Consider the following 59,292-nt stretch of genomic DNA (forward strand, 5'->3'; position numbering starts at 1 on the left):
CGGACGGGGTAATGAGGTCTATGGTTAGGCTCCCATACCGGACGGGGTATGGGGACGGCCCTGGAATGGATTTCAAGTGTTAAGGATTAACGGATAGCAGGACCCCTATGGATCCCCATGGATACTAGTGGGCTGGTGAATTAGGAAAATATGTTGTGTAACGATTGAATTACGAAAGGTTTGATAGGTATTATGTTATACAGTTCATATATATGTTTTCATGATGATGATGATGTTATTGCTTTTGTATATTGTTTTATGAATTTCACCGAGGTAAGTGAATGGTAAATGTTTTATTATTAATAAAAGGATTTGTTGTAAATTATGCTCCATTGGTCTTTTTGTGTTTTCTACCCACCTTTACCTCCGTGACGGTGAGATATCGTGATGTCTTTACTGGGCTAGTGTAGCTCATTCCTTATTTAATCATTTCAGATCAAGAGGACATCGTTCCCGAGCCGGTTCCGCAGGAGGACGACGAAGGGGACGCCTAAAGACTCCCTAGTCACATTCGTCGTTTTTTTTTTTTTTTTTACTTTCAAGTTTCTCCTTTAGGTAGTTTAATTTTTTATATTTTGTGAGCACGTTTTTGGTTTTAGTGTAAGAGATGTTATTCAAATTTTTACTTCGCTTCCGCATTTAATTTTTATAATATAATTTCCATTTTAAATTTCCGGTGTTGTTACATATTTAATTATAAAAATATTTAATAATAAAAATAAATTTTTATAATTAATAATATTTTAATTATATATATTCAATCTAGTATGTTTAATTTATAAGATACTGTAATTAATAATAGTTTAATTTATATGACAATAATATAGCTGTATGATAATTTTATTCATTAAACAATGTAATTAGTACTATTCTTATTTATATTGGATAAACACCGATACCAATTCAGTGTAAGTGTTTAATCTATACCGGTTATATTCAACACATTATTTTTTAACTTTTACCAAATTTATAATATATTAAAAAATTAGGAACAAAATTAGAATAATTATAATTTAATATAATTATATTAATTATATATTTTAATAATTAAAAAAAAAAACTGAAAACTTATTTATAAAAAAATTTAAATAAAAATTTAAATATTTAAAGTTTTGTTTGAATATTAGTTTAATAATAATAATTTAGTTTTTTCATAATTTTTTTTTGTTTACATTTCCAAACATATGTTATAGTTTTTTGATGGTTGAGTTATGATTTTTAAAATCATATTTTTTTTTTTCATTTTTTAAAAGCACTGATTCTATAATTTTAAGATGATTTGATAATTTTTTTCTTTTATATTCTTAATATTTTTGTTGTTTACAGCATTACCCATCTCTTTAATTTCTTCTACCTGAGGACACTTCTTCTCAAAATATACTTATATATTTAATTATCTATATATTTTTATTACATATATATATAAATTTATATATGGATATATGTATTTATATATTTAATTATATATAAATACAGATATTTTATTATATATATGTATTTATGTTTTTATTTTTACATATTATTCATGTATATAATATATTTAATTATATATATATTAATTATATATATTTATATATCTTTATATTTAATATTATATATTTTTAAATTTTTATATATAATAAAATAAAAATTTATTTAAATATACAATTATATTAATTTAAATAAAAACAGTTTATATTATTAAATATTAATAAACTATTATTTAAATATTAATAAATCTTATACGTACCGCACCGTCCGACATTAATGAATTCTCACGTTAAATCATCGGATCAGGGCGCAAGGAGCATAACCTAAAAGACTAAAACCCAGGGTTTAAGCTAAGACCAGAAGAATGTGCTTTCACGAGCTGATTTGATCTTTCTTGTCGCGGTGGAGTGGTAAAGGCCATGGCGATCAGATTTTTAATTTCAAGAGCTTCACGTGAAAATCTCTCTTGGTTTCTCCCTTCCAGATGTTCCCCGGCCCTTTTTCATTTCCTCAGAAGTTTCCTCTCAATTTCTCCAGAATCGCATTCCCGGTGTTCACTTCTCCCCAGAAATTTCCGATGCTTTTCCTCTGAACTAAATCTCAATCTTGATCAAGCTGGCGCAAGTTCTCTTGCCGTCGATAATCGCGTCCCTGCCACCGTCATCACTGGCTTTCTCGGGTCAGGAAAGGTTCGTCTTTCTTTGTTTTATGTTGTTTTTTTTATTGCTCTTCATCAGATGGTAGTTGTATGTTGGAACGTATATGGTTTGTTTTGCTAGAGGAAAATACATTATGCTTACTATATAAATTCCTGCTTTTGAAAGTTCATCGGTTTCGAGCTGGGTTCAGTGCTTCGTAAAATGCAAATTTAATGAGAAATGGGTCATTGAATGAGGTTTAGCGCGACTCAGCAGAAAAGTTAAATGTGTGTTGATGTTCATTTTGGTGTTATTTTTGTAATTTCCTCATTTTTTTGGTGACTTTCTGCAGACCACACTTCTTAATCACATTTTAACATCGCAGCATGGCAAGCGGATTGCAGTTATAGAAAATGAGGTATTGATTGTGATCTCTGTGTGGACGTTCAGTATTATGTGCTAATATTTATGTTCTTGAAATGAAAAATTTGCTTATTTTTATGTTTTTGAAGAATATACCATCAATATATATCTAGCGATTCAGAATTGTATCCTATCATTTTATTTATCCTCAACGGTGTCTGTGTAATTTTCTTTTCCTTTGAATTTCCCTTTTTTCTTTTTGGTATATACATTGTCTGTTACTCCTGGGAAATGCTTTTTCAAACTTTTGAAATTAAAGCAGTAATTTTGAAATGCCTTTATGACGTTATTAATTGTTGTACAATGTTGACCAAGTTATTACTAGGCAACAAAACAAACTGATCTGACAAGTTTTCCTTGTCAAGTGGAATGGTATATCAATTATCTTGAGCTTAGAGTAACATCATGCATTAATATTACCCTCAGTCTTCCTTCTAACTTCAGTCTCTTTTATTTCATGTTATTCCCCATGCCATGAAGCAATGTTTCATGTAGTGCATCTGAGAAAACTCTTGACAGAATGAACCAATGTTCAATGCATCTACATGCTTTAAGAAAAGATTCTTTAGATTCCAATAACATGTTCCTCCAGCAGATGTCTTAACTTAACATGTTCCATGCCAAATGGAAATGAGGAACCTTAATACTATATTTTTGGTCTCCAGCATCTCAGATCATTTTCCTTGCTATAAAGAGAGTCTAAGGAAGTGCATACAAAATACTCCGACAACCAACTTGCAATGTTCCAAACAATCTGTTGATTTCCAAGTGATGCTGTCCTGTTAAACCCCATTAATATGAATTCACAGATTTGACATGGAACTAGGTTTTTATTTAAAATTTGTTTACTTGCTTTATCATCTATTTAATTTCTTTATAAATACCTAGCTTAGAAGAATAGAGGTGTGAACTGTTAGTTAGTTGAGTACATGAATAGGGTACTTGTTTTTGCTTCTTTTGTTAATAGTAGTGCATGCTGTTAATGCAGTTTGGTGAGGTAGATATTGATGGATCATTGGTTGCTAGTCATTCCTCTGTTTCTGAGGACATTGTCATGGTTAACAATGGCTGCCTATGTTGTACCGTGCGTGGAGATCTAGTTAAAATGCTATTGGAGTTAGTTAAGAAAAGAAAAGATAAATTTGATCACATTGTCATAGAAACCACAGGTATGTCCTTGACTCCCAAGTCATATATGAGGGTTGTGTTTACTCTTGTTTTATGGATTGGATTACCATGCTCGCTCATTTTCTTCAATCCTTTCAAGTTCTTGATTAAATTTAATCATAGTTCTAAAACCTGTAAATAGGATACATGCATATATATATATGTATAAATCTTAGTTTTCTAGATTACTCATAAAATCCTGTGGCTGGAGTGGAACGACCAAACTATCCTCTTACATTGAGGAAACCAATTAATGTAATTGATAATATTCTTTCACGTGGTTTGATCGCTGTTCATCTCCTTTTGCCCATTCTTGTATTTAATATTTCTTTTCTTAGCTTGTGAAAGATGTCTGGCAACTTGGTCATTTATATTACATTTTTTCAAGCTTTTCTTTTTCCTTTTCTTTTTTTTTTCCTGAAAAGAGAAATTATATTAGAAGAAGAGAAAGAGCACAAAGAGAAAGGAAAAGAAATCCTCCTAAACAAGAAACAATAGAAAGAAACACATCAAAATAACAAAAATCCAGTTCCTTTGTAAAACAACTAAAGGGAAATCTAGAAAGTAATCGTGAGCCTTAGCTCACAAGGCAGCAAAGAGTGTTATTCTGTCCCAAAGGAAAGAAGAATGGGTAGTGCAATACTTGAAAATCTTGGAACTATTGTCCAACTATAGCACCCATAGATCAGCGAAAATAGCTTTGCACCATAATGCACCAATCTCCTTCCATCCTCACTTAAAGAAAATAGTGAGAAAAAAAGTAGTGGTCAAACAGAATAGAGAGGGACACTGTGACATCTCAAATGCTAATTAAGGCAAATGAGTGTCAGATAAAGAAATAGGATTACGAGTGCATGATAAAATTTTATGCAGCAGAACAAATTAATACAAATCTCTTACAAATATATATGAGCTCCAATTATATATATATAATTGAGATCAGAAGTGGTAGCAAAATATAAACTTAAAATACAAAAGAGAGTCACTTTTTTCACTATGCTATTTGACTCATCAAAGTGCAGAAACGATCATGAACTCAAGTTTTGTGGATCCACGGGATCCTCATAAACTTCAATAGGTAGGTTGGCTGGCGGTTCCTCATTTTCTTCTTCATCTAGGGGGGGGAGGGGAGACATAAAAAGAATGAGTTCCATATGCTCAGTAAGGAAAACAGTATTTAAATAATATCATAAGATTTTAAAGATGAATTATTCTAATATAAATACTTACCATTTGGTTATTTTGTAAACCTATATTTCATTATGAAAACAGTTCATTTATTAGAGAAAACAACACATTAATATAATCAAAACAAACACACATCACACCAAATAATAGAGAAAATCAAATAAATTATGAAATGCTCAGATTTTCATGTCATGATTCGCGAAGTCGTTACAAATTCCATCTTTGACGGCAGATATAGATTTCCAACTACCCATGTGGAATGATCAGATCAGATACAAATAGTGATAATTTGCTCAGACATATTTCTGGCTTGTCAAACAATGGTACGATCTATGACTACAGCCGTACCGACCATAGTGGTCCTATCAAATATTTTATAGTCATGACAGTACTTAGTCAAATGTGACCCTTAACAGATATTTGCGTCAGCACTCTCGTCAGAGGGTACGCTATCGTCCACAGGGAGCAGTTTTTTTACGTTTTTGCATGACCAGATGGGGGAGGGGGAAACAGATACTTCGGATGGAGTTAGAGGAATAGATACCCTTTAGAGATAAAAAGTTTAACGAGACATTTGATGCATTATGCATGTCAATACCAATACATACTTCGGACCGTTACTGTTTCATTCCACATTTATTTATTTATTTATTTTTTATTTCTTTTATTTTGCAGGTAATAATACCGATTTAATATTATTTTCATTAAATGCAAATCATCAAGTGTCAATAAATCGCATAGCATGCTTGAAATCAAGAACAATTCAGTTTATTAGATTTACAAACACAAAAATGTGCAAAACAAACAAAATCATAATTATTATATTTAATAATTCAGTTTGTTATATTTAATAATCACATAGCATGCTTGAAATCAAGAACAATTCAGTTTATTAGACCTACAAACACAAAAATGTGCAAAAGAAGCAAAATCATAATTATCATATTTAATAATTTTTTTTAATCTAAAAATACCGTTTAAAACGTTTAAAGAAATACTAAATTTCTTACCGAAACTTTGATAATTTTTTCTGCACCGTTCTTTTCTTTCTATCCTCTCTCTAGATCATTCTCTCTCTCTTTCTCTCTCTAATTCTTGAGAAATGGAAGAATGGAAGTGTGGGGAAGAATGGAGAGGGAATACCCTATTTATAGAGATTAAGAACCGTTAGATTCACGTCAAGTGGCGAAATCCTGTGAAGAGAGAGAAAAAAGATGTTCGGCACAAAAAACGAGGGAGGAAAGTCTTCTCCATCGGCGGCGGTGGCATGTCGCCCGAGGTGACGGCGGCGCACTGCCCGAGGCAGCAGTGGCCCACCTGGTGCGCTGCTGGCTAGTCTGCAGGCGCATAGCCCTCCCTACCGTGTGTGCAAGACTACTGTGCACATGCCCAGGCGCACAGGGGTCTATCCATGCAGGCCTGCTGCGCGGAAAGCGCGTGCACAGTGCACACGTCCCGCGCCTGCTATGCACACATGCGCGCGCACGGTGTGCAGGTGCCCGCGCGGGCAGTTGCCCTTCCCCGCAGGATTTTTTCCGTTTTTCCAAAATTTCATGTTTTTTATATTGAAATAAAATAAAATAAAATAAAATAAATGTAATTAAATTAAAATTAAATAGTTTTAAATAAAATCAAAATAATTAAAAATTGATAAAATTCATAAATTACGATAATAGTTTGAGGTATAAATTAAATGAGTTCAATGTGGCTTAAAGACCCGAGTAAATAGGGTTTTCCAAATTAATTAAGAACAATAATGGGTGAAGTGTTACGGACACAACTCAACAGTCACCAAGTGTCACGTCTAAGGCCATCAATTAGTGCTTGTGTCATTTTTCTTTATTCTTTGTTTCCTTAATAATTATCTGAGCAGGGACACAAAGATACAGGGACCAAGAAGAGGTCTTCATGGAGAAGAATGAGTTTTACCCTTATAATTTTTATCTCCATTGTCCTTTTAGTTTTTTCATTTGGATGTATTCATTTTCTCCTCCTTATTTAAACTCTATGTGATATGTGTATGTGGCATCAATATAATTAAAAAAACAATAATAATATTTATAAACCATGAATGTTAGGAGGGGATTCAAATACATCCAAAATGAAAACAAAACATGAGAAAATAGAAAATAAAATTAAACGTTTATTCCTAAAATAATTCTCCTTCTTGCTCTATATCTCATCTTGTACTTGTTCAAAATAAATTCCAGAGCAACAAACTAAAGAAAATGGAAAAACTAATAGGAGGCGTTACAATTAACATTTTGGGTCTTAGGATCCCGTATGCCGAAAACTCAAATTTACTATTGGCCCAAGATGCAAAAAGGCATTAGTAACAACTAAAAAGAAACTTCAACAAAATGATAGAAGGTAAATTTTAATGATGTAAAAATGCATTTTTTTTTAATATTTTGTTACACCCAAATCCTATACAATTTATAAACTAAAAATTGCATAGATTCCGTAAGCCAAGTAGATATATCAACTCTTTTAGTCATCTTACCAATCATCATAAAGGAGATGGTTTCTTAGAACGTACTGTAGCAGGATCCATGAATATTAGTGTAAGCTATGTAAGACAAACATCTATAGCATAAAGTCAAACACATAACAGGGTAAAGAGAATCGATTCTCAATTTAAGTTCAAGTTTGATGAGGGAAAGTGGACTTAATCTTATTTTTAGTAAATGAAATGGTAAACCTTCAACACAATCTCGTATTTCAAACCAAACAGAGGAAATTATGTGAGACCCAAAAAAGCTGGATCGGATTCAAAAAGTTTTCTCACCAGTAATCAATATGAAAATGAAAACAATCGTTCAAAGCTCATTTGGTAATCTTATCAAAAAATTGAGGCATATTTTTATCAAGCATATGATAGGCAAGTATCAAGATTAGAAACTTTTTATTCCAAAAAACTAACAAGTGCTCTGTGTTAGGATCCCTACTGATAGATCGAATTATGGGTCTATTTACATGTCATCAGTAGGAATTACAGGCTGTTCTTGTGTTCTTCCTTTTCCTATTTTGATGTAAGCTCGTTAAGAGAGAACATAATGGTTTCCTGAAATTTAAAGTACTCAACTTTTTGATAGAAATTTCTCATGCATAATCTGTCTAAGGATGGCAGTTCTACATTTATTACATGAAAAGATAAGGTAGTTATTTTTTGGAAGGTTTCTTCTTATTGAGAATTTACTAACTACCTTTGTCTCAATCTAGAGTTGTTCCTACACAAGACTTACATAATACTACTAATACAAAACACATACTTTATGAAAAACAGTATACATATGAATAATTAATTATTTTCAGAATTACTAAATTTAAATTAAATATTGCCAGAATTATAGGTCTCCAGAATTGCAAGTCCTTTGCTCTTTCTTCTTCCATTGTTATTGCTTTATAATATCGCAACCCTAAAATTGTGCTTGTCCTCAAGCACGAAAGGTGAAGAACAAAGGCGAACTGATCAGCAACAATGTAGGGAAATTTCTGTTTGCTGGTGACGCATCTGTGGTTGCATTCTAGGGTCTCTTCGTAACTTCCAACTTGATTCAAAGAAGGAACCTTGACTTCAAGCCAAAAAAAGCTTTTTGCATTGATGACCTGGTTCAAACTTGTCATTGCAATTAAAATTGTCCCTATGCACACCTCTGTTCCATTTCTGCCGCCGACAGGTGCCATACAACTGGGTGCGAGACAGAGGAACAAAAGGGACTGTTGGGGGTCCTGGGACTCGAAACTTTCACGATTGACGGTGTTTTCATGGATGAGCGGTGGGGAATGCTGTTGTGAGGTCATGTGGATTTTGAAGTTACACTTCAATGGCTATATGTTCCTTTAGGCCATTGACAGAAATTTGCACTTCCTGTTCAGAAGTAAGTGCACTCACCTAGGCAGAAAGAAATTCGAACTGCTGTTAATATCTAGCGATTGTTCTGCGCTGATGAAGTTTGCTGAGTTTGCCAACGTGTTGCTCTGAATTGGGAGACCAAATTGCAGATGATAGAATTGTTTAAATCCCTCCCAAGTTAGTGTTAGTCAGTTCCTTTCTAACTTTAAAGACTAAAATTGTGCTTCTTCTTCCAAGTGAAATAAGCCAAGGCGGCTTTTTCTTCTTCCAACTGTTTATTGGTGACAGGAAAAATGCTCACATCGTTCGATCCATGGAAGAGGATCTAAAGAGCCATCATAACAAGGAAAATCCGTTTTGGTATAGTGCGGAATGGAAGGATGATTGCAGTCAAACTGTGGTGGCTGCATTCCGTGCTGTTGATCTTCTGGATGAATGCAGTCAATCTGCCTGAAGAGAGTTCTTCAATGCTGCCAGCCAGAATTTCAAATTTCAGATGATCTTGTTCACGATCATCGTGGTATGCTTTCATGAATGATTCAAATGTTGAATGTAGATTACTCATAACTTTGGGCGTTGATACCAAATTTTTAAGTTCCATACTGATAGATCGAGTGGGGGGTCTATTCATGTAGATATCAGTAGGAATTAAAGGTTAATTTTGTGTTCTCATTCCTTTCTTATTTTGAACTAAAAGTATGAGCTCATCAAGAGAGAATCCAAAGATCTCTAGAGTTTAAAGTACTCAACTATTTGATGGAAATTTCTCATAAATAATCTGTCCAGTGACATTGGTTCTACATGTATTAACATGAAATGATAAGCTTGTTATTTTTTTGGAAGTTTTCTTCTTATTCAGAATTTATTAATTACCTTTGTCTTAATCAAGACTTATGCTTGCATAACACTACTAATACATTACACGTAGTTTATAAAAAGATAAGTTCACATATAAATGATTAATTATTTTCAGAATTACTAAATTGAAATTAATTATTTCCAAAATTGTAAATCTTCAGAACTAATAGTAAATCCTTTGCTCTTTCCTCTTCCACTGTTATGGCTAATAAAACTCCAATAATATCAAACTTTAAGCAAATTACGTAAAAGCCCAACCTAACACAAACATCAATAGCGTACTACATTTTTCAGGGTTTTGAATCTAACTTTTTTACACTTAGATATTTTTGGTTCTAGATTTGTTACATATTTTAAGGTCAGTCTCTCCAAAATGGAGAAGATCTTGGGAACTTTATTGACATTTTGGCTTAATCCCTTTTGTAATATCTCACTTTTTCCTGTATGATGGCACCTATTTGGTGCCCTTGATTATACTATCATCTCTTTCTTTCAAAAAAGAGATTTTTTTTTCTTTAAAAATCTTTGTTTACCTTCTAGTTACTTTCTTTCCATTTCTTTACTAATATTTACCTAAAATACCATTAGGAGCAATGCCTTGCAAGTTTATTGAAGTTGCATACATTATATTCAAGCCTTGACTTATTTATTAATTCTTTTCAGGTCTTGCTAAGCCCACTCCGGTAATCGAAACTTTCTGTAATGATGAAGTGGTTTCACAATATGTCAAGCTGGATGGCGTTGTTACTCTAGTTGATTCTAAATATGCTATGAAACATTTAAATGAAGTGAAACCACGATTCGTAGTGAATGAGACGGTTGAACAAGTTGCTTATGCTGATCGTATAATTTTGAATAAGGTAATCTAGGATCTCTTTCCTTCAATTGCAAAGTTGTTTTTTTCTTATTTGATCTCTATTCTACTGAACCTTATTTATGTTCCAATTACATTGCCAACTACTTTCTTTATGACATGAGAGGAAATCCTTTCTACGTTGGGTTCAGTCCCATCATCTTGGCTAGTATGTTGTCTCTTCATAATGCGATTTCTATCACCAAAAAAAATCTTGGTGATAGAAAGAAAGACTTTAGCTATGGTTTTAGAGAATTGGAGTATAGGATATTCCCCAGATCACATAAAATGGGGCCAAGAAATGAGTCTTCTATCTTTCGGCTTGGAAATAATAGACCCCCCATTAGAGCTTTTTGCATATTTTTCTAGGTAGGGGGGTATAACTCTTGGAGTAGATCTCTAATTCAGGAAAACAACATCGAAGGTGTTAGGAGATCTCTAATTCCAAAGGGCACTGAGGGTGAATAGCTGGTGGACGTGGTTGTGATCTAACCCAGGAAGGGAAAAAGGTAGCTTTTGCTGAACTGTGCTGATCAGAGGATGGATTTCCAATGGCTTCGACTCTTGTGATTGTTAAATTGTGAGACTAGAAAGAAAAAGAAACAATTGCTGTTTGTTATTCTGCTTGTTGAACCCAATTGAAAATCAGCACAAGTAAAAAGTTCTTATGTATCCATTTTGCATAAAAAGTTGATTGCAAGCTGCTGGCTCTATGAAGTTCAAAAATCATCTTGGGTAGGAATTCTGAGAGAAACTGGGTCTAAAAAATGAGCTTAATTCTTTTAAGCACATATCTAAACTGGACAATCCAATAGAAAGGTAAATGCGTTGCTAATAAAGGGGAAAAAGTTTTCTCATAGCCTCCTAGAAGGAAATTAATTTCAAGGTGAAAAGTGCAAATAGTTCTATCATTTGTGAATTGAAGATATAAGAGACTTCATATCATCTTCTTCTTTGAATGGCCTTCAGGAGTGTTGTTTTAGTGAAGGCAGACCAAACTGCTGTCCATAGTCAATGAATGTATGGTTGGTATAGACACTGATTCTGCACTTGCAATCAATGATCATCCCCTTCCCAATCTAAATTCTTTGTCTTCCTCTAATCTTTTACGCAATATTGGAAGTTGATGGGGATGGCCCAATTAATTTGGTAGAAGTGTAGCGAGCAGGTAATGAGGCAATGCGGAGAGACAAAGAGGAAGAAAACATTTATAGAAAGTGGATGTTAGCCTTAGTGAAACAGCATAATGAAGTTGCTGAGGCTTTGCACTGTGGCTGTGGAAGGTCTTGAGCAACAAGCTTTCACACTCTTCATTGCTGTATAACTTAGGAGGCAGAGGGGATCCTCTGCTAGTCTCCACGGTAACAAGGGCCAAAACGGGAAGAGATAAAAGCACAGGGAGAAAACGGAGAAGAGGATAAGAGGAGCATTTGAAGAGGCAGCGAGATAGGTTGGAGTGATCGCCCACTTGATGGGGCGTTAGGAGATATTTTAATCTTGTGGAATTAGAGCAAATTGGATTTTATGTGTAGTTTGGGAGGTTTACTGTCACTGACTGACCAATGAGCTTAAAAAATAAAAGTGATGGAGCTTCTTTTAATCATAGAGATTTATGGGAAGGGAGAAGGAGGCATCTGATTTAGGACGATCTTAGCGCATATAAAAAAAAGTGAGATCGTGTGCCCTAGGTCATATGTGGTGATTTTAACATGTTGCTTTCTTTTTTTTTCCCTCTCTTTCTCTCTCTCTCATTATGAAAGATCTTTAAGCAACTATCAAGAGTTTGCTATAGGGAAATTTAGAGGTTTTGGATAAGCTTAAGTTCATCAACCTGCCGTTGGTTGGGGGCTGCAGGCCTTGGTCTAACACCTTCTCACACATTGGTAGGTTCTTGGTATTGCCTAACTTAGAGGAGAGATAGCTGCATATGAGTTAAAAGCTGCTTCCAAGATTCACTTTCAATCCTTACTCTTTATGCTTAGGCTTGAAGGGCTTTATTGAACATAAATGGTTGATAATGCAAGGTTTCTGGAGTTGGTAGAAAGCGAGTGGAGTGAGGATCAAGTGAAGGGCTTCACAAGCTTTAGAGAGGTTAAAAAGTTCAATGATGTCGATCCGAGGTTGAGTCAAGTTCTATCTATTTTTGTAATAAGCCAGTAGTTATGAAGAATTTAACAAAAAAACTTGGTGTTTGGAAATGAAGTAAAATAAGGTGAGTGTTTCAGCTAATGAGCATGATAGAAGATAATCGACTCTAAGGTAGAGTTCACTAATCAGATGTTGATAGAGGACATTGCTTGGAGGTATATATAGAGGACGTCTTTGATTAAAGAAGAAAACTATAACACGAAGTTCTACAGAATGTCCAACTTTAGCGTAGGAAGAATTTCATTTCTCATGTAGCCATTGATATTAAGTGGATCAAGGTTTTAAAGAAGTGGTGAAGGGATTTACAGTTGACGAACAAAGATCAAACCTTGGAGGTTGGGCTTGGATGGTACTCACTTTGATACCCTTGATCCTTAAGTTGCAGATTTAGTTGGAAAGAGCATTCTCATAAGATGAGATCATTCTTCTTTGTTGCATTATAGTGGGGATAAAGCACCCGGTCCTAATGGCTTCTCCATGGCCTTCCCATAAATAATTTCTCACGTGATTAGAGGTAACATCCTTGGCTTGTTTGATGAGTTTAATGATATTAGTAAATTGTTCTCTTTGAACTCTATCTTCTTGATTTTGATTTCTAATTGGAAAATGTTGCGAACATTAGAGAATAAAGGCTTATTAGCTCCTAGCAACCTTAAGGCTGATCATGATGGTTGGTGAGCTTGTGGTGGAAATCCCACCATTGTGGCTTGACATCACATTTTGGATGCTACCTTTCATCAACAAAGAAGTTAGTGTAGCCTTTGAGTCTAGAGAGAAATTTTTAATGTATAACACAGATTTGAAAAAGCTTATGACCAGTCTCGTGGTCTTTCCTTGGGTACCTCTTAAGGCAGATGGGTTTTGGGTAGAGGTTCCTCGTGCGATGTTAATTAATGGTGGGCGAACGAAGTTCTTCACTTCATCTAGTGGTCTTCTGCGAAGGGATTCTCTCGCTCCACTTCCCTTTGTTTAGGTTATAGAAAGGTTTTGACGGTCAAGGAGCATGTTTCATCTATAGCCTTGAGATCGGGGGTGGAAAGAGGAACAAGGAGATATTTCATTTGTTTTCACTGTTGACTCATTCTTAATTTGCAGGTTGGACAGAGGTGGAGGCTCTACAATGGCGCTTTCTTTGGGGATATTAAGATGATAAGAGGTGTTATCATCTTGTGTCTTGTTACCTAGTGAAAAGGTTGGTCATGGGTGAGGTTAAGGGTCTTGCCATTAGATCCCTAGCTGAGATGAACCTGTCCTTTGTAGTCAAGTGCTTGTGGAAACCTATAATGTTCCAGTTGGTGAGGAGTTGATGAAATACCAATTATGGAAACAATGAAAAGGGCTCGAGGACGAGTGTTTCTAGACATCTGTACCATTCCAGATTTTTAAGTGTTCAAAGCTGTTCTTTTCTCCAAAGTAGTGTCATCCTAACAAAATCAAGCCACTTAGTGGAAGAATAATTTAGGAAGTAAATTTTTTAACCAAACAGCAATAACTAAATTTCCAATCCTTGCTATGTGGTTTATCAACTGTAGCACCTATTTTCGTAATGAAGATAATAGAAAGATATCCTCTGAGTAACCACAATTAAAATTTTTAATTTTTAACTTTTAATTTGTTTTGGCAGATTGATCTGGTAACTGAGGCTGATTTGGAGGTCTTGACCGAGAGAATTAAGGTATGAACTTTTGGTGTGTATGAACTCTATTTTTGGTTTCAGACTAATGATAAAAGAAAGAAGGTGATATTTACATGGATTGGGGGTTTAGGAATAGAGAGAAGATGGTAGGATGTGCACCCTTTTTTCCTTTGAAATAATAATTTATTTGAGGCCAGAGGAGGAAGAAATCTTCATATGTTTTGTGAAGTCATTGATTTTTGTATGTTAATTAAGGTATTTTCTAAATTAATTGTAAACGTATCCAATAATTAGTTCAGACTGATTCAACAAGACCAATTATTCTTGGTACTTAATGATGGGGGAACAAATACGTTTGAGACCATTATTGGGATATGCAAGTTGTTGGTATTACTATATTCTATAGTATCTTCTTTTTCTTTTTATTTCCATATAGTTGGTTTTTAAGATTGAAATTTGTATTTTTGATGCAATGTTGGCAGCATATTAATTGCATGGCGCCAATCAAACTAGCTAAACATGGGATTGTTGACATGGACTTTGTTTTGGGAGTGGGAGGATATGATCTAGACAGGTTCCTGTCTGTTAATTTTTGAGCTACTATTTTAATGCTTGGATATTTCTTCTTTCTCATTTAGAAATTGTATTTGTAAATGTATTTAAGCTTCTCAATTGTCAACATCTGAAGCTGTATTTAGAAATCTGATCTTTGCTTACACGGAAATCACTTGGATTTTACAGAATTGAATCCACAGTTCATGGAGAAACCCCTTCTACAGACCATCATCATCACCATCATAGAGATGGTCATGGTAGTACGTTTTCTTATTCTTTTTACTTCTATATATTTTTATTTCCTTAACAGTGGTATGTTTTCCTTATTGGGTCAGTGTGTTGGTCATTTAGAAGAAGAAACAAGCTTTCAAGTAATTGTTATGACAGTTAGGCTATGTTTGTGATTTGGAGGAGAGAGAAAAGAAAGTAAAGGGTGTGGAAAGAAAGGGATATCCTATTTCCTTTCCTTTGTTTAGATGCTAAAAAAAATATAAGAGAAAGTAATGAAGAAAAAATTATTTAACATGTTTGGTAGTTAGAAATGAATATAAAAGGTGTACTTGGATAATGATTAATTCTTTATAAGATTATCTAACCATCCTTTTCCTTTTTTATTACCAATACAGAACTCAAAAGTGGACTCAATTAGTCAAATGACTAGAAACACACTCATTTGAAATATTTAAAACCGTATGAGTACCCTAAGTGACGTGTTCAGGTACCCAAAATACGTAGAAACATGCATATGTGTTCGAAATGCCTAGAGATGCATTTGGGGACTCGAGATGTCTAAAATGTGCTCGAATAGCAGAAATTCATAAAAGTGTGCCAGTGTACCCAAAAGGCTTAAAAACATATCAAAAATGTCAAAAAAAGGTGCTCAAGTGCCTGAAGAATCTAGAAGCAATCAGGTACAACAAATGCTTGGCGACATGCTTCAGTACTTGAAATGGCAGAAACTTGCCGGAATAGTAGAAAATTCCCTCGAAAACAATGGTTTTGAAATTAATAATAATAAATTAGTAAGTAATAAAGTTAAGTATTTTAACTATTAAATTATAATATTAACAAAGCATCTCGATTTTTACATCAAAATGGAAATGTTTTATTTAATCAAATTTATACATACTGAAAATGAGGTATCTTGATTTCTTTAGTTAATACATTATTTAGACCAAAATGTAGATCTGTGACTTACTAACCATACACATAATACTACTCATAGTTAAAACTAGATTCCTGTGTTTTGTACGTAAATGGTCTCTTCAAGATCAAATTCTCTTCAGACACCATCTCCGGTACTATCTCTCTGCATTTATTTTGTGAACATCCAAGCATTGCCCTTAACTCTTAAGGATTCTTGATAAAGTGAAGGCATGCCTTGTTTAGCAACCTGGGAAAAGCAAGTCAGAAACAAGAAATCTAATATTACTAACCTACTAACCTACAGATAATCTAATATTCCTAACCTACTAACCTACTCATATACATGTGTTATAGAAAGGATAAATTAGGTTAAAGGATATAAAGGTAGATTACACTATTTGTAATTAATTGTCTGTTTCTTTTTTCATTATAGAAAATCTGTATATATTGGAATATAATATTTACTAGAAGATACATCAAACTATTCTTAACATTGTATTAGAACCCTAGGTTGAAGAAGTAGCCTCAGTTACAAACTCTATTCAGCCTTCATTCTCGAAATAGAAAAGAAAACTTTCATAGATGACCGCTGTAGATCAGTAGCAACAAAGCTAGCCTTCGTAGCTGGCACTAGAACCCTAAATTGCCGCAACCTCGTCGTTGTCACCAAAACTCTACATCCTTGTTGCAGCCTCGTCTTGCCAAAACCTTACGTCTTAGTTGCTAGAACCCTTTATCCCGTCCTTCTCTATCGCGTCTAGATGTACGTGTGACACACACAAACATTAGACTTAGACGCGACGCCGTCAATTGTGACCCCTTATGACCAGAAGTGACTATCTCTATTGCGACGTGGTTCTGCTCATCTTGCTCAGATGTGAAGCACTATCTAGACATTTGGGTTGCCCTCGGCCGCGCCTCCTGTAGTCGCAAAGTTGTAGCCATGCCTCTGCCTTTGCCGCACCTCTATCCTGACACGCTTTTGGACCTTTGTGCATAGTCTAGATGATTCGTGAAAACCCTAAACCATAAAAATTTCTGTGACTTCTGGTTCGTACGTGTTATGTCCCTGTGTTAGCCGCCTTTGTTCCACGGCTTTGCTCCAGCCAGCCACTGCCCTTTTTGCCATTGCTCTAGCTAGCTGCTGCCTTGCTTCAACCTGCCACTGCATGACGTTAGCACTTGTGTTTCGGGTAACATTCCTCCTGTAATTTTTCTTTTTGACATAATTAGCATACAATTTTTAAAGGATATCGGAGGTAACATTCTAAAATACTAGAATATATTCCTATACAAGATATCCTATCAGTGAATTTTAGCCAATCCAGGCGATCTATCGTTTTACGGGCAAAAATTATTTAAGCTGGTCTCAATTAGTTGGAACTACCCTGAAAGGTAAAGGCAAACTAACTATCTTTTGGATACCGGACTAAAACCAGGAGACCCCAGATTTAATACCTGGGATGAAGGGGACTCTATGATCATGTTATGACTATGGAACTCTATGGCTCCAAAAATAAATAAGACTGTAATGTTTCTGTCCACAACAAAAGCAATATGGGATGCAATTGGTAAAACCTACTCAAACTTTAAGGATGCCACACAAATTTATGACCTCATGGTTAAGACAGCTCACCAAAAAAGAGAACATGTCAGTAAATGAATATTCTAACTTGTTAAGAAATTGATGGCAGGAACTGGATTAGTACTACAGTTTTACCATAGATTGTAGTAAAAATGCAGCTTGGCTTAAGAAATTTATAAAAAAAATCCTGCATGTCAATTTTTGGTAGGACTAAATCTCAAATACGATCAAGTATGAATGTTGATCTTGAAAAAAGAGGAAATACCAAGACTCAATGAGGTAAAATCTATTATAAAAATGGAGAAAAGTAGAAGAGAGCTTATGCTAAAATCATGTTCCATTGATAGTTCATACATGATCTCACGAAGTTTCAAACCTCGCCAACAAACAAAGGAGGTGAGTCGCTCTGAGAACTTAACTTTAGGAACAGATAGAAGGGAAAACTTTTGGTGTACATTTTGCCAAAAACCCATACACACCAATGAAAAGTGTTGAAAATTGTATGGAAAGCCCAGTGCTTCCAGCGAAGTATGAGCAATAAACATTTTGCCAAAAAAATTTTACTTAACCTCCATTCATATTTACTTAATTAACAATACATATAAAATAATGTAACTTATAAAATATTTATAAATATATAAATTTAATAATTATTTAAAAAAATAACTTTTTTTATAATTAGTATTATCCTAATGGGTTATGTCAAAAAAAGTATTATCCTAATGCATAACTACTTATTTTAGCTATGTTTCTTTATGCAATCCCAGATACTCTTGCATTCAACTTTTTCCGTTTTGTAGCTCTCCTTATCCTTCAGTCCTTTCTCCTAATAAACCATCATACTAACTAGGTGGTGAATAACGGATATGACACAATATATATATATATATATTTATATATATTCCTTGTACCAATCCCAAGAGCATTACTAAATACTTGATCAAGGGCTAGGAAATAAGATACTTGCAAGATATGTTTGCCATTCGACAGACAAGGAACTGAATGCAGCAGGTATTCACAATAATTAAACAGAGATAGCGAGAACAACTGAAAATGTAAAATAACAGAGTATTGAAAAGGAAATCTAAGTCAGTGCTGAGAATACAGTCGTTATAAAGATTAAATGTATGCATATGCATGAATGATATGAGTTAACAAACAGTGGAAATCTAGAGATTACTTGGTATTCAAGCCCACATATTAGCAGCAAGCTGATCTGAAGTAAACAAAACCGGGGGAGAAAAGATAATCTTCTTATGGTGATATACAGTGGTGAAAAACAGAAACTGAAAAGAGAACTGCAACACTGTGTTGCATCCTCTTATTTCTTGTAGAAACTGGAGAGAGATAAGATTAGCCTGTGGTTTGGAGTTTTCATGAGTTGTGGTAAGGGGAAATAAGAGGGAAGGTAGAAGAAGGGCTTTTGCTCCATGAAGGCTAAGGGAGGAGAAGGGGAGAAAAGATCAGGGGGTTTAGGCTTAAGCAGAGAGAATGTAGAGAGGTACGGCAGATTGAGGCATTTAGTGGTAATGTGGCAACGTATGCAAGAGATTGGGGAAGGAGAGAAGGTATTCTTCAAAAAATGCCGAAAGAACAATAGATTGGATGAGAAAGAGTAAAAACCAGACAGGTGAGAGAGACTAGCCATTTTTTTAAGAAGAAAGCATCAGTTTTTTAGAAGAAAGGAGAGAATATCTTGTCATAATTTGCTAATGTAGGTAGTCTAATTTCTTTTTCATTCATTTTGACTCTGATATGGGAAGATTTTTGTTCCTTCAGTAACCATGAAAATGGGGCCTTAGCAATTTAACCTCGATATCCCTTTCTTATTAAAAAGTTCCAAACAGGTTAACAGAAAGCTTTTTTTTGTCTCTCTCTCTCTCTTCTTCCCCTCTCTGCTCCTATTTCCTCCTATCCAACAGTACATTTAAATACATTTTTTTTTGAAATCTTAACGCTGATGCATGTCCTTCTTCGTTCATACATTAAGCAGATGAATGATGGTAAATTAAAAAGATGTGTAGAGCTTTTCTAGTTCCCACGACCCAATAGGAGCATCATTTATTATTTGTTTGTCTTCATTATAATTTACAATCAGAGGAGCATGGGTTTTCCCCTGTTATTTTTTTTTTTAACAAAGAGTAAGTTAAACTAACTGAAATTTTGTACTATACCATGTTCACTCTTTGAAGCAATTCATATTTGACTTTTCTGTTTTGGTGTTTCATTGATGTCTGTCAGGTTTTTGTTTATATGAATATTTTATAGTTAATTCTTAACCCTTGTGTTACTCTTTTCCTTGAAATTGCATTGTTCTATCAAAGACATGCTTCTGTTGTGTATCCATTATGATGTTAGGATTTATTTATTCTTTTTCCCCAAAGTGCAAATTAATATATCAGCAGAACTAGAAGTAGGACTTCTATCTTCTGGTTTTTCAAGTGTAATCAAGTTTATCATTTTGGATGGATACTACAGGGCACCATGAGGAGCATCTTCATGACCATGTGCATGATTCAGCTGTCTCTAGCATTAGCATTGTTTCTGAAGGAACTCTTGATCTTGATGAGGTAAGGGAGTTTTCATTGTTATCTTGAGCCATAGTTGCAACTTCTGCCATAACTACGAGCACAAATGATAATCTGACCTGCTTTCCCATTATTGATTGCTACAGTAGTTACTATCAGAAATAATTTTGACACTGCTTGTTGTTGTCAAAAAAGAAAAATTGGTGCTGGTTGTTGGTAGGTAGCCTTTCTTGGGTTAATTATCAATTTAGGTTCGCAACTTAGCTCCTCTACATATTAGTTTTTTTTTGGTGGCAATTATTTCTTTGAACTATCATAAAGGGCTAGATTTTTGTTCAATTTGGATGTATTTGTTAATCTTGGACCTGTCGTAACAAAAGATGTTTTTGAACTAATTTGTAAGATATGTTAAAGTTATGTGAATAAAATGATAAACAAGCTAATTTTTGTGGTAAAAGTTGGTAACTAGATTGTCAGGTTTTTAAGCTCTTGGTGCCTTTTCCGTTATAGCATATTAAAAAATGTTTTCATGATTTAATTTTTCGCCTAGAAAAACATCATATTATTTGAAGGTTATTTTCTGCTAATCACCGTTGATCATGGAAATGATGTTACATAGGCTGTCAACAATTACAAAAAAAAGTAAAACTCATGATTAACATGCATGAAAAGTGAAACAATTACGTATGTTTGTTTCCTTTATCTGTCAATCAAATGTGAAGTAACTAGGTTTTTATTTTGTGGTCCATCAGGCTCTCTTTGTTTTGTTTTGGTTTCTAGGTTCTCATCATATCTCTCTCTTTTTCCTCCACACAATGTAATACGTTGATTTTCTGTTTGTGGGTGGATCAGGTTGATGATTGGCTTGAGAGACTCATTGAAGAAAAAGGAGAGGATTTGTATAGAATGAAGGGTGTCTTGTCTGTGAATGGTTCTGATCAGCGTTATGTTTTTCAGGTTCCCATCTTATCACAAGGCGACTTCACAAAATAATACACCATCATATTTTATGTATTCTCTCATTCTCTTCCTATGATAATCACTACCATTTCTTTCAGGGAGTGCATTCCACGTTGGACGGTTGCCCGGGGAAAATATGGGGCCCAGATGAGAAGAAGATCAACAAGATGGTATTCATTGGAAGGAATTTGGAAGAAACTCTTCTCAGAAAAGGTTTCAATGGTTGTCTCATAAGATAATGTGAATCTATGGATGTCTAAATGTGCAATTTTGCACCGTTGCAAGGAAGAAAAAAAGTGCAATTCTGTAAAAGATGCTCACAGGAGAATTACATTTTGAAACTTGTTGGATTTTTTGGCTTTACTAAGAGAAGAGGCTTCCCTTTAGGAATTGATCACCTCATATCTATGAATGTGATCTCGCAGATGCATAAATGATTGTAGTAACTTCTTTTTGATCAATTACTGGCAATCTGTTAGGGAGTCTACAAGTGCAAAAATAACACTTTTTGCCAAATTGTATCAAAGAAGGAAGAGTTCTGCACCTAGTGTATATTTATATATTTGAAATGAAAGTAATAAACTTCATTCAAGCAGGTGGCTGTAAGCCATTCAAATAAAGCAGCTGAGGTGTGTAGGGCGGCGGAAGCTGCCTACAAAAAGAGCCATCGGAACTTCCCTAGACAAAGCACTAGTAATCCGGTTACAATAACTAGTAATCCAAGTGGATTAGAAAAAAAAAAAAAAAAAAAAAAAAAAAAAAAAAAAACCAGGATTAAGAATTTAATAATCAACCAAAATACCCAACTCTAATTGTAAAGGCTGTTTATGGGAAAAACAATTAAAAATGACACGGGAATCTTCGTCCACAATTATATGTGAGATGCCTTGGAATATGGCTAACTCTAAGCAATAAAAGAGAGCCATGGCCTTTGACACTTTGATCGATCTTGGCAAAACAGTCCTCTTTGTCACTACGAAGATAACTCGCCCCTGACAATATCAGCAAACTACCTTCATACTGGTTAAGCCATTATTTACAATTAATGTGTATGTATTTATCAAATTAAAGGTGAAGAAGCATTTTTTGGTCTCAAGAAGTGGTTCTTTTCTTGAATCTCCAGAAGATTCTTCCTTTCATTGGAAATTTTTTGTAACTTTCTACTAAATTATACGAAGTGTTCCAATGGTATTGATATAAGATTGGTAGAAAAAGTTCCAATATATGGGCGTACGTAAGTGATTTAATGTGTTAAAGTATATTTAATTTAATTGGTAGTTTAATAAAGTTGATAATTAATTTTTAATGTATTAAATTGTCATAAATTTGATATATAGAGACTAAATTGATATTTCTAATTTGATGAAGGGTCAAATTAAAAATAATAAAAGTTTGTGTCTTTTTAAAGGGTTATGGTCCCCAATTTAAAACTATCAAGAGAATTTTCTTTCTCTCTTCAATAGAAAAACTAATTAGAATGTAAAATTATTATAAAGTACAAAAAACAAACCCTATTCATCAAGAACAATCAATTTCATAATGGTTAAATATATATTTTTGATAAGTTTTTTTTCCTTTATTCTCATTGAATCGAATACGGAAAGTAATTTTGTATTATAAATATTTATTTAAATCCCACAAAGATATCCTCGCATACTATATATAAGGTTTTTGCTCCTCCAAAATTATAAAAGTTTATGTATCCATGGATAATACTCCTGTCACTTTGGTCATTGGTTCTGGAAGTATACACAATTTTTTGATGCAAGTTTTGCAGTAGTTACATGAACTAGTTATACAAGGAGAAGACTTGAGAATTGTAGTAGTTAATGGTGAAAGAATTTAATGTGCTGGTATATAGAATGTTATCTCTTGAGTTGGATAACTCAACCTTAGATTTTATTCTCATTTCTTTAATTGGTTTCAATATTATTTTAGTAGTCAATTGATTGTGCACTATTAGGCCCAATACTTGGGATTTTCAAGTAATGCAAACTGAGTTTGTCTTCAATGAGCATAATTGTTATTTTCTTCATTTTAGCACAAGATGACTGTTTTATGACCATTAATCATTTATTAGTGGAATTTGATGACATATTTCAAAAGCCAATAGAATTTTCTTCAAAACATTCATGTGATCATTACATTATTTTACTTTTCGATACACCACTAATTGCGTAGTACTTTTATCAATATCATATTTTAAAATATATAGATTTATCAGACTGTAATATATTTTTTTTAATTTTTATAAGAGAGCGTATATTTAACTTTATGATTATTAATATATATTTTATAAGATATTTTTGTTTTTTTTTTAATATTATACTTAATTTATACAAAATAAAAAATTATACGAATTTAATAACAACAACTTAAAATTAATTTATTTTAAAAATTTAGAAAATAAAACAAGTATATTTAATGTAATCATTATATTTTATTATATTTAAACTAATACTTCTCTATTTGTTAGAAATATATATAGCCTTAAAAAAAGGCTCTTTATTTTTCTTTAAAACAAGGTAATCAACTATTGCGCATATATACACACTATATATTTCAATCATGCAAATTAAGAAACGGAATCTAGCTGATTAAATTTCGAATAGAATAATTAAATGAGAACTCTCCGGAACTTCAATTGCTTCTTATATACTCTAATAATTGCAAGATAATTTAAAATAATATTTAAAAATATATAGATGATCAATATTATTGTTATTATTATCTCATATATTCTGCAGGGGTCTATCCAGTGGTGGTAAAATTGTAATATATTAAGTGGAATTATTGGAGAGCTTGATAATTCGTGCAAGGCAGTAGTCTGCGGGTCTTGGGATGGGTAGGTAGACCACGGGGCTGGCAGGATTAACCCGGTCAAGCCTGCACCACGTGAACACAAAGCACCCAACTTTTAATTATTAATATATTTTAAATTTTATTTTTAAATACATATTTTAATTATATAATATAATAAGGTTTGAATTAAGAATATGTTATGGTTTACCTGTAATTAAGAAGGAAATAGTGAAGGAAAATGTAGACCTCAACCTTGGCTAGTTCAGCTCCAGGGCATATCCTGCTTCCTCCTCCAAATGGAATGAAAGAAGATGGTTTTGGTTTGTAATCCTACAACACCAATTCAATTGATTCAGAATCTTTTATATTTTTATTTTCTTTCTTTTATTATTAATTAACTTATATAATATACTCATATATTTAGATATAGCAATTAAAAAAAAAAAAAAAAAAAAATCTTACTTCCCATCTAAATGGATCAAACTCTGTTGGATTTTTATGAACTTCAGGATCCATGTGAACGCCTCTATTCCACACCAATACTTTCCAGCCTTTGGGTATTAAATAACCTGATTAATTCAATGACATTCAACTCTCTTAGTAGTATTTAATTCTGCTACTTCATTATGGTCTGACAAAATTAGTGATTCTGACTGGATAATTAAAAAATAAAATATACACAAATAAAATACTGACCATTTATGATTACATCTTCTTTTGCCTGACGGAAATTTGAAAATGAAACACTTGTTCTTCGGAGTGTCTCGTCAATCACCTATAAATTTTTATTATTATTTTTAAAAATTATATAAAAAATAATTTCTTCTTCTAATTAAAAAAAAAAAAAAAAAAAGTAAACATAGCGTACTTTACTAGTGTAACGCATTTGTCTTATCTCGTCAAAATTCAATCCTCTCTGTGTGGATGGTCTTTTCTTCACCACCTCTTCTTGCTCTTCCTAAAATTTCGACCTTAAGTTTAATAAAATTAATTATCAACTACCAAATATAAAAAAAAAAAAATTACATATATACCTTGGCCTTCTGCAACATGTCTGGATGTTGATGGAGATAAATAAGTGCCCACATTGCAGCATGTGCAGAGCTTTCATGGCCGGCTAACAAGAAGACCAGCAGTAAATCTATAATATCCTCGTCTTCAAGCTTCACACTGTTCTCATCTTCAACTTCCAACAATAAATCAACCATCCCCCTCTTTCTATCCTCCCAATCTTCGTTCTTAAGTCTCTTCCTTTCATCAAGAACTCCTTGAAGAATCTCAACCAACTTCTTTCTTGCCTACAAATCTCCATAAATAATATAAGTATTTCATAATTCATAATATTAAATAATTAATTAATTCGATCGTCTAAAAAAATTAAACAGATATGAGATATTTAATAAATTAACAAGTCTCTTCATATACAAGTATGTTAAATTGCTCAATTTAATAAATTTTAGTACCATATTAAATAATTGATTGAAATTAATGTTCTAATAGTACAATATATTAGTATTGACAAAGTAATAGAAATTACATAATATAAATAGACATGTTATAGAATGGAGGTATGATATACCTTGAGTGCCTTGTGAAAAGCAAAACCAGGGATGTTAATAGCAACTGCTTTTAATCCACAACTAAAATCTATGTAATACTTCTCCATTAATTTACGTGTGGAATCATCGTGAGAACCCAGCCATATGTGGGTAATAACCTTGAAAGCTGCCTTTCTCATCTCATTCAAGAATTCAATTGGGCGTTGCATGGAGGCCCATTCATCCAACGAAGTCATTGCAATGTCTTCCATACAGGGAATGTACGTACTCAACGCCGTGTGACCACTGATGGGCGAGCTGGTAAGCTTGCGCAAGCGCTTGTGCTCAGCATGGGAAACACTGTGAAATGATCTTTTCCCAGTCAACTGTTTAGTGGAGGCAGGGTAACCTAATGCGAAGTGCTGGTCATCTCCTAACACTTTCCGACAAGTCTCGGGTATACTCACTATGATACTTGGGCTCCCAAATAAATAAGTCTTATAGATACCAGTTCGTCCATATCTACATACACAAATGAATTAATACACTATCATACATCATACATAGATATATATGTAATTTATTTTAGAAACTTTTCAAGTGTAACATATGTGACTTATTTTTAAGAAAAATATATGTACTTATAAATATAAAGAGACGGAGAAAAACCTCTTAACCAATTCGTAGATGAAGTTGTCGGGAGTTTGGGATTTAAAAGCTTTAATGAAGGCGCGCAGATTCCCAAGCAAAGGCCACCCCATATCTCCTGGCGGAAGAAGTTGTTTCTTCTTCCCCAATCTTCCGACATAATACCACTCGTTTGCACGTTTCACTATCCCAAATACTAACACATATGCACACACAATAACTCCAAATATCAAGAAAACCAAATCCATTTTGATCTCTTTAATTGTTCTCTTTTTCTGTTTCTGCACTTCTATTTATAGCCCACCTTTGGCTATTAAATATTCTTGTTCTTAATTAGCAGGCATGTCTTATTAATTTACAATATACCCATTCATATGTATATATATATTGTTCTCTTCCCATATAAATGCAAGCCAACTGTTTGTTATTTTCATTTTTTATACTACTCTCGTTGCTTCTTTATTCGCACTACACCAGAAATTATTTGGAAATACCGTATAACAACCTTTAGTATAATCTTGTTGTTATTATTATATATATTAGATCAGTTATTAATTCCTAATTTACCGGAATTATATGTATAGTTAATACATCCCATGGAGTATTTTATTCTTACAAGCTTTATATCCCGCTAAATCTTCTTATATTTATATGACTAAATATTTTAATAGTTATTCAAATGATAAAGAAATGTAATTCAACAACAAACATGTGAAGTTAAATATTTCAAATATTCACTAAATATTTTATGTTGTTGTGTTGTACTTTACTTATATTAATATATAATTTTTGTCTAGAATATATAGAAAAGATAAATTCAGACTTTAGTTTTAAAATAGGAGATAATGTCTAGGCAGTTCTATGTGCTGGAAGAAGTGTTACACTGTGTGTATTACTTCAGACTAAGAGTCCAGGATTCCATGTCCTGGCTTTTTAAGCCGCCAGGATAGGCTAAAGAAGACATGGGCATTTGAGGAGTTGCACGATGTATTATGTGTTTATCTGAAGTCACGCCCAACGTAGCGCACTTACACATTAACAAATGTATGCATGCAATGCTTTACGTGTTTATGATGTGTCAACAGGCAACCAACATTTGGGCGGCTCGTGCACAATATGTGCGCAACATGCATGCAGTGTGCCTGTCTCATGCAGTTTGTGTCCCTATTTCATGTTTGAGCCTATCCCAACAGTTTCAAGTGTCAGTAGATGTTTATTAAGCTCTGCTTGAGCCTTGTGTCTTTATGCATTTATTTGAAAAAACCAATATTTATTTTATTGACAAATAAGTTGATTATTTCCCTACTAGTAACTCTTGTTCCTCAATTGATAAAGCAATAATCAACTAATAATTATTTTGCGGTCAAGAATTATGTCAAAATTTCACTTGGTATTTCAGCTAACCAAAAGCAAATAACAATATAGTGACTTTAATAAGTATAAATAGTGAGTTAATTAAACTAACATAGATAAAAATAAGTATGTTGAAAAGAAAAAAAGAAATAAATGAGGAGACTAATCCCTCTCTAATGAAGTTTAGATTGAGGGAGGCTTTTTTTGGTACGTTAATGAATACAAAAAGGTCAGAATTGTTGAAAAAAATCCTCAATATATTATATTAGGAATGCTTATCAATCTTATGTAAGATTTAAATTAAATACTTGATGTCTCATACATAATAAAAAAATATTTCAAAGAGACTTTTTATAAAGAAAATTAAATTGAATGACTACTCAAAAGAAAATTGAAGTTTTGAATGACTATTAAAAGATGAAGTTTTGAATGTTCCAAAAAAAAAAAAAATCTGAAGAAGCTTAACTGGTCAATTGACTGATTCAAAATGGAGAAATAAATATTAAAGATTAAAATATTGGAGATTTGTTTTCTATCTATATTATTATGTTTCACAAATTGACTCAAAGATCAAAGTTATGCATTTAAAAATCCTTCAAATAATTTGATATCTTAAAAGAAAATTATTAGTGTAGATTTTTAAGAACATTTTTATCCGTATATTTTAAATGTAAGTTCTTAAAATTAATAAACATAATTTAGAAGTGCATTAAACGTTCATTAGAAGGTTGCTGGCAGAAGGAAAATTTTTGCGGCAATAAATATTTATGTAACTTTCTTATACAGGTCAAAACTCATATAATGTATGCCTATCACCCAATAAGCTGTAGCAATAGTCATGATAGTTGCACCAAGAGAGAAGGGAATGTATGCTCTTGGACCTATAACAATGGCCATTCGTCTATAAAAGCAACAAATATGGCTATGGTGATGGGTCATGCTAATAATAACTTACTACAAATTAAATTAATGACGTTTATTGTGATATATTCTTTTCTTAGTTCACTTGTAATTGAGATTAAAAAAAAATCTTAATTAGAGAACCTTTATTTAAGAAAATCAATGTCCAAGCTTCTAACCACCTGCCTAAGCGAGAGGAGTTCTATATTTAATTAATTAAATCGAAAAAAAATGTAAAACTGATGAAGATTATATACATATAATTGTATTACAGAGAAGCTTACAAGTTTATGATGGATTCCAAGCTTAGACCATGTTATCATTTCAAGCAGCTCTTCCAATATGGATCCATACTGTCCTTCCACATAAAGTAAGTCAATTAGAAATCTAATTAAATTTTAAATCAAAGTTAAAATCTGAAAACATAATTTTAATGTCAAAATCATTTAATAAAACTGTGAGCTACCACTCGAGATTAAAAATACCACTTAATCAAACTAAGCTGTTGAGTTACAGCTAATCTGATAAATTAAAAAATACAGTTTCCTACATAACTTCCAACCTTCAACTAGTTATATTTTAAGAAAGCAGATATTCTTTTTACTCAATGCAAAGTGGAATATGCACAAGAAAATAGTTAACAAAACCCATCATAAAGCGTAGGAGACAAACAAATTACCTAAAATTAGTAGGGTAACATGCAACACCCTGATTGGCTTAGCAGGAATTTAGTTACATCATAATTTGGTTTCTAATAATGATTTTTATTATTTATAAAATATAGGAGGAAAAGAATTCATTGGCAGGCAGAAACTTCAGAAAATGTAGAGGACTCATTTAAGTATAATATATTTTCAAAATTTAAAGATGGTGACAGAAGAGGAAATGTACATTAAATGTGGGCTTTTTACAAATAAAAGGGAATATGCTTCTTCATCCTCTCATTTCAAAAAAATTTATAAAAAAACAGTTGCAAGATTTCTTTAAATTCACTTCTCTTATAATTAATAGAGAAGTAAATACAGAGCATAGTAGAATTTTATAATAGCAGCGTAGTTCTAAATCGTAAAAAACTTTTAGAATAGTTAGAACTCGTAAGAACAAAAATTTTTCAAATTCAAAAGTAATTGAATATATTGTAATTACTTATTATTTTTAAAATAATTTGTTATTAGTTTTTATGATAATTATCTTGTTATTATTATAAAATAGAGAAAAAATAGAAAAAAAATTCTTAGCAAGCAAGAACTTCAGAAAATATGGACAGTCTGTTCTTCGAATATGATGTACTTTTAAAAGTTAAAGGTCATGATGGAAGAGGACTTGTATGTTGCATGGTGCTTATTGCATGTCAAGAGGAATATGTTTGTTCCTCGTGTTGAGAATGTGATCAACTATATGGCACTTTGGAAAAAAAAATGAAGAGTTCCATCTTCTTGTACATAAATGGGTAAAAGGTTAACAGATGGAGGGTTGCAAGATATCTTTACATCTTCTTGTCATATAATTAATTGAGAAGTAAAACGAGAATAATTAAACTTTAAGATAATAGAGTAGTTCCCATGTGAAGAGTCTTACAAGCATAATAGAACTTGTAAAGAAGAAAGTTCTATAAATTTAAAGGCAGCTGGATATATCGTACACAATGATGGAAAAAAGGTTTACAAATGGAGAGTTGCAAATTTTTTTAAAATCTACTTCTAATATAACAAACCAAGAAGTAATGATGTCTTTTAATATATTTAATATAATGTATGAATTAAATAGTTATTCATTTAACTATGTTATCTTTTCATAGGCTGCTAATATAGATATTGGTAGTTTTCCAAATGACAATTTGTCTGAAGATGGAACTTGTCAATCCCATGATAATTCAACTATTTAATTTTCTGAATGATGTTTTGAAGATGTTTTGATTTCAAGATCATTAAAATGCTTTTTAAATAACATTGATGTTAACATTTGATTCATATTATGGTAATTACATATTTGATTTGCTGTAAGTTCATGTTATATTTATATTTATGTAGTATTTATTTTAAATTATAAAAAGTTTCATAAAGAATAGGAACATTACAACTAGATATAGAGGATGATAATATGCATATTTATTATAGATGTAACATCTCGCTTTCTCAACTGATAAATGAGCATTATTTTATGCATACAACCTAATAAATTTGTGTAACAATATATTAAAATTTAAAAATTATTTATACATTTTTTATTTAAAATTATAATTCATAAGTCTCATAAAAATTTTAAATTACATTATTATGATATACTTAAATTTATTTTATAAAATAAATTCTCAAAATCACATCTTAATGGTGTGATGGGTTCATATGGTAACAGTTACACTAAGCTTTATATATGTGTATGTATATATATATATAAGAAGGTTGAATAAGATAACATCATGGTGAATCAGCTTGATCGGACACTGAATTTCATATAATACAAGTCAATGACCCTTAGCAAATAATTCATTTTTTTAGGCAATCGGCACATAATTAATTACATGCATGTGCACCACGCACCAAAAGAAAAATAATATATATATATATATAATTTCTTCAAAGAAAAATATTACAGCGTTTCTGCCTTTTTCTTTTCCTCTGCATGTTAAATTTCTTTGTGAATGATCAATTAAAAAGAAACTTATAAATTACATAGCATATAAATTCTCATAATAGAATTTGGAAAGAATTATTAGATGTAACTTTTATTTAAGTGAACTTAATAATTTCTAAAAAATGTTAGTTATAGGAAACAAAGATAATTTTTCAAATTAAAATTTTATCATATATTCTCCAATTATGGTGCTCATGTTATTCTGAGAAGTCATTGATTATATTTTTATTATACATGTAAATAAGCTTCTAAATTTAGGATAAATTATTAAAATTTTAAAATATGCTACGTTGAATTCAATCCTATATTTTTTTTAATTCTAATTTTCTCGTCAAACTCAAAATGTTTAGAAAATGTAATTTTTAATGATTTTTTTTTTTTTGCTTAAATGACATAAAAACTTACTTCAAAATATAATACTTCTATGTCAGATTAGGAACTAAAAAATGTTAAAAATATTTATAGTAGACTTAGTTCTCTTCTAATATTTATTATTGTCATATGAATGACTTAAATAAAAAAATTTAATTCATATTTTTACTAAATTTATTTAGATCAATTTTTAATTAGTATGATATTTAAATTTTATATAAAATAATAAGCTAAAATACCTAATTTCACCCTGAATTTTAAAAAATATTTAAATCACCTCCTTACCTTTACTATTGGTGGAGGCCATTAGAAAATATAGTATGATGATGTGCAACAAAGAATCCATAAGTACGCCACGTCACATGGATGCCATGTCATATGGACGTCATGTCAATCACACGTGACGTCCACATGGACCCACTTAAAAACCATGCCCATCTACTCGATTTGTCCCCTCATAGCTCCATTGACCCCAACAACTCATCCCCTTCACGAACAAAGCTCACATTTTCACCAAATTAGCCACCATTTACTTCCTCAGTAGATGGTATCACTATTGATTACTTCATTAGTTGCATGCAAGTGGAGTTGTTGTCACCGTCATCTGCTTTGATTAATGGTATCATGCCACCCATTGTTGTCAAGGAAACCTATTTGCGTCTTTATGTTGTGGTCTTCTTCTCTAATTCATCAGTGGTAGGTTTACATGTGTGCTCTTGTCATTTTGTTTTCTCATTACCTCTGTCACTTTTTTATGAACATCATGCAATAATTTAAGATGTCTTGATACTTGTCCATGAAGTGATTCTCCAAAGTTATGCTTAGCTTCAAAAAGCTAAGGTGATATTTCATTTTTTTTTTTGGTTTTCTTTGACTGATCTATACCTATAACCATTTCTTGATTTTGTCTACTGATTTAACTTTTGTATAGATAGAGACCTGATACTCGTTTCTCTTTATTCGGTTCTTTAATTTGTTTATTATATTAAGCTTTTGTTGTGTTGGAAATTAATGTAAAAATTATAATTTATTTTATTTATTAATATAAAATTCAAATAAAATTATATCTTTAATTAGATTTAACCAGTGTTTATTTTTTAAATATCATCTAATTAGTATGAATTTATCTTTTAGAAAATTTGATTTGTGTTCATATCTTAAATAGTGATACATTATTTTAAAAAAAATTAATTTTGATATAACTCTATTTAAAGACATTTTAAGTTGTTAATTTTAGAGTTAGTAAAGTTAATGAAGATTTAAATTTTCTTCATTTAGAAAAAATCCAACAAGTGATATAAGAGCTTTTTTGATCATGTGTCTGTGAGAAAGAAAAATATACAAAAAAACAAGTGAGTTCCATGTATTAAATATGGCCTCAAACACTTTTCTTTTGGCTTTATTTACCATTTTTATAGGAGAAAATTATTAACTATGCGCTGTAAAAAATACAAATATATCTACAATCTTTTCATCTATAAGATGTGGTATATACAGAAAAAAACTTACACGTTAAAGAATGAGCAATCAAATTTTGCTCAAGAAAAAATTTTTTAAAAAAAAAATTAGAGAGAAGTACTTTAAGAGATTTTGATGAGAATTGCTTTAATAAACAGATGTTGGTGAGAAATGCATCAACAACTAAAAAGGAGTGCTATAAAATATAAATATCAAATAATAAATATTGGAGAGAAGTACTCCAATAAAATAAATTTAGTGATAATAATTTCTACATTAAGGGAGAGTGTTGAAGGTTAGTATAGAAATTATAATTTATTTTATTTATTAGTTTGAATTTAAATGAGGTTTTATCTTTAATTAGATTTATACCATGTTTATTTTTTAAATATCATATAACTAATGGAAGTTTATTTTTTTAAAAAATTGATTTATATTCATCTCTTAGATAATGATAGATTATTTTAAAAAAAATTAATTTTGATATAAGTCTAATTTTAAGTTGTTAATTTTAGAGTTAGTGAAGTCAAAAGAAATTTAAGTTTTTTTCACTAAGAAAAAATCCAACATGTTGTTTATTGAATTTTGGTCCATAAGTTGATAGAAAACTAAGAAGAACAATATGGTGTATAATGAAATAGGGGTTCATCTTAATATCTCTTTGTCATTTTTTGTAATTTTTAGTAAAAAAGTAAGTCAAAGAAAAGATAAATTTGTATTTTGTATAATGAGTTATTTTCAAATTATTAGAAATTTGCGAAGGAAGTTTTTTAATGCGACCAATTAAGTAGTAAAACAAGTTCTTTTTTTTGTTTCTATATATTGAGAATGAACTTCACTTGTATCCAAAAAGTAAAATGGTAGGGACTTTTTCCAAATGAAAATTATCAAACATATATGTGGAAGATGAAGTTGGCCATGAACTGTGATTTTATGAAATGAAAAAATTCAAAAGATGCAAATTTTTTTGATGAGCCAAATACCCCATTATTTGGTATATTTATAGAACATTCATTGTCAATTACAAAGCAAAAGGGATCATATACGCATTATAGTAATTTTACTTGATTAAATGCTCATTACTAGCAAAAAAGGGTCTTTATCTTCTAAATGGTAGTTCTTTTGCTAAAACCCACCTAAATAGGCATATTTTTGAAAATGGTATTGTTCTTACATATGGTTATGTTGATATGAATTTATTAACCTCATCGATTGTATAATTTATTATTATTATTTTTATTTCCAGTGATAAATGAGTAATTCATATTATACTAATTGCAGGAATGATCAATATTTTCATTAATTTAAGATTTCACCATAAAGAAAAATTTCAGTTTGATTAAGAGTGCGTGGTAGGGGAGATAAAAGTTTATAATAAAGTTAATGCTAACTAGTTTAGATGGTTTACATTGAAGGGCTTTAAAGTCACTTTGGGTTATGCAAGCATGAATATAATGGTTATTGCCTGTCCAAAGCATAAGTGATGTGAGTTAAGAATTCTAAATGAAGATAAAACATGCAAAAAGTCATTAGATAATTGATAGATGGTATTAATTCCCACACTTGGATAGTTATGCTTAATTAAATAATACTATTTATATCAATATTGATTTTTACATAAAATAACATAGACTTACCAACAGTTGAGTAGTTGATGCTCTTAGCTAAGCACAAACATTATACTCAACATATTTTCTCAAAATGATTAAAGAAGTTGAAGAGTGAGGTGTTAAAAATGCAATTTTTGGCATATGCTCGAGCAACATATGGGTAAAAATTTACCCAACAATTGACATTATCTGAACAAATGACGAAAAGGGTTAATGAGCGATGATGTCAATATAAGTCCAACTAAATAGGTTAAGGCCTTCTTTAGTACTATATCAAAATGTTGCATTATAATTAAAACTTAGCCAAGATCTTTAATGGATGGATTTTGGAATCTAGGTGCAAGCCAATAGTTAGTATCTTCTATTGAGATAAGGGTGATCATGATAAATAGGTTACATGTCATGAGGAGGTCAACTGAGAAATGGGAAAATGAATAGCATTAAGGTTCATGAAAAAGGCTAGAAAAGTATAGAGTTGAGGTATTTCAATGTCAGATGGAATAAAAATGGTGACCAAGGGTATTAAGTTGTATGGAAAGAAGTAGGCATGTAGTACACATTTGACAATGTACTTGACTTGTCATATATATGACTTATCCGAAATTCCCTATAAACATGTTGTATGTATAATATATTACTTTGAAAAGAACCTCGAAAATTACATTTTGCACTATTATCGACGAGATGAATATCTAAGTGCATATTAGTTCAACATGATATCATGCTAGGGATGTCCGTATGGCCAAGTTGTGGAATTGGTCCAATTGGCCCTCCAATATTTATCGCAAAGAGTGGGAGGTTAAAGAAAGCAAGAAGGGAGAAGGACAACCCTAGAAAGTTTAGCATCATATTCAGGTAGGGATGAAGTAGTCATGCTCAATATATCACTCCATTAAGCAAAACAAAAAGTGTATAACAAGAGGAACAATGAGGTTAATTTAATTTCTTTATTTATATATGATCAACCAAGTAAATAGTAATAACATTAAGTTTGATTCTTATCTTCCTTTAATAGAACAACTCCGATGCCATTATAGAGGACAACTGAAGAAGCAACAGAAGGATTACACCCTGTAAATTGTGTAGGTTTTATTTATTTCATTGATCTATATATTCTTCAATTTTTAATGCTTATTGATCTATGTAAATATTAGCTTTTTGTGTTGCAGAACAATAGTCTTGCTAATGCTATCTTAACGTCCCAAAATATGAACTATTTTGGCTTAATAAAATAGGCATTAAAGTTGAGTATACGTATTGATGCATATTCAATATACATGACATATATATTTATGTTAAGCTATTAATATTTCTTCAACGTACTCAGACTTTAATTTCTAGACCATAAGCCATATCCACAATAATGTAGATGTGGCATTGAATACCGAGAATTGTTTGAACAACTCAGTGTGAGGTGCTAAGGAGCACGTGGGATAACATCCAGACAATTGCAAAAACATGTGATATCATGAGGCATAATAGAGGCAGGGGTAGGGACAAGGCCACAAACAAGGGAAAAAGAGACGACGATGTGGTGGTTCTTACAAAACATGGTTAGATGACAAAGATTAATTGCTAACTTTGATGTTATTGGAGCTTATCAGGTAGGATATTTGGTGATTTTTTGTGAGCATTTGAGCATGTTCAATAACTTGATATTGTCATTAGAACTTTTGATCCTTAATATATCATTTTGTTTCGAGAACCTTGGGATTGGATCAACGTGGTGTTTATATGGATTATGTTTATACAGTCATCGTACATGTGAATTTATTTTTAACGGTGTCAACCGGTATTTGTGATAAAGAGGACAATTTAAATATTTTTTCAGTTTAGGATTGATTTAAACTTTAAAAAAAAAAATTTATGATACAATTTAGATATTTGTTGAAAGTTCATGATGAAATTAGATATTTTTGTTGAAAAAAGTATAAAAATAACAGAAAAAACATATATGTACTGTCAAAATTCTTACAGTTCAAGAAAAAAAAAAGAATTAAAATGAATTTTTAAATACAAAAATCAAATTATAACAAAAAAAAAAAAAGAAACCTTTGGGAATTAGTTATAACATAATGAGTAATGCGAAGATTAAAATAGTATTAGTACCATAAGCTGCGTAACCCAAAGACTTCAATGTGTAGTTTATTTACTTGGAATAGAAATTAACAATTCAATTAAGAAATCGTAAGTCATGGGAGAAAAATAATCTTTAATTTACTAAATCAAAGTTAGGACGTAAGATTATGTTTTGCTTGTCTAGAAGTCAAGTATTTTGATTAAAATATTTAAGTTTGATTCTCTGTAGATCAACAAGTGGATCTCATCTTAGGAAACAGAATCTGAAAAAAGTATACTATAATGAAATCACTATGTCCAACAATTATTAAAACTAGATCAATATATATATATATATATATATATAAACTAGGTCTTAGTTGTTCCCTTCAGACATAACAATATTTTTAGAGAAATCCAGATACTATTCTGAATCTGCACTGCTAATGTTCAACCCATCTTATGAATTTTTATTAAAAAAAGAGAGAATCTTTAAATTTACAATCACAATAATATTTTACCATGAATATTTCTTCTCATATATATATATATATGTATGTATATACATTAAAGCTTAAATATAATTTAGCCCCTATACTAGTTAATTTTATTTAATTTGTTCCTTATACAATATTTTTTTTTATTTTTTAATCTTTATACTTAAAAAAACTATACTTTCTAGTTAGTTTGTATTAGCATTATTCACACTGTTAACGTATTTGCTTCATGTTACCAAATTCGACAATTGACATAATTTAGTTAGGTGTTTTTACGTTAAATATTACATGATATTTAATGTGTAAAAATAATTTAATTTTTAATAATTTTCTAAAAAATTAAAATAAAAAACATATACAATGGTATTATATAAAATACATATAACACATAATTTATTGGCTGAAAAGAGTAAAGAGGATGCATTTTTTATCTTCATCTGCATCTTCATTATATTCATCCTTAACGTAAAAGTTGGAAGTGCCCATGGATCTTAAAGAAAACACGCCGATCAAGCAAGTGGCCATGATGATGCCAACCACAGACTCGACATATGATGCCACCATGAATAGACCCAGCAAGACCTTGCTGCTCTTGGACAACATACCATGGCCAAGTCCACCATCGACAATCACTACTCTCCATTCATTGACTCCTTTTAACTAAGTAGAGGACGATAAACTTCATAATAGAAAAGCATGAGAAGGAAATTTCCAAAGCAAAGAAAGAAAAGCCATTACATTGCTCATTGTCAAAGATCCAATTACCTACAACTAGAGTTCATAGAGAGTGTAATTTAGAGAAAAATCAAAAGCCATTAAATACAAACAATTATCATATAATTTGTGGAATTGAAGAAACAAATGCAGAAGAAAGCAACTAGTACCCATACATTTGAATTGACAAAAGGAAGGAATTGATGGCAGTTTTATGACAATTGAATATGAAGATGAGATGAGATGATAATGTAGAAAAAGTGACTTGGGTTTAATATATTTTGTTTTCCATATTTTTAATTATTTAATCTTTTCTTTTGATTAAAAATAATTTAAAAATCAAATTATTTTTACATTTTAGGTGTCAAGTGACATTTGATATGGAAAAACTCTAAATTAGGTAATGTTACATGACAAGTGATAAATATGTACTAACAAAAAGGGACTAATATGCATATATTTTTTAAAATACAAAAACTAAAATAACAAAAAAAATCGTATAAAGACCAAATATTTTAATACATAAATAAAAAATCGTATTATTAATATTCACTAATTAGTATTCTTAAACTTAATAATTATAATTTTTTGAGGATAAAGGAATTAAAATATCATTCAGAACTATATCGGAGAAATAATGTCCTCTCCACAAAAAAATAAAGAAGATTCTGGAACCCTAAAGTTACCATCAGGATATAAAGAACTCTATAAATTAAAGCATGAACTTCTAAATTACAGTCTTTAGAAGTCCAAGAAATATCAAGAAAATTAATACCATTACCAAAGGATATAAAATTGGGAATAGGCTTCTTAGATTGCTAATTGAAATTCACTAATATTAACATACAACCTTTTAATCAAATCATGTGGAGGAACCCATATTGCCTAATGCATCCATCGATTCTAACTTAACCAAATTCCCCAAATAACATACATAAACCACATCAAACTATTAGAATGAAGTGTAGTGAAAACATACATAAACCACTTACTAAGCCTATCATGTGTACTAATAAAAACACCTTGTGGACTCAATTTCCATATACTTACAACAAAAATATACTTCTTAAATAAATGATCCACATTTTGAGCTATCTCATCACAGATAGGAGAAGTAGGCTCAACATGAATACCTTTTTAAAGAGCGACCTCACTGTGGTAGAATATCTCGCACCATTCTCCAAACCATATGTTTAACCTTTGGTGTGTTTTTGTGGTCTAAAGCTTAATCTAGCTTATATAGGAGGTAATGGAAATTGAACTTGGTGAAGAAGCAAACTTCTTTTCTTAAACCAAATTGTAGCTCCATTTTACATTGTATCTCCTATTTTGTTCATGATCAACACCTTACATTGAATTTTGATTAGAAAATAACCACCAAGTTTGTCTGACAAGCAAAGCCTTATCGAAAAATTGAAAATCTTTAAACCCCAACCCTCTTAGGAACTTCAATGTGCAAATAAATGCCTATTTAGATGAATGAAATTTTCTTAATCCCCATTATTTTCCACCAGAACCCTGCTACTAATTTCTCTAATTGAACACAAATGAATTTGGAACAGGAACACACTCATGATGAATGTTGGAATAGATTGGGTAACACCCTTCATCATAATCTCGCAGCTTGCCTTTAGACACTTTTTGTAGTTTTCAACTTTGTAGCTTTTTCGCCAGTTAATTAGCAAGAAATTCAAAGGTCCTACATGTGATTCGTTAGGAGGCCCGTATACCTGTCATGACCAGTTGCCTTCTCCACAATTAATAATTCACTTAGGTGTTGACCTGCATTCACATCGTGTACATAAGAATATGGGATTAAAGATTTATAAAGATTGATTTATTGGCTTGGTGCATTTGCATATGCCTTCAAGGTATCTTGGATCGCTAACATTTTCCCACTACTGCCCTATCAAAATAAGGCTATCATTAGGAAAAAAACAAGTGCAGTCTAAACAGAGCTATTCTTATTATCTTGATAACATGGATTTTACCATCCTTTCCTGCTCTCAGAAATAAAACTTGAGAAAGCTTCTGAACACATGAAAAACATATAAAGAAAAAAAGGATCACCTTGAAGGAGCCCCATATCAGGACATACCACTTGGGTTGGCCTCCCATGATAAAAACATAATAAGTCATAGAGTTTTTAGATGAACATCCAACTTTTTAAAAATTCCTTCTAAAAAAAACTAAGATACCTTGTCATATCCTTTATTAATGTCTAGCTTTAAAGCAAAGAAACCACGATGTTATTGTTAATTTTGTAAATGATTGAAAATTTCAAACATAATAATTCATTGTTTATGATGAGTCTACAAGAATTGAAATTAGACTATAAAACATGTATGATACGATCTAAAAAAGGCTTTAGTCTATTTGCTACACATTTTATGACTAACTTCATGACCACAGTACATAAGTTAGGGTGAAAATTAAATGGACATTTAGGCTGTGCCACTGTTAGCACTAGAATGATAAGAGTATGATTTAATTTCAGTAAGCGAGAACTAATTATTAAGGATATTAAACACACATTAGCACACATCATCTCTAACTAAGTACTAGAATATTTGAAAAAAATGAAGACGTATTATTGGGTCTGGTTATTTGTGTAGGAAGTGTAATATAGATCTGATCCTTTGTGTAAGGTTCAAATAGTTGCACATTTATCTCTGTAGATATTCCACTAGTCCTAGAACCTCATCAATGTTATAATCCTTACTCTTCTTAAACATGCCTCGGAAGTATACTAAGAACATCACATTTTTAACCTCTAGTCTATCTTCCCAAACACTATCCTCACCATTAAGATTTTGAATTTTATCTCCCATTTTAATCAATCCATACCTTGCCAAATATAACAAAATAGGGGCATGATTGAACCCATACCTTGCCAAATGTTGCAAAGGGTATTTAGGGAAAAGTGGCATCCATTATGGTGTAAATAGAAATATCACAAAGTGTTCCCGAATATTTTCCTAACTAAAATCCACCGATCCACATAAATCCATAGCTGTTTAAAAGGAGTCCACATGATAGAAAGGGATTTGTCAATTGTTTTTCTTCTCATCAGCATATAACACTTTATTCCAGTCTTTGCCAACCTTCTATAAAATAGATGGAAGATAATGCAGAGATAATACCAAATCACAAGTGTAATTGTGATGTGTTAATTACACTTATCATTTTTTTGTGAAATGGTTCCCTCCTCCTCACTAGTAGTAGTGGTTACCCCCTTTAATGGATCAACCTATGCTGCTTTCGTGGAATTCCAACCTTCTATTAACCTTTAAAGGCCATGTAATGTGGTAGCTAATGTGGCATTGTAGCTCAATTTTTTGCTAAATGGATATTCTCATGACCATCGTGTGATATCTAATATTCTTTTATAATTTTAGCTTTCATAAAATAATCATTAAATTATTTAAGAAATAAAAAAATAAAAAAATGTATCATTTCCTCTATATTCTCTCAACACTTCTTCTCATTTTCTCATATTTTGTTTCTCCCTAAACACTAAAATATTAGCATAAACTGCTAAAAAGAAAAGGTAAAATAAATCTTTAGAACAAAAAAGAAGCAACCTTCAGAAAAAAAAATCTCAAAAGTTTACCATGTCTTCACCATTAACTTAGTTTTGTAGGTTAAACCAATGATTAAGATTCATGATACATCATCTCCCTTTTCATGTTCCTCTTTCAAGGATATCAACAACCTATTAGAAATAATAATTTACAACTTAGGAAGACTTTTTGTCTTTTAAAGAGTTAAAGATAATAAATTAGAAATTAAAGAGACTTAATTAAGAAGGTTAAAATAATGAAGGAATCTTTTTCTTATATGGGGTTAAGGATATAAATATTTATCTTTTGATTTTTTGTAAGTCATAGTTCATGAATTAGACTTCAATATGAGTCTTTTGGATTTCTCTAGGTAGTTATATTTCACAATTATCATTCATATATTTAGAATTTTTAGAGTTGTATTAGTACTTATATATACACATATATTTAAAAGTTTTTATCATCAACTACAAATGAAAACTTGAGTCTTTCTATTAATCTCTCTTTATTCTTCCTCTCATTTTCAGTAACGTATTATATTGAGCTAGTGTATTTCTATAAATTTTTCCAACAAAGTATTATCAGAACTTGTTCCTTATTTTCTTGATTCTAAAATTCTAGAGAGATGACTAGTAATAATGTATTTTTTTTCCAATTTTTTGTCTTACAAAAGAAAACTATGAGTTAGTGTCTTCACATGAAAGTCATATTTGGCTCACAAGATGTGTGAGATATTGTAGACAAAGGTTTTACTCCACCTGAAGATGAAACATTCTTGACTCAAAATGAAAATGATGTTTTAGCAAAAACAAGGAAGAAGGATCAATAAGACCTTGCTATCATCCATCAAGGTTTGGATGAATCTATGTTTTTAAAGGTGGCTAATGCTACCAATGCAAAGCAAGCTTGGAGATTTTGAAGTATTCCCTCCAAGGAGTTGACAAGGTGAAGAAGGTGCGACACCAAACTTTATGAGGTGAATTTGAAGCTTTATAAATGAAGGATCTTGAATCCATTTTAGATTTTCGCTCAAGGGTAAAGTTTACGATGAATCAAATGAGAAGATATAGTGAGATGATGGAAGATGTTCGTGTGGTGCAATAAATTCTTATATCTTTGCCACCAAAATTTCATTATATGGTGTGTGCCATTGAAAAGTCAAAGGATTTAGATGGTTTGACGTTTAAGAAATTAGAGGGATCACTAAAAGCTCGTGAAGAAAAAATAAAGAGAAGACAAAAAGAGCCTATAGAGAAAATTCTCAAAATCAAAGGTCTTTTTGGTTGATGGTGGAAGACAAAGAGGATGAAGAAGAGGTAGAGGACATAGTCATGCTCGTGGTCAAGTGACTAAAAGAAATGACATTCAAGATGATGCCAAAAATAAAGATAAAACCCAATAGTCAAGTAGAGGCCGTGGAAGAGAAAGAGGAAAATGTAACTATAGAAATTCTAACAAGTCCAATGTTGAATGTTACAACTATCACAAATATAGCCTTTATGCTTGGGAATGTCATAACACTTCAAACAAAAAGGTGGAGCAAGTCAATTTTGTTAATGATAAACAAGTTTAGGAGGAAACAACTTTGTCATTAGCATGTACAGATCGAGAATGTGATAACCATAGTTCATGGTACATGGATAATGGAAAACAATTACATGTGCAGTTGCAAAGAAAATTTTTTAGAGCTTGATGAGAATATCAATGGTAACGGTTTTTTTGTAGACTCTTTAAAAGTCTGAATTTAAGGGAGAAGTAAAATTCTAATTTCTTCCAGAATGGTACACATGTACTCATTACTAATATTTATTATGTACCAAAATTCAAAAGTAATATTTTGAGTTTGAGCCAGCTTTTTGAAAAGGAATATGAAATTTACATAAAAGATTGTTGTCTTTGGTTTAGAGATCAGAATGTTAATTTGATTACTAAGTTGTATACGTTAAAGAATAGAATTTTTGTCGTGAATCTAAAGATTATTGAAGCAAGATGCGTAAAGGTTAGTGTGAATATATAGCATGGTGTTGGCATATACGATTTGGCCATTTGAATTTTGGTACACTCAAGGCAATAAGAGAATAAAAAATGGTGAAAAGGATGCCTTTAATCAACCATCTTAATCAATTGTGTGAAACATGTCTAATTGGGAAGCACTTAAGAAGGAGTTTTCCAAAAGAAGCCACTAAAAGAGCAACCAAGTGATTTTAACTTATGCATACTGATGTGTGTGGACCACTCATTCCACCTTCATTTGGAAAAAGCCAAATACTTTCTACTATTAATTAATTATTTTAGTAGGAAGACTCTTTAGAGTAAAAATCAGATGCTTTTGCTATTTTTAAAACTTTCAAAGCTTTTGTACAGAAAGACTGTGGTTGTGAAATAAAATCTTTGAGAACCAATATAGGTGAATTCACTTCCAAAGAATTCGATAATTTTTGTGAATTTAATGAAATGATTTTTGTAGGAAGACTCTTTAGAGTAAAAATAAGATGTTTTTGTTATTTTTAAAACTTTCAAAGCTTTTGTACAGAAAGATTGTGGTTGTGAAATAAAATCTTTGAGAACCGATATAGGTGAATTCACTTCTAAAGAATTCGATAATTTTTGTGAATTTTATGGAATTCATCATGCTTTAACGATTTTAAGATCACCACAATAAAATGGAGTTATGGAGAGAAAGAATAGAAGTATTCTTAATATGGGTGAAAAAATATTAAAAGCCAAAAATATGACCAATGAATTTTAGGCTAAAGCAATTTCTTATGCAGTATATTTGTCTAACAAATCTCCAATAGTAAGTGTGAAAGACAAGACTCCCCAAGAATTATGGAGTAGGATGAAGCCTAATGTTAACCATTTATGAGGTTTTTGGAAGCATTGCATATGCTCATGTTCCACAACAAGAGAGACCTAAGCTTGATGATTGAGTATTAAACATATTTTCATTGATTATGATGCAAATTTAATTGGCTACAAGTTATACAATCCAAGCAATGGAAAGATTGTGGTGACCAAAGATGTTGAATTTGATAAAAAGACGACTTGGAATTGGGAAAAATAAGAAAAAAATGTTACATATATGGAAGAGGAAGGCCAAGAGACCATAATGCCTATGCAAGAGATAACTCCACCACTTTCTCCGACTCATGTTGGATCACCCATTTCTTAAGGAAGCTCAAGTGAAAGGCCATGAAAGATGAGAAACATTCAAGATCTCTATGATAAAATTGAGAATATTAAAATTAGTGATATAAAATAATTTGTTTTATCTTTTCCTTAACAATGAACTAATGAATTTGACGAAGCCATAAAAGGTGCAAGATAGAGCTAAGTCATGGAGGAAAAGATCCAATCCATAGAAAATAACACTACATGAGAGCTATCAACTCTTTTTAAAGGACATAAAGCTATTAGCAAGTGAAAAGGTACAAGACCAGACTTATGGCTAAATGATACAAGTAAAAGCGTAGAGTTGATTATGATTAGGTTTTTGCACCAATTACTTGCATGAAGATTGTTCGCTCGCATGTCATATGCCTTAGAAGGTTGTTAAAAGAACTTTATTTGACACAAGAAGGAACTATTAAAATTTCTATTAATAATAAGTCTGCCCAAGCATTAGTCAAGAATCCGATATTTCATGAACGAAGCATGCACATATATACAAGGTATCATTTCATTAGAGATTGAATTGCTAAAAGGGAAGTTGAGCTTAAGTATGTGAAGACTAAAAATCAAGTTGTGGATATTTTCTTCAAATTACTCAAGTTTGAAGCTTTTCAAAGACTACGTGTATTCATGAAGTGAAAAAAAAAAATTAAGGGGAAGTGTTATAAATAATAATTTGCAAGTTAAGGAGACCTTTTATCTTCTAAGGAGTTAAAGATAATGATTTAGAAATTAAAGAGACTTAACTAAGAAGTTTAAAATAATAAGGGGCTCTTTATCTTATATGGAGTTAAGAATATAAATGTGTCTTTTGATTTTTTGTAGGTTATGTTTCATGAATTAGACTTCAATATGAGTCTTTTTTTTGTTATAAAGGAAAGTCAAAACAAAAGAGGCCTTATATATTGCACATCCTAGGCCAAAAAACCCCAATGAGGTCATCTCTTGTGATGTTAATGAGTTCTGTAAATGGTTGCTGATGGAAGTGGAAACCTAGAGGATTCGAGAAAGCATGATTAGCTAAGAAATCAGCACAACGGTTCCCTTCTCTGTGAACGTATTTAATCTGAACCGTCCAATTTCTATCCAGTCGAAGTTTTAGTGTTTGAATCATATTAGAACTAACATTAATATGAATCAACTCCTTGTGAATCACTCTGTTCAGGACCTAGATGGCAAATAAGCTATCCATTTCTAAGATGACCTCGTGTGAACCAAAGTTCCGTGCCATTTCTAGGCCATCTATAATGTCCAAAGCTCGACATGCAAAATGGATCATGTACTAATTTTCCTGCTAAAGCCCCTAACCAAGTTATATTTGCGTCTCTATCAAGGCCACCAGCGCATGTCAGGTTATTGCTAGCACGAACTGCCCCATAAATATTGACTTTAATCTAGTCATGTATGGGAGCTAACTAGCAAACAAATTTATCCCTTTTCCTGGAGGACTGACCATTGATCATAGAAGCAATGGATACCACGTTGAACATGTAGTTCACCGTTCTGTGGGTAACCTATTTTATCTCGTCAACACTCCATGGGTCGCCTCCAAATACCAAACGGTTCCTTTGGATCTAAAGTAACCAGCAAATGATCCCAAACATAATACGCCAATATCTGAAATTTGGACACCAATACCTGGGTGTTGTATAAATTATTGATGAACCATTCATCAAAGCTAGAGGTAAAGAAGATAGGTGCCTCAGCAATGGGATAATCAGCAGCCAAAGTTGTCTCTCTTAATGGTAGTCTTGTAGCACATGGTTGATGTCTTCAATCCCCAGTCTACAAACCTCACATCTAGGATCAACAGTCATGTGTCTTGTAACACGTTTACCATTCATGAGGAGGGTCTTCCGTAAGACCAACCAGAGAAAATGTTTGACTCTCTGAGCTCCAGGCCATTTCCATGCTAAGTTTCAAGTCCCATATACATCAAAAGAGACACTGTTAGTAAACATATTGTAAGTAAATTTAGCCAAAAACTTACCAATAGAAGATAAGCCCAGTAAGACTCATCAGTCCCATAGCTCTATGCGACACCATTACAGTCACCAATTGAAGGAGTACATTTGCAGGAAGCATGGTACGCAGCGAGCTCTAGTTCAACTAGAAATCTGGGGTAACGAGGTCCTTAACTCATTTAGATAATAAGAGCTCTTCCATAGGTTGAAAGGTCAATAATTTGAGTGGTCTACAATCTCCCAACCAATTATCAACCCAGAAATTCACTTTGCTTCCATCTCTGATGTGCCAATGAATCCCATTCCTCAACTCTTCTCAAATACCGTTAAGGTTCGTCAAAAAATGGGAGCCATTCTTTAACTTTGTCATATTATTGTAATCATTTTCTCAATTATACTTATGTCTCAAAATTTGTACCTAAAAGAGGTGAGGCTTAGTGATGATTGCAAAGCCCATCTTCATGAAAAATGCTACATTAAGGTCTTTTAGACGAAGAATACCTATGCCACCATAGAAGCATGGGTGACACATGGTATCCCATTAACAAGTCTCGATCTCTTAGCATTGCTAGAGGAACCCCATATAAATTTCCACACAATGCCATCAATCTAGTCGCATAAGGAGATGGGGAGGGAAGTAGTCTGCAGCGCACAAAGAAGAATAACCATTAGTACTGACTTCGCAAGAGTAAGATGGTCTGCCATGGATAGGAGATTAGCCTTTCACCCTGAAAGTTTATTTTTTATATTTTCAAGGATATATCTATATATTGTCATCGTCACTCTACCATGGAGGAGGGGTACTCCCAAGTAGACGCCCAAATTATTAGAAGCTTAAAAACCAAACTTGTTGCTAATGTTGGTAGCCACATTGGCTAACACATTGTGTGAGAAGAATATTTGGGTCTTGACGACACTTATTTTATGGCCCGAGCTCTCAGAAAAGTCTTTGAGTCCTTCTTTAATCAACTGTACTTAAGAGTTCATAGTTTTAATAAAAAGGATTAGGTCATTCGCGAAGAAAAGGTGCGATAACTTAGGGCCATTCTTGCTTAAGGTAACTGAATGCCACATATTTTGGTGAGTTTGGTAATCGATATGCTAAGACAATCTTTCTAAATAGATTATGAAGATATATGGCAAAAGGGGATCACCTTGACGGATTCTTCGAGAGGGGAAGAACTCCTCAATAACTACCCCATTCCAAATAACCTGCATCAAGCAAGACCTAATGCATTGCATGACAAGAGTGATCAGGGGCCTCAGAAACCCACCCCATGTCAAAGAGGGTGTCCTCAATGACATCCCAACTGATTCTATCATATGCATTTTCTAGGTCCACTTTAATAGTCATTAAGCCTGTTTTACCTTTTTTCTTACTCATAGAATAAATGACTTCCTCGGCTAGGATAATGTTGTCTGATATGTTACACCCTTCCACAAAGCTAGCTTGGGTATTACTAATTAGGTAGGGCATGATGTCTTTGAGTATGTCGGCCATGATCTTAGTAATGAGTTTAAAGGAGACATTGAGCAAGCTGATTGCTCTAAACTCTTTAACACTTGCTGGTCAGTGAACTTTGGGAATCAATATAAGTAGGGTTTTGTTAAGGCCCTTTTCCAACTCCATGCCCTGGAAAGCCTTCATCACCATATCACAAATAGAATCCCCTACCATATCCCAATGCTGTTGAAAGAAAGCTGCTGGTAACCCATCGACCTCGAGGGCCTTGAGGGGCTTCGTGGCGAATATGGTGGTATGCACTTCATCTCTAAAGATTGGTTTGCTTAGTCTGTCGAGCATAGTAGGTGTCAAAGGCGAGAACCATCCTCTCACCAAATATTTTTGAGGCAGCTGGTCCTCTATGTAGTAGATCACATTACTTAGTAACTTATAGTGTGATAATGTGGTGAGGTTCACTTTATTATATCACAAATTTAAAGGGAATTTTCTGAAATTTAATTATAATAAATGTCATTTCAACTTTGGTTTTTCTTAAAGATCGTATTTATATATTTTTCATATAAAATCTAAAAATAAAATTTAAAAGGCATTTTGAAGGTAACAATTTAAACCAAAGACATTTGATTTTGAGCTAATATTTGTAATATTCTATTTATAAAAAAATCTTCCTTTTCATATTAGTGTTTTATTTTTCTTATTTTATGTTATTTTCTTTCCTTAGAAACTTGTACATTCTTTTCTTATTTCTTTAAACATTGTTGGACTTTAGATTTCAAGAATTTAACCAAAGAACATTAGTAAAATTAAGTATTTTTTGTTCATCAAAAATAAAATCATAATATCTCAACAATATTAACCCCATTACAGACAACTTATAAGCAATAAACAATGAAAATATTACAATCAATATGCGACTAGATTGCTAGATTCCTAAAATTATATAGTGTTAATAAGAATTGTCTAAGAGATAATAAGTTAGTAATGATCTCCATCTTGTGCCAATGTAGGATTAAATTCCTTAATACTCTCCCTCATACATTCAATAGCTACGACACAAATATATTGTTGACGGGAATATTAAATAGGACTAGCCTATCAGGTGGAACTCAACTACAATACTATTTCTACTATGATAACTAAAGAAAACAAAAGCCAAAAAGCCATAGCAAAGGTTGGCATCAAGTTGGAATAAAAAACTCCCAAATCTTGTAGATTTTAAGACTACTTTAGCTTAATAAATTAATGGTCTACACTAGAATCTAATTTGGCCTACTAAGATTTAAAGCCACCAATTACACCATATATTTGGGTAAAAGAAAAAACATTTTCAGTCACTAAAGTTGTAAATCTTAAGCCATTAAAAGTTGTATGACTGAGACTAACAAAGTCCCTAAGCCACCAGAAAGAAACCACTTGAGTGACTAATTACTATAAAACCAGCCAACAGTCTTCTCTTTTGAAATCATAAAATCTAAGGGAGCCATCTTCAAAAGACTTCAATATAACTTGCAAAAACGAGCCTAATGACAAGATGTTCAAGAAAAAATTTCCAATAATAACTTAGTTTTTCTTAGATCACTGATAAATAATATGGGATTTTTAAACTCCCAAAAAAAAAATTATAGGAGGATTGTAAGGCAACTAACTCTCAATATACAATCATAAAAGTAGAACAAGTTCAAAAGCCAACTTATGAAAGGGATGAAAGTAGAAGACAACATAAAGGGTGATAAACAAGCTAACTAACTAGACTCATTACACCCCTCAAACTTAACCAATTGATCCATTATCTAATCTTTAAACATGATATATCAAAGAGGAAAGACCAATTTTCGTTTTGTTTTTAAAAGAATGCAATAATATTATTTTTGTTTTTCTCGAAAAGAATGCAATAATATTTTGTACAAGAACATGGAAGAATTTATTACGCATGAAACTACAACCACAAAATATTTCAATAAAAAAACTATAGCAAAAGATCTCAGTCATAGGAACAATGATAGATAGGGCATGCTTTATAGCCAACAACTTAGCTAATAACCAAATGTTGTTGGAAATATTTTCAATATATGGGCTCACATATGTGAGTTAATGTGTATTACTATCTTAAAGTATATTTAATTTAATTGGTGATCTAATAAAGTTGTTAATTAACTTTAAGTACTAAATTTTCTTGGATTTAATTTTTAGAGATCAAATTGTTATTTCTAATTTGATGATGTGCCAAATTGGAAAAAATAAAAGGATGTGTCTTTTAAGGGGTTATGATCCCCAATTTAAAACTATCAATGTTTTTCTCTCTCACTTCAATAGAAACACATACAAACTTTAAGATTGTTCTTAAATTAGAAGAATCAAAACCTAACCATCAAGAAAAATCAATTCCACAATGATCAAGGTATATTGATGCTAATTTCTTTCTTTTGTTCTTATTGAATTAAATATGGAGGGTAATTTTGTGTTTTAAAGATTTATTTAATTCAAAAAATTGTATCACAACCACTCCATTATTGATTTTTTGAGGAATTCCAAATTGAAGATTAGGATTAAATTTGTGGTTAGTGTTCATATTTTATATTGTTGATTAAAAAAATAATAGAGGGAAAAATTCATGTGATACTGGTAGTGCATCACGATTTTTTTTTTGTAATGTCCAAAAGGACTTTCGGATCTGTATTGCACCAATATTTGGATTGATTAAATAAAAAACACCTGGCAATATTGCAGCACCCTATACTTGGGAGCACGAATTGGACATGGAGCACCCTATCACCATCATGTGATTGTTATTTTAATATTCATGACCCACTTATATATATATATATATATATAGTTGTTGATGTATATATATGGTATTATACCTCATCAATATATTATATTTTGACTTAAAGCATAATTATATATCAATGATGCTTTTACTATTGCTACACATTTAAGAATAATTTTGACGTATGTATATGTTGTATGTGAAATGCCATGTACATACACATGTAAAAAATTTCGATATTGCAGTAGCATTTTCTATGCAACAACATTGTAAGCAGGTTCACTAAATAATTTTTTATGTCTTTATAATTTATTAAGTTTGTCTAACATTTAATATAACTAATTAAAACAAGATGTTGCCAAATTAATCTCTCTCCTATAGATTAATTTATAGAAAATGTTACAATGTTTGATTCATGCGGATGTTAGTTGGCCCAAAAAAAGGGTAACCTTTGCCAAATTGCATAGACTTTTATGGTGATGAATATATAACAATTATAAGATTTTCATGTGAATAATAAATTGATCCAAAGATAAACTTATTATTTGGCAGGATTTATTGTTAGTATTTGATCAGTACGCTAAGAGTACCACTTACAAGTTGATATTACTGTCCACAGACTTGATATTAATGTTGTGCTAGGTATTTTGAGATGTATTTGATAATTATTTAAAATTTAAATATTAATTGTTTTCCTTTATATGTCAATATATATGTTTATTTGATTTATTCTCTATATAGCAATCATGTCTGCTACTGTTGTGTATGCTAATGCAAACAATATTTCCATACTTAATTGGTCAAATCTCAAAGATTGAAAATAGAACATGATGTAGAACCTAAGATGAACCAACGTGATCAAGAACTCACACAATTTCATTCAAGGCACTAAAAGAATTTGATCTTATGAAAACTCTCCCTACTTAACACTCTATCAAGAATGATAAGAAATAAGATGATTAAAAAACAAAGGATTAAAAAGAAGAATGGAAGAACACCACAAAGAATTACCTTGATAAGTAGATACAGTCCTCACTTAACAAAAAACAGGAAGAAACCTATCTTGAATAAGACTCATAATATTATTTTCTTGAATCTTGAGTGCTTACAATGAGACTTGATGACCTATTTATAGGTAAGCCATGTGAAAAAAAAGGTAACAAAATTTCCTAATTTAAAATTACAATTACATAGGAAATTAATTAAATTTAAAGTCTAAATTCCTAACTAGGATAGAGGTCTTTCCCTTTTTCTTGGCTAATTGCTTCATTTTCTTTTCCCTTTCCATCATGTGCTTGAAGCAAGTTAATGAGACCATTATGCCATTGGGTTAGTTGGTTGGGTAGCTTATTTCCTTGAGCTTCTTTAGTAGATCCAAGCCCATCTTCTGCATTAATCCAAGCTTGGATGAAGAGAGGGAGAGCTTGTTGTAATCCTTGGGTCTAGCTCTTTGTTATAGGTCGATTTGGTATGATAATATCTCTTCCAAGTTGCTCAAGGTGATCCATGCTCATATCAGAATGTGTTAATTATTCTAAGCTGCATGGATATAGACCTTGCATTGAGAATTAAGCAATCCCTTACTTTTACGGCTGAAAGTACTTCTGATGCTAAAAGATACTTTGAGAAGTGGAAGCACTCCAATCGCTTGAGTATAATGATCATTAAGCACGACATTCCAGAAGCCTTTAAAGGGGCTAATAAATTACTAATGTCAGTGAGTTCCTTGCTGAAATTGAGAAATGTTTTGCAAAAAAAAACAAACAAGGCTAAAATAAGTATGTTTTTAACTAGCTTGATTTCAATAAAGTATATAAGCAAGGGAAATATTCGAGAGTACACCATGGAGATGGCTCATATTACTTCAAAACTTAAGGCACTAAAGCTCAAGTTGTCCAAAGACTTACTCGTGTATTTAGTATTAATATCACTTCCTGCATAATGTAGTCAATTTAAAGTCAGTTATAACTATGAAAAGAGAAAAAGACTTTCAATGAGCTCATTTCATATTGTGTACAAGAGGAAGATAAACTAAAGCAAGAGAAAACTCAAAGTACTCATCTGGCTAGCATCCCTAAACATAAGGGAAAAAGAGAAAAAAAAAGGATAATGAAACTGTTAGTAGTCCTGGGTAAAAAAAAATGTAAAGAAGAAAAATCATGTTTCTTTTGTGGAAAGTCCAGACATGTAAAGAAGGAATGTGCCAAATATCATGCTTGATGTGCAAAGAAAGGTACAGTTCTTACTTTGGTATGTTTTAAGGTTAATTTAGCTTCTGTCCCTAGAAACACTTAGTGGTTAGATTCATGTGCTACTATTCACATAAGTGTTTCTATGTAAGGTTGCTTGAGCTATTGAAAGCCAATTAATGCTGAAAGATACATCTATGTGGGTGATGACAAATAAGTGAAAGTTGAAGCAATATGACAATTTAGTTTGTTATCAGGAACTGGTTGTTATCTAGATTTGAAAGATACTTTTATTGTACCGTCATTTAGGTAAAATTTAATTTTTATTTCCTTATTGGATAGATCCAATTACTATTGTTCCTTTAGAAATAATTAATTTACTCTTTCATTCAATTCTAGAACAATTGGTACTTATTTATTAAGTACATTTGACAACCTGTATTCACTTGATACTATTGCATCATATAATGAAACCTTACATGTGGATTCACGTGGTACTAAACGTAAGCTAAATAATGATAATTCAGCAAAGCTACGACACAAGCATTTGGGTCACATATCCAAATCTAGAATTGAATGATTTGTGTCAGAAGGTATCTTAGATTCACTTGACATTTCAGACTTAGATGTCTGTGTTGAGTACATTAAAGGAAAGCAAACCAAACAAAAGAGATTAGGTGTCAATTGATCTTCAAGCATCTTAGACTTGATACTTACAGATATTTGTAGCCCATTTTCTTCGGTTTCTTAGAATAGTTAATGATATTTTATGTCATTCATAGATGATTACTCATGTTACATGGTACCTATGTTCTATTCATGAGAAGTTAGAGTCATTGGACATGTTCAAAAATTTTAAAGTTGAAGTTAAAAACCAAATCAGTAAGAAAATAAAGTTTATTAGATCTAACTGCGGTGGTGAGTACTATGACAAATATGATGGTTAAGGAAAACAATATCCAAGGCTATTTGCTAACTTCCTAGAGGAATGTGGAATCATTCCACAGTACACCATGCTGGGTTCGCCTTGCATGAATGGTGTGGCTAAACAACGAAACATGACTCTTAAGGATATGGTAACAAACATGATTATTCATTCTATTTTACCAGAGTAATTTTGGGGAGAAGCACTAAAGGTAGTAACTTATATCCTTAATAGAGTGCTGAGTCTGAAGCACCTTCATTTTTGGGATGTCTATCTAAAGCTAGGCCTTATAGGCCAAATGAAAAGAAATTAAACTCTAAAGTAATAAGCAACTACTTTAATGGTTACTTAGAGCGATCTAGGTGGTTATAAGTCTTATGATCCCACAACAAAAATAATTTTAAAAAGGGAATTGCAAAATGTTTTGAGCATGTTAAGTTTGGTGGGAGAAATAAGGTTAGAGATGTTGTCTTTGAGGAGGAATTCATTTTAATCCCTATTGCTTCAGACAGTATATAGATTCCAATACCTTTCCATGCTCAATAAGCATGAATGGAACCAATACAAGACAATATTGAACAACTCCCTACTCAAGTTGAAGTGATTGTTCCTGGAGAACAAACTCAACAACCTCAAGAGCCAATGCCATAAAGAAAATCCACGAGAAAGAGGAGAATTGCTATTTCAGATGACTAAGTAGTATTTCTCCAAGAACATGAGGATACTGATGCAATGGTGAAAAATGATCCAATCAATTTCTATCAAGCCATGCAGGATTCTAACGCTTAAAAATGGACCGATGCAATGAATGAGGAATACAAGTTTATGCAAAACAATTAAGTTTGGGATCTTGCCCCATTACTTGAAGGTAAAAAATTGATTGGATGCAAATGGATATCTAAAACCACAAGGATTCAAAAGATAATATAGAAAGATATAAGACTCATCTTGTAGCTAAAGGATTTAATGAAAATGAAGACATTGATTACAAAGAGACTTTCTCTCTGCTTTTATCGAAACACTCTTTTAGGACAATCATGACTCTTGTTGCACATTTTAATATTGAGTTACATCAGGTGGATGTTAAGACGTTATTTATCAATGGTGATATTGATAGTGCATAAAAACATCATCTTCATTTTCCATTTTTAGGTGCTCATCTGGAATAATTGCTATCTAATTTAAGTTATTCCACTCATTTTGATATAGGACAAAAGACTTAGGATAAGTGGGAAGCAGTAGACCTAAGTTCCCTTTCACTCATCCCTAGGGCAAGGCTAAGGCATCAGTGAAATTACAATTTATGGACTCACTCAAATAAGTCTCAGCCAAGGCTTACTCTCAATAAAAGAAGTAAGCATAACTTACCCGTGGGCATAACAACACCAAGGCAATAGGAGGTAGGCTCGATCCACACTTAACTAAGTCTTGGCCAAGGCTTAGAACATGTACAAATGCTAAGTTAAAAAAGGTGCTACTAAGATTAAAAAGAGAGAATCTTGCCATAACCGGGATTGGCAACCGAAAATCAAGGGGAAGATGATTTTAAAAAGTAAGATAAGTGCCAAAATCATTAGGAAGAAACCCAAAAGAAAACCTTAATCATTTTGGCTATAAATGAAAATGGTCAACATCAAACAAGATGATTTGCTCTCTTGTGCCGCACACTGCAATGTCTGTAACTTTTCTACATTTTTCTTCTTTTTTTTCCCACTTAATCAAAAAGGATACCTTGGGCTGTAATACAGCATGCATGGCTTGACACTTTTTCTTTTCCTAGTTAATCGATTTAGTAAACTTGAAAGTGTATTATGAGATCGAAATGAGTTAACTTTAGTTTTGTTTGAATGCAAGTATTTGTTTATTTCTCTGCACATATACTTATTTGCTATTACTAACAATTTAAACATGGCCTATTGAACACATGACATAGTAGCATAAAACCATCCAATACAACTTACATCTGTAATTGTTTGAGCTAAAGAGGTATTACTATTAATTAATCTTGGGGTAAGGGAACAAGCAATCCGGTTGACTGGTTCATGCAGATGAATCAGACAACCAGAATAAGATCCTTCTAGTTTCCAAAGCCACTAACAAATTAAATCTCATAGACATTCCCCGAGTTGTGAACATTTCCTAACTGGTTTAAAATTAAGGAAGGATGGGTTATCGGAACATTTTCAACAATTAGAACTGATTTGTTGTATTCTGACCTTATTAATTTTTGCATCAATAATCAATTACACAATTGGATTGTAGTTAATTTGTTAACTACGAATGCTTACATAATTTATTAATCTAAAATTTCTTCCAACGATTTTATTACTTTAAATACAAACTTGTTTAGCTTAAATATTTTTACCATTTTTTCCATTAAAAAGAGAGAAAAACCCTCATTTAATTTTGTTCAAACTGGTCACAAAGAGGGAAGGCAATCTTGAATTTCTTGTGGAATTGACCCTAGTTACCGCTGTTACAATATAGTGTAATCGGGAAATAGGATATTTATTTTTAGTGGGTTCAACACCCATCAAATTTTGGCACCGTTACCGGGGAGCTGAGTAACTAATTATTTTTTTTTCTTTTATGACCAAGTTTGATCGTGAGGAACATCTCTTCTACAACCCTGAGATAAAAAAGACAGCCAGAAGCCTAAAAAAATAGATGTAACCACAAGATTCCAGAACTAAATAAGACAATGAGATTGCAGGAACTTAAAAAGCACCAGGCTTGATGGCACAAGAATACACTTGGAGGGAGTTGGCTGCTCCACCTAAGTAGCCCCTTTGAATCACCTGTTTTAAATTGGACGTATCCTTCAAGCTGAAGTCAGGTATGATCCATTTATTGCCTAAATTAAGGGACCGGAGAGTGAGAACCTGCACAAACACCTTAAGGAATTCTATGTGGTTTGCTTCAATATGAAACCACAAGGAGTTAATGAAGTGTAAATCAAGCTAATGGCGCTTTCATTCTCATTGGACGACGCGGACAAAGATTGGCTGTTTTACTGTGCTCCCAGTTCCATAACAACTTAGGGAGAAATGGTCACGTTATTCCTAAACAGATTCTTTCCTGCTTCTCGAGCTACTAGATAAGAAGAGAAATCTGCAACATTAAATAGAAGGACACCGAGAGTCTCCACATTTACTGGAAAAGGTTCAAACGATAGTGTGCCACTTACTCGCAGCATGACATATCTAAACAATCATTGATCCATTATTTCTATGAAGAACTGATCCTTACGGAAAGAAGAATGCTAGATGCTGCTAGCGGAGGTACGATAGGAATAAGATTTCACGAGAAGTGAGAGAATTGATATCAATCATGGTAATAACTTCGTAGTAATTCAGAGCCTAGCGAGACACTCCAAGGAGAATGAATAAGGTAAGTATTTCTTCTCACGAATCTCGAATTTCTGAGTTAATACATCTAATGCAGAACATGGTTGTAGAAAACAGACCACGTGTGCTAGTATATGGGATATGTGCACATACAAGACACCCAACAAATGTGTCCCACACTTTAAAAAGATGATACACAACATGTCAATGCTATGGAAGGATTCCAAAGTCAACAATAACGGAGATACGACCCCTACTCAAATACATACAACCGTTGATGGAGAGGCCATCTGAATTTTAGCTATGGGGCAAAGTAGTAGATTTTCAACCACACCAGGCCCGACCACTTTTTCAAGAACAAGTAACTGCCCCTGAATAAGGTATGTTTGTCGAATAAATAATGAAATAACTTGTAAGTAACATACAGCAATTCTAACAGGAAATGAGAGCTAGTATTTAAAACTTGGATATCCAGAAGAGCCAGCTAGCACTATTTGTCGCCAGACTGGAATCACAAAGGAAATTGCTTTCTCATATCGGGGTCAATCCGAGGCCCTAATATGAGTGCAATCACGTTGTGGAGCGACAGGGAGTTGCAAAACATCCCTCGAAGACTAACTCTTGGGCAAAGGTCACGAAGGGAGGCTGAATGAGAAGTCTTGACCAAGGGTTCCAACCCAACTTATAAAGAAGATAACCACGAAGCAATGCAAGATTCTGGGCAACCAGAAACATTCACAGTAAAGCCACCATTCCTAGAAAGGTTTGCTAAGACAAAAAAGAAAAAGAAGGATAGGGAGATTTGGAAATTTTTGGTAAAGTAGAAGTTAATCTCCTCCTTCTTGATGCAATTAAGCAAATACTTTGTTATGCCAAATTCTTGAAGGAATTGTCCACACACAAAAAGAAGTTGAGCTGTAATGAGAGAGTAAGTGTGGGAGAGAATTTGTCGACTATCATATAGAGGAAGTTGCCTCTAAAGTGCAAGGCATTGTGCATGTTTTTCTATTCTGTGTAAAATCGGTGCTTTAGGCATAAGGAAGGCTATGTGCGATCCTAGAGCTTCAATCAACATGATGCCATTGTCCATTTATTCCCAACTGAAGGTTGGATAGTTAAAAAAGATATGAGGTATTATCCAATTAGCTGACGTATCCATTGTTTACCTTGAAGGATGTTGGAAGATGTATTGGTGCAAGTAGACAATCTCATCTTTTTGGCTGATTTCTATGTGTTAGACATAAGGATGACAAGTCTCCAAACTAATTTGACTTTTTGTTGGGGAGACCATTATTATCAAGACCAAAACTGATGTATAGGACAGTACACTTACTATGGAGTTTGATGGGGAAATGTTCAGGTTGATGCAATGAAGTATCCCACCGACATGGCTTGTGTATATAGTGTTGATATTCTGGATTCCTTGTAGCAGAGGCATTTAGACCTATTCTTCAGAGATGAATTGTATACACTATTAGTAATGCACTACACTCTAAAGACTTGGAGGATTTGGAAGAAGACTATATGATTTATGGAAAGTTACAAAAAGCTATCTTTGAATTGGATTCATCAAAACGACTCAAAGGTAACACTCCACAATGTGATCTTCCTATTTCTCACACAAAGACTTTGCCTTCTGTTTTGCAGGCCCCTAAGTTAGAACTGAAGTTGCTACCAAGACACTTGAAGTATGTCTTCTTAGGAGAAGAAGAAACACTTCTTGTCATCATTTCCAACAAACTGAGTAAGACCAAGGAGGATAAATTGATCTGAGTACTCCACGAATATAAAGAAGTAGTGGGATGGACCATTGTTGACATCAAAGGGATATCACCCTTAATGTGTATGCACAAGATACTAATGGAGAAAGACATAAAACCTAACAGACAAGCATAAAGGCGTTTAATCCCGCTTATGATGGATGTGGTGAAAAAGAAAATCCTAAAATTGCTGGACACTAGAGTGATTTACTTTATTTCAGCAATAAGTGGGTGAGCCCAGTACAAGTATTGCCAAAGAAGACTAGAATAATGGTGATAAAAAACCAGGATGGTTAAAAAGTTTCAACCAGGGTACAAAATAGATGGAGGGTCTATATTGACTACCAAAAGTTGAACACTTCCACCAAAAAAGACCACTTCTGCCTTCCATTCACTGATCAGATGCTAAAGAGACTCGCCAAAAGAATACACTATTATTGCATGGATGGGTATTCAAGGTTATATTAGTAACTGGTTGCTCTAGAAGACCAAAAAAGGACAACATTCACCTGTCCCTTCGACACCTTTGCCTATAAAAGGATGTCT

At 32.3% G+C, this 59,292-nt stretch overlaps 2 protein-coding genes across 3 annotated transcripts; one reads left to right on the forward strand and one right to left on the reverse strand.

Annotated features, from left to right (window-relative positions):
- The first annotated feature begins 1,743 nt into the window (after positions 1 to 1,743).
- LOC110808788 (uncharacterized) lies at positions 1,744 to 21,603 on the forward strand. Of its 2 annotated transcripts, none has more exons than XM_088216134.1 (10): positions 1,744 to 2,159; positions 2,461 to 2,526; positions 3,520 to 3,700; positions 10,264 to 10,460; positions 14,226 to 14,276; positions 14,720 to 14,811; positions 14,979 to 15,052; positions 20,002 to 20,093; positions 20,904 to 21,008; positions 21,110 to 21,603. In XM_088216134.1, the coding sequence occupies exons 1-10, from the start codon at positions 1,890 to 1,892 to the stop codon at positions 21,248 to 21,250; spliced, it is 1,269 nt and encodes a 422-aa protein (XP_088072260.1). In that variant the 5' UTR covers positions 1,744 to 1,889; the 3' UTR covers positions 21,251 to 21,603. The 2 variants fall into 2 exon arrangements, with proteins under 2 accessions (XP_088072260.1, XP_088072262.1); XM_088216136.1 differs by having other exon boundaries at positions 14,979 to 15,049.
- A 1,990-nt stretch (positions 21,604 to 23,593) lies between these two features.
- LOC110808789 (7,8-epoxymelianol synthase CYP88A154-like) lies at positions 23,594 to 26,339 on the reverse strand. The gene is made up of 8 exons (XM_022034391.2): positions 26,021 to 26,339; positions 25,393 to 25,873; positions 24,848 to 25,111; positions 24,682 to 24,771; positions 24,510 to 24,588; positions 24,276 to 24,382; positions 24,022 to 24,143; positions 23,594 to 23,897 (listed from the first exon to the last, which is right to left on the reverse strand). The coding sequence occupies exons 1-8, from the start codon at positions 26,245 to 26,247 to the stop codon at positions 23,792 to 23,794; spliced, it is 1,476 nt and encodes a 491-aa protein (XP_021890083.2). The 5' UTR covers positions 26,248 to 26,339; the 3' UTR covers positions 23,594 to 23,791.
- Between the last annotated feature and the right edge of the window lie 32,953 nt (positions 26,340 to 59,292).

The sequence above is a fragment of the Carica papaya genome, chromosome 3 (genome assembly GCF_054855325.1).
Source record: "Carica papaya isolate Zhongbai chromosome 3, ASM5485532v1, whole genome shotgun sequence".
NCBI classification, from domain to species: Eukaryota; Viridiplantae; Streptophyta; class Magnoliopsida; order Brassicales; family Caricaceae; genus Carica; species Carica papaya.

Bases quoted from the DNA above. Each gene is read 5' to 3' on its own strand.
- LOC110808788 (XM_088216134.1), top strand. From the start codon at position 1,890: ATGGCGATCAGATTTTTAATTTCAAGAGCTTCACGTGAAAATCTCTCT. The intron at 2,527-3,519 runs GTATTGATTGTG...CTGTTAATGCAG, and splicing joins TTGCAGTTATAGAAAATGAG to TTTGGTGAGGTAGATATTGA. The intron at 14,277-14,719 runs GTATGAACTTTT...CAATGTTGGCAG, and splicing joins TCTTGACCGAGAGAATTAAG to CATATTAATTGCATGGCGCC.
- LOC110808789 (XM_022034391.2), bottom strand. From the start codon at position 26,247: ATGGATTTGGTTTTCTTGATATTTGGAGTTATTGTGTGTGCATATGTG. The intron at 24,589-24,681 runs GTACGCTATGTT...AAAAATTTATAG, and splicing joins AAATGCGTTACACTAGTAAA to GTGATTGACGAGACACTCCG. The intron at 24,383-24,509 runs GTCAGTATTTTA...TGAATTAATCAG, and splicing joins AGAAGATGTAATCATAAATG to GTTATTTAATACCCAAAGGC.